Below are 72089 nucleotides of genomic sequence, written 5' to 3' on the forward strand. Positions count from 1 at the left end.
TGTTGTACATGAAAAGACCATGCAATTTTCCATTGGATAGTCTCAAAATGACACTGCATATCCCGTCCATTCTTCAAGAACATAGAACTCACACATGGCATTGGATAATTCCAAGAGTTCATACCTTCTGAAAATAAGTCCCAGTCTGAATCTTTGTGAAATGAGGCCATATTGTTACGCAATCTCAGGTCCTCTAACACTAGCGTTCCAACCCACCTGCGTCACCAGACCCAACTGGAGTGCAACACCGACTTATGAGATGCCATGGACCCTCTCCACCCAAAAGACTAGCCTGTTAGGAGGGGATACCCCCGCCCTTATAAGTCATGTTATGCCCCCCTCCCCCACAACCGATGTGGGACTAAACCCAACAATCTCCCCCTCACAAATCGGTCACCCATGGGCCCACTAACACCAGCGTTTCCAGCCCACCAAGCATGACCAACCACCCGTGAGTTCACCGAGATTTATTCCGGTCACCTGGGCTCTGATACCATTTGTTACGCAATCTCAGGTCCGCTAACACTAGGGTTCCAACCCACCTGCGTCACCAAACCCAACCGGAGTGCAACACCGACTTATGAGATACCTTGGACCCTCTCCCCCCAAAAGACTAGCCTGTTAGGAGGGGATACCCCGCCCTTATAAGTTGTGTTATGCCTCCCCCACAACCGATGTGGGACTAAACCCAACACATATTATCAAAACACTCATTGTACATTGATTAACCCAAGTTTTCAGTTCGACAAGGCTCCATCTCGTAATTTCGTCAGTTACTACTCCAGTGCAAGAAGACTTATCATTGTCTGACTCCCAAAACCAGCAAGACATCTTCTTTTCATGCCAAATAAGTGACCACACAATCTTCCAGTGGATAAGCTCAAAACCACACCGAATACTATGTACACTGTAGCAGGAGAGAAACCATGTTTGCAAGAAAACGCCATCCAACAATTCCATCTCAAGAGAACTCCCAACAGAAAATATATTGTACCTCTTGAGCACTTATCGGCCAATCCCTGGCACTGAATCTCTCTGGAATCGTAGTTCAGTGCAATTGCTGCTATGTGGTTTGGCTGGTGATATGTGACAACAAAGCATTCCAACTAGTCGAAGTCTCGAAGCACCTCTACTTGACTGTAATGCTTCTCCAAAATCTGAAAAAGCACAAAGATGTTTCCACAGAGGTATCATCCAGAACAACAGACACAGAGGAGAACCACAAAGCAATAATCCACAATTATAGTTCGAAATCACATGATGGAGCGTCCCCAGTAGTGCAAAATATGAGTTTTGCTGTAAATATCCCAGAGGAATTGACCAAGCAATTTCCCACCGAAACGACTTACCATCATTTTGGTTGTGCAAGTACCACACTGCACTTCTGGTAACCCCAATTATTAATGAGAAACCTTCTTCACGAATATCCAGTAGCATGTACCATAATCCAACCAACAAATATCCAATTGATGGACAAAACTGAAACACTGGTGCCCCATATTCAGATTGCACAACCAAGTGATTATTCTGGAACACAACGCTATGTATACTTGAAGGCGGTGGCCAAGATTGCAACTAAATTGTGTCCTTTGGCAAAAGCAACATGTCGGTCACATGTATTTCAACTTCAAATTAGAGCCATCCATTGTCACTAAACTGCTGCATAAGTGGCAAAAACTGCAGGATACTCTCAAGTGCATAACAGACTTAAAAAATTGTAGAGAACAAACCCAATAAAGAGTACTCAGTAGATTTTCAAGAGTTATAGTGGAGTGGTCCTGCCCACAAGGATCAGCAGAAGAAACTAAGCCTTCCATTAATTCGGCATTTGATTCATCATTTTTATTGAATATTATACAAGTGGCGGCCCATGGACCGGCCCAGACATAGAAGATTGGGTCATTGACAAAGAGGATTTTTTTTACCGTTCAAAAAAATAGTCGCTAAAATAATCACATCCTATATACTACGCCGGACTTAACAAGTCCATCCCATTACTCTGATTATCTTCACCTGCAGCCTATCCACACATCAAATAGGCCCATGTGTCAAAATGCTTTCCCACTAACTCATTTTTATTATAGTTTTAGTTTTGAATCAATATTCAAACCTACTATTTGGAGTTAACTGCAATTGTATATTATCTCTTTGCCTACACCATGAGGCTCATCTTCTCACGTATCTTTACCCCCTCAATAACTTCGTCCTAGGCAACATTCCAGCCACAAAAGTATATATTCGCTCCATGCAAAAAAAAGAAGTATATATTCGCACAACCACCATAAGTTGACGCTTCCTCTCCTCGATTAATCTCTCTGATTTCACACTCTATTCCTCTCCTACACAATCGTCGTGGGAAACAACAGGATGAAACTGATGGAGGCATACGGGAAGTTTGCACATTGACGTCCTCTTCTCCTCGATCCCACATTGTCATCCACTAGACCGCCCATCGACCTTGCTGGTGAGCCACTCTCGCATGTATTCCATCATCGCTGCTGCATGTTATTACTCACTGCCCCGGCCGCGTGCTACCTCCGGCCTATTCCTGTGTCAAACCATGCCTGAGTTTTCAATAAATCTTGCATTTTTCTAGAGTTCTCTCGGTGAAAAAGGCTGATAAATGGCTGGACGTGATGCAACTTACATATGGTGATAGAAATCGTTTAAACTTGATATGGATGCCTACCGTTGGCATGCCCACCTACTCGCAAAGTTGAGGTCATTTAAAAAATGTCCAAAACTAGACGGTGTTCAACGGAGGGTGTATGGGTAAGCCCGAAGGCTTTGTCTGGGAGCACGTTGTTTCTCGGTATCCTTAAAATGGTCTCAATTTTTTATTGTTATTTTACTACCAATTCAAGGCATCATGCCAAGTGTTTCAATTTTCAACAAATTTTACATTTTCTAGAGTTTTCTTGGTGAAAATGGCCGATAAATGCCCGGACATGACGCAACTTGAATAAGGTGTTGAAAATCGTTTAAACCTGGCATGCTGCCTACCATGGGCATGCCCACCTTCAGGAAAAAAGTTGGGTTCATTTCATTTATGTGAAAAAATAGACCATGTTCAAAAGAGTGTTCAGGTAGGTTAGAAGGGTCCGTATAAGAGCATGTTTTTTCAACATCGTTAAATGACCCAAAATTGTTTCCACGAGCTTATATAACCAATTCTAGACACCATGCCAAGTTGTTCAAGTTTTCGACAATTCTTGCATTTTCGGGGGTTTTCTTGGTAAAAATGCTGATAAATGACCGGATGTGACATCGCATACGGTGGCAAAAATCGTTCAAGCCTAACTTGGATGCCTACCATGGGCATGCTCCCCTATTGGAAAAATTTGGAGTCATTTCATTTATTCCCAAAAATAGACCATGTTCAACATAGGGTGTCCGGATAGACCAAGTACATAGGATATTTTTTTGACTGAATTCCAATTTTAGTCGGTTTTACCATGTGTCAGGATCAACCAATAGTCTGTAGCATGCCAATGCTTTTCCCTCCAAAGATAAAGGAACCGTTTTCTTCTTAGTATTATCAGTTGATAGGCCTTCAAGCTTAAACAATCCACAAAGTGCATCCATATAGATTAAGTTATTATGATGTTTTGTTTCATCTTCTGCATAAGGATTAGCAAGCAGTTCTCCATAATACCAAAGGGGATTTCACAATAAAAAAAGCAGTAGGTTGAGGAGCGGATCTTACCACTTCCACTTCAGGTGAAGATACCCTGAACAAGCCCTTCAAAGGATTATCTTCCATAGTAATAGGAGAAGACAAAATTCAGCACATAATATAAATGTTTTCTTACCAAATTCCACTTACCAAGAGCGCTTCACTCCCCGACAACAGTGGCAGAGAAGAGTCTTGATGACTCACAAGAATAGGGGATCAATCGTAGTCCTTTCGGTAAGTAAGAGTCTCGAACCTAACAAGGAGCAGAAGGAATTGACAACCGGTTTTCAGCAAGATATTTTTGGCAAGTGTTGTAAAGTGATGGTAAAAGATAGTTTGATAGCAAGATAGTTTGTAGCAAGTAACTACTAACAAAAGTAGCAAGGTGCAGCAAGGCATGCCAATCCTTCTATTGAAAAGTACAATCCAGAAATAATTCTTATAGTGAGCAAAGCGTTCGCTAGGACACATGGTAATATTTTCTAGTTAACTTCATCACGATTCATTGACTCACGTTCATTACTTTGATAAGGTTTTATGTGAGAGGACCGGTTCTAGGGTGTTGTTCTTACTTGAACAAACATCCCTCTTATGATTGACCCCTCTCGCAAGCATCCACAACTATGAAAGAAGTATTAAGATAAATCTAACATATCATAAAACATAAGGATCAAAATCGGCCCCTTATGAAATAATGCGTAAACTAGGGTTTAAGCTTCGGTAACTCTCGCAACTCACCTTCTACTTACTAATCCCAGAATGCCTTCCCCTAGGCCCAAGCATGGTAATATGTCATGTAGTCGATGTTCACACGACACCACTAGAGGAAGAACAACATAACACATCATTAAAATATTGAACGAAACTCAAATTTACGTGATTACTTATACCAAGAGTTCTCAATTGTCTGCAAGAAACTACTCACAAATCATATTCATGTTCATGTCCAGAGGAGAATATTATACGGTTCACAATCTGAACATACGATCTTCCACCAAATAAACCAACTAGCATCAACTACGAGATGCAATCAACACTACTAGCAACCCACATGTACCGATCCGAGGTTTTGAGACAAAGGTTGAATACAAGAGATGAACTAGGGTTTGATATGAGCTGGTGCTGGTGAATATATTGATGGAGATGAGTCCTCCCATGATGAGAGGAACGTTGGTGATAACGGTGGTTTTGACTTCCCCCTCCCGGAAGGAAGTATCCCGGGCAAAATCGCTCTGCCGTAGAGCACAAGTGCTCCTGCATAGGTTCCACCTCATGACGGCGGCGCTTCATCCCGAAAGACTTCTCATATTTTTTCTAGAGAAAATGGCCTCATATAGCAGAAGATGGATATTAAAGGGCCTCTGTGGGCCCCACAAGGCACTAGGGTGCGCCCTCGGGGGTAGGGCGTGCCCCTGCCTTGTGGGTCTACCGAGGGTCTTCGTCGGTACTTCTTTCTTCTAGTATTTTATTTATAATCCAAAATATTTCTTCATAAAATTTCTGGTCATTTGGAGCTCCGGAGAATAGCTATCTCTGTTGAATCTTTTTCAGGCTAAGAATTCCAGCTACCAACAATCCCTCTCTTTTGGTGTACCTTGCACATTAGGAGAGAAAAGGCATAAGAATTCTGTCATAAAGTGAAATATTCATCTAAACACTATAATAACAGTTGGAAACAGATGCAAAATGGACGTATCAAGCCTCACACACCGCTCATGACTGATCAACTAGACTTGACATATTATGGTTTGCACTTGTCTAGCCGTCTTGCATGACCCAAGATCTAAATAATATGTTGGTTTTGCCAAGTCTTCAACAAATGGTTTCTTTTTTTGGGAGTCTCCGGTTAGTTTTCAAATCGTGCAAGTTTAGTTAGCCAGAAGTATAAATTCCACTTTTTCAAAGAAAGTTCAAGCGGCTTAAAAAGTGGAATTTGAACTTTCTTACATAGTGCAAAAAAACCCTTTGTAGGAAACATTGGTACTTAAGATAAAAAATAATCAATATGGACATATTAATGCTTAGTATTGAAATGTGTGTACTAGGGTTACCGACAATTTAGAGCCCACTATCGTATCCATCGCTCCTCCAACCCTCTACCCAAACTTACACACATTATTACCACAACACAAAGTAATAAATCACTGCCTAGCGAAAGCATATATACACATTGGTGTGATAATAAACATTATCTCTAACCAAAAGTGGAATGCTTCATGTAATGAACTCCATCCAAAATAGCATACTTACGGGAAAAAACATTGTGACTTATTACCACACCTTGCTTGTATTGAAAGCACATTACAAAATCATACTTCACATGCACATATGTGTGGTGTACTTGGATAAAGTAATAGAGACCATAGTAATTCCGTGAGAACATATTAAAGATAATTGCAATTTTGCGCAAGCATGGGAAATTAATGTGATGTCTCTCGCATATTTATTCCTCCTCCGCAATACATTCATCTATCTAGTCATCCTTCCAACTATACAAAGTTGGGCACAATTGGGCAAAGGGCGATGGTGGTTTTATAATCAGGTTGTCACTTTGTACAAGACATACATGACAATTATTGGCCTATGGAGTATACAGAAAATTTCCAATAAAGTGCAAAAGGAAGAGATTTTGATTAGCTATAATTCTAGTAGCCACTTAACTACACTATTTAGCCTGGTCAGCACATGTGGGAGGTCTAGGTGGTGTGGTTGGTTGCAATTTTCCATTTTAAGCTCATTGGAACTTCATGGGGGGGGGGGGTTGTTTTTTGGGCGTGCGCCACGGACTGAGAGCAAGTAAATGTTTGATTCGTAGGATCTGAATGATTTTCCTAAATTGGCTAAGAAAAAAAGGAAATAACTAACAAAGATGAAAAGAAAAACTTGATGTCAGGGAAAATCCACCCTCTCCACTCGCACGAGCTCGCATTGAAAAGGTGGAAATAATCAAATCACGTCATGGAAAATCCACATCCTTTCACTCACACGAGATTGCATCACGTAACCTGAGATTTGTATTCCCCATATCCTCACAGAAGATCACGTTGTAATTCATAAGATATATCTTAATGTCAACTTGTTATAGGATGACAACAAATTCTCTACCCACCCTGCCACTTGAGACGTATCGGAACCCTCCACACCATCCAACATAAAACACACATGTAAGATAACCGACGGGTGGGTCTTGGGCGTTACCAGACGTCACAAGAGAGCCGCAATGCTTGGGATATCAATCCCCTTTGTCCTCCCTCGTGGATCTCTGCTCAACGGTCTCCCTCTCTTCTTTGAACCTCTCGCGGGTGAGCCTAGAATTTGGTATTAACCAAACATTGGTTAGTAAATTTCAGTGTTTCTGTATTTCCTTTTCAATTCGGCTTTCAATTTATACCGGAAGGGTAGCCTGCATTGGGCTCAAAAAGGATATGGGTGCCTTCCATGCATGTCACCCCACCCTATTAAATAGCCATGCTCCCGACCCCATTTTGCGAAGACATGCGATGTGGGACTAATCACTAAACGGGCAAGCCCCACGGGCGAGAATGATTGGCGTAGGCAAGAAGAATAAGTTCTCTAGAGTATTGGGCCTTGCATAGTTGCATACAACATGGAGGTGGTCGGTCCACATGAGTGACTGTGCCATCCCTGACTCGCACAAGACCACACACGGCACTCACCTGATCCTTAGGGGCACGACTATGTGTCTCCTATTGCGAGACCAAACAAGATCTCACCTAAAGTGCCTATGAAATGGCCAGCCCAACAGGCAGGAGGACCATAGGCCTCAAGTGATGGGGTTTTTTGTTTCATTTTTTGTGCCAAATTTGTATTCAGTTTTTGCTTTCTCTTTTTTACTTTTTTTTCAAAGTTGTGCCAAAATCGCTTTTTTAGAAAATATTAGTACTTAAGACAAAAAATAATCAATATGAACATATCAATGCTTAATATTGAAATGTGTGTACTAGGGTTACTAAAAATTTATAGCGCACTATTGCCTCAATTGGTCCTCCATCCCTCTATTCAAACTTACACACGTTGTTACCGCAACACAAAATAACAAATCAATGCCTTGTGAAGGCGTATATATAGATTGGTGTGATAATATATTATATCCCTAACCACGAGCGAAAATGCCTCATGTAATGAATTCCACAAAAAACTGCATACTTTTGTGAAAAACCATTGTGACTTGTTACCAAACGATGCTTGTAATGAAAGTATAATAGGAAATCGTACATCACATGCACAAATGTGTGGTGTACTTGGATAAAGCAATAGATACCATAGTAATTCCGTGTGAGAACATATTCAAAAGAAGTTTAGTTTGCACAAGCAAGGTATGCAATGAAATGTCTGTCCTATACTTATTACTCCTTTGCAATACATTCATCCATCCACTCATCATTCCAGCTGTATAAAGTTGGTAACAATAGGGAAAAGGGGGATGGTTGTTTGTAATTAGGCTACCACTATGTACAAGACATACAAGACAATCATTGGCCTACGGGATATGCCAATTTTTTTCTAATAAAGTGCAAAAGAGGAAGAGATTTTGCAAAACTGTAGTGTAAGAAACACTTAAATACACTATTTAGGCGGGTCAACATGTGTGGGATGACCAGGTGGTGTAGTTGCTGCCAGATTTCTATTTTAATCTCATTGGAACTTGACAGGGGTGGGGTTTATTTCTTTGTGTGTGCGCCACACACAACTAGCAAGGATATGTTTGCTTCATAGATGTGTCCTTAGTTTTTCCCCATATTTTAGGCCGGATTAGTCTTTTTTCCTAAATTGGTTAAGAAAAATGGAAATAACTAACAAAAATGAAAAAAAACATCATGCCAGGGAAGATCCACCCCCCTCCACTCGCACCAGATCGCATTGAAAATTGAAATAATCAAGTCACGTAATGGAAAATCCACACTCTTCAACTCACAAGAGATCACACCATCTAACCCGAGATCCATCTTCCCCATGTCCTCACAGAAGATTACATTGTAACATGCAAGTTCTACCCTAAGTTTTGATTCTTTGAGGATGACGACAAATTCTCTAGCCATCCCGCCACTTGAGACATACTGGAGCCCTCCCCAGCATCCGACATCAAACACACATGTAAGAAATGGGACGGGTGGGTCTTGGGCCTTACCAGAGGTCACTTGAGAGGCACAATGCCCGGGCTCTCAATCCCCTTTCTCTTCCCTCGTGGATCGCTGCTCGATGGTCTCGCACTCTTGTTGGGTACATCCCACGGCTGCGCGTGTAATTTGGTATTAACCAAACCTCGGTTAGTAAATTTTAGTGTTTCTATATTTCCTTTTTGATTCGGGTTTCAATTTATACGGAAAGGGGCAATCATCCACACAGAAAATCCATCCAGAGTACTACGCATCGCATCCCTTTTGCTATGTATGGAAGGGGTAGTTAGACATTCTGGTAGTCTATGTTCTTGGAGTATTTGGTTGATTGTCACAGCTTCTCTTGTACAAGCTTTGGGGTTCACATTTTGCTTTATCGAGACCCTCTCGCTATGCTGAAGACGTGCAACTCGATATTTTGTCATCATATAACCTTGAATCATCTGGTCAGACCTGAATGTGTTATCTGTAGAAGAATGTACATATTGGCAAAAATCGACTGAGCTATTCTGCATTTGATTGAGATGAAAACCTAGTTTTTTTGGATTGCAAGCATATAAATCGTGTAACTGGTTTATTTGCATTATTTCTCTTGGAGAAGACTCAAAGATTTGCCCATAACCGCCCATAAGATTCGCATACTGATTTAGAATCTGGTTGATAGAACAGTTGAGGTCGAAAGTGAATCCATTTGACACACTATTTACTTGCATTGGATTGAATGAATAAGAAATCAAGATGTTGGTGCCCCCCTCTAATGACACGCGTTGGACTCAACAAGGATATGGATGCCTTGCATGCGTGGAACCCCACCATATGAAATTGCCAAGCTCCCAATCCCATTTTGTGTAGCCAGGCGATGAGGGACTAATCAGTAAATGGACAAGCCCCACGGGAGAGAATGATTGCGGTGGGCAAGAAGAAGAAGAATTTTGTAGAGTATTGGGCCTTGTGTACTTGGAGAATGTGGAGGTAGTCAGTCCACATGAGTAACTGGGTTGTCCCTGAGTTGCACAAGGCCACACATGAAACTGTGATGATCCTTAGGGGTGCGACTATATGTCGCCTATTGAGAGATCAAACAAGATCTTACCTGAAGTGCCGACGAAATGGGACAGCCTAGCATGAAGGAGGACCATAGGCCTTAAGCGTTGTTCTTTTTTCATTTTTGTTTTCAGTTTTTGCTTTCTCTTTTTATTTTTTTTATTTTTTTTCAAAGTTGTGCCATTATATTTCAGAGTTTATGTCGTTATATGTCTACCCCTTTCGTTTTCCCACCAACTACTCAACTACCGACCCACTATAGTCATATTAGGAAAACACTCGTGCATTGCTACGAGCAACATGAATCACACAATTTAGTAACTGCGTCAACCCATATATGTAGGGGGTAGTTATAGTAGTTCTTTACGGAGGGCGTGGTCCGAGGTGCCCTTTCCGTTGTTTTTTGGGTTATGACCATGGGAGATTGGGAGGAAAGAGGACATGTTGTGTTAGAAAACATACATTGAAGATTCTGAGTTTGGCTATATTTGCACGAACTTGTCAATTCGACCTTCAAATTCACTTTTGTGTCCAACGCTTCTCCACAAACTGGTTTTTATCCCTCTTTTGTAGTTCCTGTGCAGTTTTTGGAACGGAGCCTCACACACCGCTCGTGACCAACCAACTGGACTTGACTTACTATGGCTTGCGCTTGTGTAGCCGTCTTGCACGACCGAAGATCTAAATAACATATCAGTTTTGCCAAGTCTTCAACAAATGGTTTCCTGTTTTGGGAGTCTCAGGTTAGTTTTAAAAAAAACGCATGTTTAGTTAGCCAGAAGTGTAGATTCCACTTTTTTATAAAAAGTGTAAGCGGCTTAAAAAGTGGAATTTGAACTTTTTCACATAGTGAAAAAGTGCTTTTTAGATATATAGGTACTTAAGACGATAAATAATCAATATGAACATAACAGTGCTTAGTATTGAAATGTGTGTACTAGGGTTACTAATAATTTACAACGCATTACATATCAATCGCTCCATGAACCCTCTATTCAAACTTATACACATTATTACTGCAACACAAAGTAACAAATCAATGCCTTGTGAAGGCATATATCACCTTGGTGTGATAATAAATTTTATCCCTAACCACAAGCAAAAACGCCTCATGTAATGAACTCCACCAAAACCTGCATACTTGCATCAAAAAACATTGTGACTTGTTACCACACCTTGCTTGTAATGAAAGTATAATAGGAAATCACACATAACATGCACAAATGCGGGTTGTACTTGGATAAAGCAATAGAGACCTCAATAATTCCATGTGAGAACATATTCAAGAGAATTTAAGTTTTGCATAAGCAAGGTATGTAATGAAATGTCCAACCCATACTTATTCCTCCTCTACAATACATTCATCTATCCACTCATCCTTCCAACTATATAAAGTATGGTACAATAGGGCAAAGGGGGGTGGTCATTTTTAATTAAGCTATCACTGTGTACAAGACATACAAGACAATCATTCACCTATGGGATATACCGTAAATTTGCAAATAAAGTGAAAAAGGAAGAGATTTTGCTTAACTGTAATGCAAGAAGCCACTTAAGTACACTATTAAGGCGGGTTAACACGTGTGGGATGACCAGGTGATGTGATTGGTGTCAGATTTCTATTTTAATCTCATTGGAACTTTATGGGGGCAAGGTTTGCTTCTTTGTGCGTGCCCCACAGACAACTATAGCAAGTATATGTTTGCTTCATAGATGCGCCCTTACTATTTTTCCCATATTTAAAGACGGATAAGGATTATTTTTCCTAAATTGGCTAAGAAAAATGGAAATAACTAACAAGAATGAAATAAAACATCATGCCAGGAAAGATCCACCCCCTCCACTCGCATGAGATCATGTTGAAAAATTGACATAATCAAGTCACGTCATGGAAAATCCATTCCCTTCCACTCACAAGAGATTGCATCATCTAACCCGAGATTCATCTTCCCCATATCCTCACACAAGATTACATCATAGCGTCCAAGTTCTATCCTAAGGTCCACTTCTTTGAGGATAACGAGAAATGTTTTAGCCACCCCGCCACTTGAGACATACCGGAACCCTCCCCAGCATCCGATATCAAACACATATGTAAGAAAATGGATGAGAGGGTTTTGGGCCTTACCAGAGGTCACGCAAGAGCCATAATGCGTGGGCTCTTGATCCCCTTTCTCTTCTGATGTGGATCGTTGCTCGACGGTCCCACACTCTTGTTGGACACCTCCCGCGGCTGAGCCTGTAATTTGGTGTTAACCAAACTTCGGTTAGTAAATTTTGGTGTTTCTATATTTCCTTTTTGATTCCATTTTCAATTTATACCAAAAGGGACAATCACCCATTACAGAAAATCAATTTAGACTACTATGTATTGCATACCTTTTGCTATGTATGGAAGTGTTAATTGAACTTTCTGGTAGTCTGTGATCTTGGAGCATTTGGTTGATTGTCACAACTTCTCTTGTACAAGCGTTGGGGTTGGCATTTTGACTTATAGAGACCCTCTCTCTATGCTCGATATGTGCAGCTGGATATTTTGTCAACATATAACCATGAATCATCTGGTCAGATTTGGATGTGTTCTCTATAGAAGAATGTACATATTGGGCAAAATCGATTGTGCTATTCTGCATTTGATTGAGATGAAAACCAATTTTATCTGGCATGCAAGCATAGAAATCATGTATATGGTTTATATGCATTGTTTCTCTTGGAGAAGACTCAAAGAGTTGCCCACAACCGTTCATAAGAATAGCACACTGGTTTAGAATCTGGTTGATAGAATAGATGAGGTCGAAAGTCAATCCATTTGACACACTATTTGCTTGCATTGGATTGAATGAATGAGAAATCGAGCTGTTGGTGCCCCCTCCAATGACATGCCCTTCGTTGGCCTCACCAAGGATATGGATGCCTTCCATGCGTGGCACCCCACCCTATTAAATAGCCAAGCTCCCGACCCCATTTTGCGTAGCCAAGCGATGTGGGACTAACCACTAAATGGACAAGCCTGCTGATACGTCTCCAGCGTATCTATTGATTGTTCCATGCTATTATATTACTCCCTCCGTCCGGAAATACTTGTCGGAGCAATGGATGTATTTAGACATATTTTAGTTCTAGATACATCCCTTTTTATGCATTTCTCCGAAAAGTATTTCCGGATGGAGGGAGTATCTGTTTTGGGTGTTTAATAGGCATTTATATGCTATTTTATATTATTTTTGGGACTAACCTATTAACCGAGGCCCAATGTCAGTCCTCACAAAAGGAGATTATCTTACTGAAACTAGATTTTGCCAAAGCCTTTGACACTATTCAACACTCTGCAATGTTGCAAATTATGAAAAATGTGGGTTTCGACAAATGGCTCCAGTGGATCCAATGCATCTTCACTTCTGGTAAATCCTTTGTCTTGCTCAATGGTACTCCGGAGAAATCTTTTCAGTGCAAATGTGGAGTAAGGCAAGGTGACCCTCTATCACCGCTGATCTTTGTCATTGCTGCTAACCTGCTTCAGTCTGCAATTAATGATGCTCTCTGAAATAATCTCCTGGAACTACCCATTCGACACAACAATAATGGGGACTACCCTGTTATTCAGTATGCGGACGACATGATCATCATCATGCCTGCGTGTATCCGACAAACTACCAAGATCAAGGAAATTCTTGAAGATTTTGCCACGTCCATTGGCCTCAAGATCAACTTTCATAAATCCACTATCGTTCCGATCAACACACCGCCTGATAAATGCAAAGAGTTGGCTGACCTCCTCGGTTGCACTATGGGTTCCATGCCATTTACGTACATCGACCTTCCTTTGCGCACCACTCGGCCATCTGTCCAAGATTTGGCTCCACTTGTGTGCAAAGCTGAGAGAAATATCACGACTGCTATGTCTTTGATGTCATATGCTGGGAAGCTCTCTCTCATGAACTCGTTGATCACTTCTCTTATCATGTTCTCAATGGGCACCATTCGTCTCCCACCGAAAATTGTGGTTCAACTTAACAAGATCAGACGTCACTGCCTGTGGCAAAAAAAGACTAAGGATGGTGTTAAGAGCAACTCCCTGGCTTCTTGGGACATGGTGTGCAGGCCCAAGAAGAGTGGAGGCTTAGGTGTCATTAACCTAAGGATACAGAATGATGCCTTGCTACTCAAGTTTCTCCATAAGTTCTACAACAGTCACGATATCCCCTGGGTTCACCTGATCTGGGAGCCGTACTACGGTGACACCATCCCACATGCTCATGATGCTTGCGGTTCTTTCTGGTGGAAAGACTTAATCCATCTAATGCCAACCTACCGAGGTGTGACACGCATCAAGATTGGAAGTGGCTCTTCTGCTCTCTTCTGGAAAGATAATTGGAATCATTCCATCTATGCTGAGGCATACCCAAGAGCGTGTTCTTACGCCACTTCTGAAGACATCTCCATCAAAGATCTTCTGACGTCTCCTGAATTGCATGAAACCTTTCACCTTCCCCTCTCGATACAGGCCCGTGATGAACTGCATAACATTCAAGCTGAAGTTGCCAAGATCACACCTGTGCTTGCTCATGATACTTGGCAGTTTATATGGGAAGACAATAACTTCAGAACCTCCTCATATTCCAAATTTTACTTTAGGGAGGTGGTTGCCCATGAAGCTTTCGGTTGGTTGTGGAAGGCCAAATGCATTCCCAAGATCAAGGTCTTCGGCTGGTTCCTACTAGATGACCGTCTAAACACAAGAAATATGGTCAAAAGGAGGCACTACAACATTGACACCAACTATGATTGCCTCCTATGTGGCCAACACATAGAAGAAACGGTGGAACACCTATTTTTTCATTGCACTTTCAGTCAGGATTGCTGGAGATCCCTTGGCTTCCACTGGTCCATGCATGATAATAGGCTTACACTGATTAGTCACCAAAAAACCACGCAACCCCGTAAGCTATGGATGGACATTTTTCTGACGTCTGCTTGGAGCTTATGGAAAGAGCGCAACAACCACCATTTTAGATAGATCAAGCCTTCCGTGGCAGCTTGGAAGAAAAGATTCAAGTTGGAGTTTTCCAACCTGAGATATAGAGTGCAACCCTCCAAAGTACAAATTATTACTGCACTATTAGACTCCATATAATAGTTGCTTGCTGCCTTCTGGTAGCCTTGGGTTGTTGCCCACCCACCACCTATATGTAACACCCCATGTAATTGTACCCCTTTTACATAGTAATATATATACAGTAGGAGCATTTCCTACTTTCTTCATAGTCAAAAAAAAAGCTGAGGGCCCAGTGCCAGTTTCTGTTTTTTGTGCCTATTTTAGAGTTTCGCAGAAAAGGAATACCAAACGGAGTCCAAACGGAATGAAACCTTCGCGATGATCTTTCTTGGACCGAGAGCAAACCAGAAGACTTGATGAAGTTGGAGACGCAACGAGGGCAGCCATGAGGCAGGAGGGCGCGCCCAAGGGGTAGGGCGCACCCCACCACCCTCGTGGGCCCCTCGTGGCTCCCCTGACCTATTTCATTTGCCTATATATACTCTTATACCCTAAAAACATCCAGGAGAGCCACAAAACCACTTTTATACTGCCGCAACCTTCTGTACCCGTGAGATCCCATCTAGGGACCTTTTCTAGCATCCTAGCGGAGGGGGATTCGATCACAAAGGGCTTCTACATCAACACCATTACCTCCCTGATGAAGCGTGAGTAGTTTACCACAGACCTTCGGGTCCATAGTTATTAGCTAGATGGCTTCTCCTCTCTCTTTGATTCTCAATACCATGTTCTCCTCGATGTTCTTGGAGATCTATTCGATGTAATACTCTTTTGCGGTGTGTTTGCCGAGATCCGATGAATTGTGGATTTATGATCAAGATTATCTATCAATATTATTTGGTTCTTCTCTGAATTCTTATATGCATGATTTGATATCTTTGCAAGTCTCTTCGAATTATCAATTTAGTTTGTCCTACTAGATTGATCTTTCTTGCAATGGGAGAAGTGCTTAGCTTTGGGTTCAATCTTGCGGTGTCCTTTCCCAGTGATAGTAGGGGCAGCAAGGCAGGCACTGTATTGTTGCCATCGAGGATAAAATGATGGGGTTTTCATCATATTACTTGAGCTAATTCCTCTACATCATGTCATCTTTCTTAATGTGTTACTCCGTTCTTTATGAACTTAATACTCTAGATGCATGTTGGATAGCGGTCGATGTGTGGAGTAATAGTAGTAGATGCAGGCAGGAGTCGGTCTACTTGACACGGACGTGATGCCTATGTTCATGATCATTGCCTTAGATATCGTCATAACTATGCGCTTTTCTATCAATTGCTCGGCAGTAATTTGTTCACCCGCCGTAATATTTGCTATCTTGAGAGAAGTCACTAGTGAAACCTATGGCCCCCGGGTCTCTTTTCCATTATATTGAATCTCGTTTACATCTTGTTAGTTTCCGATCTACTATATTGCAATCTTGTACTTTCCAATCTATAAACGGAAAATACCAAAAATATTCACTTTACCGTTTATATATCTCTATCAGATCTCACTTTTGCAAGTGACCGTGAAGGGATTGACAACCCCTCTATCGCGTTGGGTGCAAGTTGTTGATTGTTTGTGTAGGTATTCGGTGACTTGTGCGTTGTCTCCTACTGGATTGATACCTTGGTTCTCAAAACTGAGGAAAATACTTACGCTACTTTGCTGCATCACCCTTTCCTCTTCAAGGGAAAACCAACGCAAGCTCAAGAGGTAGCACCCGCGGTAGAGAATGATTGGCGTGGGCAAGAAGAAGAAGTTTTGTAGAGTATTGGGGCTTGTGTAGCTGTAGAATATGGAGGTAGTCAGCCCACATGAGCAACTGGGCTGTCCCTGACTTCCACAAGGCCACACACAAAACTGAGATGATTCTTAGGGGTGCGAGTATGTGTCGCCTATTGCGAGACCAAACAAGATCTTGCCTGAAGTGCCGATGAAATGGGACAACCCAGCACGCAGGAGGACCATAGGCCTTAAGCATTGGGTTTTCTTATTTTACTTCTGTTTTTATATTTTTCAAAGTTGTGGCACTATATTTCATAGTTTATGTCGTTATATGTCCACCCCTTTTGTTTTCCCACAAACTTCTCAACTATCGACCCAGTATAATCACTAGGAAAATGCTTGTGCATTGTTACAGACAACGTGACTCAAATAATGGCAATCTAGTAATTGCTTCGACCCATATGTGTAAGGGGTAGTTATAGTAGTTCTTTATAGAGGGGGTAGCCCCAAGTGCACTCTCCATTGATTTTTTAGGTCATGAGCATGGCAGACTTGGAGGAAAGAGGACATGTTGTGTTAGAAAACATACATTGAAGATTCTGAGTTTGGCTATATCGGCAAAAACTTTTCAATTCGACCTTCAAATTAACTTTCATGTCCAACACTTCTCCCTGAATTGGTTTCGATCCCGCTTTTGTAGTTCATGTGTAGTTTTTCGAATGGAGCCTCACACACCCCTCGTGACCAATCAACTGGACTTGACTTATTATTGCATGCGCTTGTCTAGTCGTCTTGCACAACCGAAGATCTAAATAATATATCAGTTTTGCCAAGTCTTCAACAAATGGTTTCTTTTCTCGCGAGTCTCATGTTAGTTTTCAAAACATGCAAGTTTAGTTATCCAGAAGTGTAGATTCCCATTTTCTAGAAAAAACATAAGCGCCTTAAAAAGTGGAATTTGAACTTTTCACATAGTGCAAAATCACTTTTTTAGATATATAAGTACTTAAGACTAAAAATAATCAATATGAACATATGAATACTTAGTATTGAAATGTGTGTACTAGGGTTACTAATAATTTACTGCTCTTTATCGTATCAATCGCTCCTCCAACCCTCTATTCAAACTTACACACATTATTACCGCAACGCAAAGTAACAAATCAATGCCTTGTGAAGGCATATATACGCAATGGTGTGATACTAAATTTTATCTCTAACCACGAGCAAAAACGCCTGATGTAATGAAGTCCACCAAAAACTGCATACTTTCATGAAAAAACAGTGTGACTTGTTACCACATCTTGCTTGTAATGAAAGTATAACACGAAATCATACATCACATACACAAATGTGTGTTATACTTGGATAAAGCAATAGAGACCATAGTAATTCCGTGTGAGAACATATTCAGGAGAAGTTTAGTTTTGCGCAAGCAAGGTATGTAATGAAATGTCCCTCCCATACTTATTCCTCCTCTACAATACATTCATCCATCCACTCGTACTACCAGCTATATAAATTTGGGCACGATAGGGAAAAGGGGGGGGGGTGGTTGTTTGTAGTTAGGCCATCACTATATACAACACAATCATTGGCCTATGGGGTATATCAAAAATTTGCAAATAAAGTGCAAAAGGAAGAGATTTTGCTCAACTGTAATGCAAAAATCCACTTAAGTACAATATTTAGGCGGTCAACACGTGTGGGATGACAAGCTAGTGTGGTTGGTGGCACATTTATATTTTAATATCATTGGAACTTTATGGGGTGGGGTTTGTTTCTTTGTGTGTGCACCACAAACAACTAGCAAGTATATGTGTTGCTTCATAGATGTGTCCTTAGTTTTTCCCATATTTCAAGACGGATAAGATTTTTTTCCTAAATGGGTTAAGAATAATGGAAATAACTAACAAAAATAAAATAGAAAAAACATCATGTCAGGGAAGATCCACCCCCCTCCACTCGCACGAGATCAGGTTAAAACTTGACATTGTCAAGTCACGTCATGGAAAATTCACACCCTTCCACTCACAAGAGATCGCATCATCAAACCCAAGATCTGTATACCCCATATCCTCATAGAAGATTACATCATAATGTGCAAGTTCTACCATAAGGTCGACTTCTTCATTGTTGTGCCATTATATTTCACAGTTTATGTTTCTATATGTCCACTCCTTATGTTTTCCAACCAATTCTCAACTAGCGACCCACTATAATCACTAGGAGAATGCTCGTGCATTAGTATGGGAAACGTGAGTCAAGTAATCATAGTCTAGTAATTGATGCGACCCACATATATGTAAGGGGTAGTTATAGTAGTTCTTTACATAGGTGGGTAGTCCCAAGTGCCCTCTTCATTGATTTTTGGGTGATGAGCATGGCAGATTGGGAGGAAAGAGGACATGTTGTGTTAGAAAACATACATTCAAATTATGAGTTTGGCTATATCAGCATGAACTTTCCAATTTGACCTTCAAATTCACTTTTGTGTTCAAAGCTTCTCCCTAAACTGGGTTTAATCCCGCTTCTGTAGTTCCTGTGTAGTTTTTGGATCGGAGCCTCACACAACGCTCGTGACCAATCAACTGGACTTGACTTATTATGGCTTGCGCTTGTCTAGCGAAATTGCACGACCGAAGATCTAAATAATATATCTGTTTTGCTAAGTCTTCGGCAAATGGTATCTTTTTCGGGAGGCTCTATTTAGTTTTCAAAATGTGCAAGTTTAGTTAGCCAGAAGTGTATATTCCACTTTTTTTAGAAAAAGTGTAATTAGCTTAAAAAGTGGAATATGATGTTTTTCACATAATGCAAAATCACATTATATATATAGGGACTTAAGACGAAAAATAATCAATATGAACATATCAATGTTTAGTATTGAAATGTGTGTACTAGGGTTATTAATAATTTAGAGTGCACTATCGTATAAATCACTTCGCCAACCCTCTACTAAAACTTACACACATTATTACCGCAACACAAAGTAACAAATCAATGCCTTGTGAAGGCATATATACGCATTGGTGTGATAATAAATTCTATCCCTGACCACGAGTGAAAACCCTTCATGTAATGAACTCCACCTAAAACTGCATACGTGCGTGAAAAGCATTGTGACTAGTTACCACACCTTGCTTGTAATGAAAGTATATTAGGAAATCATACATCACATGCACAAATGTGTGGTGTATTTGGATAAAGCAACAGAGACCATAGTAATTCCGGTGAGAACATACCCAAGAGAATTTCAGTTTTGCCCAAGCAAGGAATGTAATGAAATGTCCTTCCCTTACTTATTCCTTCTCTACAATACATCGATCCATCCATGCACTCGTCCTTCCAGCTATATAAAGTTGCGCACTATAGGGCAAAGGGGGATGGTTGTTTGTAATTACGATATCACTGTGTACAAGACATACAAGACAATCATTGGCCTACGAGATATATCGAAAATTTGCAAATAAAGTGCTAAAGGAAGAGATTTGGCTTAATTGTAATGCAAGAAGCCACTTTAGTACACTATTTAAGCGTGTCAACACGTGTGGGATGACCAGGTGGTGTGGTTGGTGGCAGATTTCTATTTTAATATCATTGGAACTTTATTGGGATGGTGTTTGTTTCTTTGTGCGTGCGCCACAGTCAACTAGCAAGTATATGTTTGCTTCATAGATGTGTCCTTAGTTTTTTTCCCATATTTCAAGCCAAATAAGATTTTTTTCCTCAATTGGTTAAGAAAAAATGGAAATAACAAACAAAAGTGAAACTAAAAACATCATGTCAGGGAAGAACCACCCCTCCACTCGCACGAGATCGCGTTGCAAAATTGACAAAATCAAGTCACGACATGGAAAATCCGCACCCTTCCACTCCGAAGAGATCACATCATCTAACCAAAGATCCGTCTTTCCCATATCCTCAAAGAAGATTACATTGTAACATGCAAGTTCTACCCTAAGTTCTAGTTCTTCGAGGATAACGATAAGTTCTCTAGCCACCTCGCCACTTGAGACATACCAGAACCCTCCACGGCATCTGACATCAAACACATACATAAGAAAAGGGACTGGTGGGTCTTGGACCTTACAAGAGGTCACGCGAGAGCCACAATGCATGGGCTCTTGATCCCGTTTCACTTCCCTCATGGATCGGTGCTCCACGGTCCCACACTCTTGTTGGGCACCTCCTGTGGCTGAGCCAGTAATTTGGTATTAACCAAACTTTGATTAGTAAATTTTGGTGTTTCTATATTTCCTTTTTTGATTTGATTTTCAATTTATACCGAAAGGGACAATCACCCTGCTTAGAAAATCCATTCATAGTACTACGCATCGCATCCCTTTCGCTATGTATGGAAGGGGTAGTTAGACTTTCTCATAGTCTATGAGGCTGGAGAATTTTGTTGATTGTCACGACTTCTCCTGTACAAGCTTTGGGGTTGTTATCTTGCATTATTGAGACCCTCTTGCTATGGTGATGATGTGCAGTTAGATATTTTGGCATCATATAACCATGAATCATCAAGTCATATCTAGATTTGTTATGTATAGAGGAATGCACATATTGGCCAAAATTGAATGAGCTATTCTGTATTTGATTGAGATGAAAACCAGTTTTTTCGGCATGCAAGCATAGAAATCCTGTAACCGGGGACATGCCCTGCGTTGGGCTCACCAATGATATATATAGATGCCTTCCATGCATGGCATCCCATCCTATTAAATAGCCAAGCTCACAACCCCATTTTGTGAAGCCAGGCGATGTGGGACTAGTCACTAAGTGGACAAGCCCCACGGGAGCGAATGATTGGTGCGGACAAGAAGACAAAGTTTTATAGAGTTTTGGGCCTTGTGTAGTTGCCTAATATGGAGGTAGTTAGCCCACATGAGTAATTGGGTTGTCCCTGACTCGCACAAGGCCACACATGACACTTAGATGATCCTTACGGGCGCGACTATGTGTCGCCTATCGCAAGACCACACAGGATCTTGCTTGAAGTGCCTATGAAATGGGACAGCCCAGCACACAGGAGGACCATAGGCCTTAAGGGCTGGGTTTTCTTGTTTTATTTTTTCCCAATTTGTTTTCAATTTTAGCTATCTCTTTTTACTTTCTTTTTTATTCCTTTTCGCAGTTGTGCCATTCTTATTCACAATTTATGTCGTTATATGTCCAGCACTTACGTTTTCCACGAACTACTGAATTAACGACCCACTACAATCACTAGTGCAATTCTCTTGCGTTGCTATGGGCAAGATGAACTAAATAACCACAATTTAGCAATTTCATCAACCCATAAGTGAAAGGGATATTTATAGTTGTTCTTTATGGAGGGGGATAGTCCAAACTGGCCTCTTGATTGATTTTTGGGTCATGAGCATGGTCGATTGGGAAGAAAGAGAATATGTCACGTTAGCAAACAAACGTTGAAGATTATGAGTTTGGCTATATCAGCATGAACTTTTCAATTTGACAATCAAATTCAGTTTCATGAACAACACTTCTCCCCCAAACTGGTTTTGATCCCGCTTTTGTTGTCTCTATGCAATTTTTGAACGGAACCTCACACACCGCTCGTGACCGATCAACTCGACTTGACTTATATTATGGCTTGCGCTTGTCTAGCTGTCTTGCACGACCAAAGATATAAATAATATATCGTTTTTGCCATCTTGTCAGCAAATGGTTTCTTTTTTGGTGAGTCCTGGGTTAATTTTCATAATGTGCAAGTTTAGTTAGCCTGAAGTGTAGATTCCATTTTTTTAGAAAAACGTGGAAGCAGCTTAAAAAGTGGAAATTGAACTTTTTGCAGAATTGTTTTTTTAAAAAATATTGGTACTTAAGACGAAAAACAATCTATATGAACATATCAATGCCTAGTATTGAAATGTGTGCACGGGTTGCTGATAATTTACAGCGCACTATCGTATCAATCGCTCCTCCAACCCACTATTCAAACTTACACATATTATTACTGCAACACAAAGTAACAAATCAATGCCTTGTGAGGGCATTTATACACATTGGTGTGATAATAAATTTTATCCCTAACCACGAGCGAAAATGTCTCATGTAATGAACTCCACCTTAAACTACATACTTGCCTGAAAAAACATTGTAACTTGTCACCACAGATTGCTTGTAATGAAAGTATAATGGGAAATCAGACATCACTTGCACACATGTGTGGTGTACTTGGAGAAAGCAATATACACCATAGTAATTCCGTGTGAGGACATATTCAAAATAAGTTCAGTTTTGCACAAGTAAGGTATGTAAGGAAATGTCCCTCCGGTACTTATTCCTCCCCTGCAATACATTCACCCATCCACTCGTCCTTCAAGTTGTATAAAGTTGGGAACAATATGGCAAAGGGGAAGGTTGTTTTATGTAATTAGGCTATCACTGTGTACAAGACATTAAAGACAGTCATTGGCCTACAGGATATAATGAAAATTTGCATATAAAGTGCAAAAAGAGAAGATTTTGCTACCAGTAATGCAAGAAGCCACTTAAGTACACTATTTTGGCGGGTTAAGACGTGTGGGATGATTAGGTGGTGTGGTTGGTGGAAAATTTGTATTTTAATATCATTGAAACTTTATGGGGGCGGGTTTGTTTCTTTGTGTGTGTGCCACAGACAACTAGCAAGTATATGTTTGCTTCATAGATGTATCCTTAGTTTTTTTCCCATATTCAAGCCAAACAATTTTTTTCCTAAATTGGTTAACAAAAATGGAAATAACTAACAAAAATGAATCAAAAAACATCATGCGAGCGAACTTACACCATCACCCCCTTCACTCGCACGAGCTCGCGTTGAAAAAATTGAAATAATCAAGTCACGCCATAGAAAATCCACACCCTTCCACTGACAGAAACCGCATCATCTAACCCTAGATCCATCTTCCCCATATCCTTGTAGAAGATTATGTCATAACTAGCAAGTCCTATTCTAAGGTCCACTTCTTCTAGCATGAAGACAATTTTTCTAGCCACCCTGCCAATTGAGACATACCTGAACGCTCCCCAGCATCCAACATCAAACACACATGTAAGAAATGGGACGGGTGGTTCTTGGGCCTTACCAGAGGTCATGCAATAGCCACAATGTGTGGGCTCTCGATCCCCTTCCTCTTCTCTCGTGGTTGCTGCTCGACGGTCCCACGCTCTTGTTGGACACCTCCCGTGGATGAGCCTTTAATTTTGTATTAACCAATCTTCGGTTAGTAAATTTTTGTGTTTCTATATTTCCTTTTTGATTCGGTTTTCAATTTATACCGAAAGGGACAATCACCCTACAAAGAAAATCCATTCAGACCACTACGCATCGCATCCCTTTCACTATGTATGTAAGGGGTAGTTAGACTTTGTGGTAGTCTGTGAGCTTGGAGCATTTGGTTGATTGCCACAACTTCTCTTGTAAAAGCTTTGGGGTTGGCATTTTGCCTTATTGAGACCCTCTCGCTATGTTGAGGATTTGCAGCTGGATATTTTGGCAGATGTAACCATGAATTATCTGGTTATATCTAGATGTGTTCTCTGTAGAATAATGTACATATTGGCCAAAATTGACCGAGCTATTCTGCATTTCATTGAGATGAAAACCAAATTTATGTGGCATTAAAGAATATAAATCTTGTAACTAGTTTATTTATATTGTTTCTCTTGGAGCATACTCAAAGAGTTTCCCACAACCTTCCATAAGATTAGCACACTGTTTGGGAATTTGGTTGATAGAATAGTTGAGGTCGAAAGTCAAGACATTTGACACACTTTTTTCTTGCATTATATTGAATGAATTAGAAATCAAGTTATTCCCCCCCATGGCATGCCATGAGTTTGACACACCAAGGATATGGATGGCTTCCATGCGTAGCACCCCACCCTATTAAATAGCCAAGCTGCCAACCCAATTCGCTTAGCCAGGCGATGTGGGACTAATCACGAAAAGGACATGCCCCATGAGAGAAATGAATTGTATGGGCAAGAATAAGTCTTGTAGAGATTTAGGCCTTGTGTAGTACCAGAATATGGAGGTAGTCAGCACACATGAGTAACTAGGTTGTCCCTGACTAGCACAAGGCCACACACGACACTCAGATGATCCTTAGGGGTGCGACAATGTGTCTCCTATTACGAGACCAAACAAGATATTGCCTGAAGTGGCTACGAAATGGGATAGCCCAGCACGCAGGCGGGGGGGGGGGCATAGGCCTTAAGCAATGGGTTTTCGTCTTTTATTTTTTTCCATTTTTGGTTTTGTTGTTTGCTTTCCCTTTTTACTTCCTTTTTTATTTTATTTTCATAGTTGTGCCATTCTTATTCACAATTTATGTCGTTATGTGTGCACCCCTTTCATTTTTCCACCAACTGCTGAACTATCGACCCACTATCATCACTAGGACTATGTTCATGCATTGCTATGGGCAACAGGAGCCAAATAATCACAATGTAGTACTTGCATCGACCCATAAGTGAAAGGGATATTATAGTTGTTCTTTACGGAGGGGGATAGTTCGAAGTTCGCCTCTTTGTTAATTGTTGGGTGATGAGCATTGCAGATTGGGAGGAAAGAGGATATGTTACGTTAGCAAAAAAACATTGAAGATTCTGAGTATGGCTATATCAGCCTGAACTTTTCAATTCGACCTTCAAATTCACTTCCGTGTACGACACTTCTCCCCCAAACTGGTTTTGAACCCGCTTTTATAGTCTCTATGCAGGATTTGAATGGAGCCTCAGACACACCAATGTTTTTATTTTTGAGTCTCGGGTTAGTTTTTAAAATGTGCAAGTTTAGTTAGCCAGAAATGTAGATTCCACTTTTCTTTAGAAAAGTGCATGCAGCTTAAAAGGTGGAATTTGAACTTCTTTACATAGTGCAAAATTGGTATTTTAGAAAATATTGGTACTTAAGACAAAAAATATTCAATATGAACATATGAATGCTTAGTGTTGAAATGTGTGTACTAGGGTTACTGTCAATTTACAACGCATTATCGTATCAATCGCTTCTCGAACCCTCTATCCAAACTTATAAACATTATTACAACAACACAAAGGAAAAAAAATCAATGCCTTGTGAAGACGTATATACACATTGGTGTGATAATAAATTTTAGCCCTAACCATGAGCAGAAACGCCTCTTGTTATGACTCCACCCAAAAATGCATACTTGCGTGAAAAAACATTGTGACTTGTCACCACACCTTGCTTGTAATGAAAGTATAATAGCAAATCGTTCTTCACATGCACAAATGTGCATAGTCTGATAAAGCAACAGAGACCATAGTAATTCCGCCTGACAACATATTAAAGAGAATTTTAGTTTTGTGCAAGCAAGGGAAAGTAATGTGATATCTCTCGCATATTCATTCCTCTTCTGCAATACATTCATCCATCCACTCGTCCTTCCAGTTGTATAATGTTGGACAAATAGGGCAAAGGGGGATGGTTGTTTGTAATTAGGTTGTCACTTTGTACAAGACATACAAGACAATTATTGGCCTACGGGGTATACAGAAAAAATCCAAATAAACTGCAGAAGGAAGAGATTTTAGCTATAATTCTTGTAGCCGCTTAACTACCCTATTTAGGTAGGACACCACGTGTGGGAGGTCTATCTGGTGTGGTTGGTTGCAATTTGCCATTTTACGCTAATTGGAACTTCATCGGGGGTTCGTTTGTTGGGATTGTGCCACGGACTGCTAGCAAGTAAATGTTTTCTTCATAGATGTGTCATTATTTTTCCCCATATTTCAAGCCGGATATGATTGTTTTCCTAAATTGGTTAAGAAAAAAATGGAAATAACTAACGAAGATGAAAAGAAAAACTTCAAGTCAGGGAAGATCCACCCCCTCCACTCGCACGAGGTCGCGTTGAAAAATGGAAATAATCACATCACGTCATGGAAAATCCACACCCTTTCACTCACACAAGATCGCATCATGTAACCCGAGATCTGTCTTCCCCATATCCTCACAGCAGATCACGTTGTAACGCGTGAGATATATCCTAATGTCCACTTCTTATAGCATGACAACAAATTCTCTAGCCACCCCGCCACTTGAGACGTGCCGGAACCCTCCCCGACATCCAACATTAAACACACATGTAAGAAAACCGACGGGTGGGTCTTGGGCCATACCATACGTCGCATGAGAGTCGCAATTCTTGGGATGTTAATTCCCTTTGTCCTACCTCGTGGATCTCTGTTCAAGATACCGCACTCTTTTTTGGACCTCTCGCGGGTGATCCTAGAATTTTGTATTAACCAAACACCGATTAGTAAATTTTGGTGTTTCTATATTTCCTTTGCGATTCAGTTTTCAATTTATACCTAAAGGGTAGCATGCGTTGTGATCACAAAGGATATGGGTGTCTTCAACGTGTTTCACCCCACCCTATTAAATAGCCATGCTCCCGACCCCACTTTGCATAGCCAGGAAATGTGGTACTAATCACTAAACAGACAAGCCCCACGGGAGAGACTGATTGGCGTAGGCAAGAAGAATAAGTTCTCTATTGTACTGGGACTTGCATAGTTGCATACAATATGGAGGTGTTCGGTCCACATGAGTGACTGCGCCATCCCTGATTCACACAGGACGCCCACCCGATCCTTAGGGGCACGACTATGTGTCTCCTATTGCGATACCAAAGAAGATCTCGCCTAAAGTGCCTACGAAATGGCCAGCCCAGCACGCAAGAGAACCATAGGCCTTACGTGTTGCCGTTTTTTCTTTCATTTTGCCATTTTTGTCTTGAATTTTTGCTTTCTCATTTTGCTTTATTTTTTTATTTTTTTCAAAGTTGTGGCATTATATTTCATAGTTTATGTCATTATTTGTCCAACCCTTCTATTTTCCCACCAACTTCTCAACTACCGACCCACTATAATCAGTAGGAAAATGCTTGTGCATTGCTATGAGCAACATCAATCAATTAATCACAGTTTAGCAATTGCATTGACCCATATGAAAGGGGTAATTGTAGAAATTCTTTACAGAGGCGGGCAGTCCCAAGCGGCCTATCCGTTAATTTTCGGGCGATGAGCATGGCAGATTGGGAGGAAACATGACATGTTGTTTTAGAAAACATACATTAAAGATTCTAAGCTTGGTTATATCAGCACAAACTTTTCATTTCAACCTTCAAATTCACTTTCGTGTCTACATTTCTCCCCAAACTGGTTTTGATCCTGCTTTTGTAGTTTTTGTGCAGTTTTTTGAATGGAGCCTCACACACCACATGTTACCAATCAACTGGACTTGACTTATTATGGCTTGCGCTTGTCTAGCCGTCTTGCACAACCCAAGATCAAAATAATATATCGGTTTTGCAAAGTTTTCGGCAAATGGTTTATTTTTTGGGAGCCTCGGGAGAGTTTTCAAAACGTATAAGTTTAGTAAGCCAGAAGTGTAGGTACCACTTTTTTTTAGAAAAAGTGTAAGAAGCTTAAAAAGTGGAATTTGAGCTTTTGCACATAGTGCAAAAATGCTTTTTTAGAAAATATTGGTACTTAAGATGAAAAATAATCAATATGAGCATATTAATGCTTAGTATTGAAATGCGTGTACTAGGGTTACTAATAATTTACAATGCACTAACGTATCAACTGCTCATCCATCCCTCTATTCAATAGACACATTATTACCGCAGCACATTGTAACAAATCAACGCCTTGTGAAGGCATATATACACATTGGTGTGATAATAAATTTTATTCCTAACCACGAGCAGAAACGCTTCATGTACTGAGCTCCACCCAAAATTGCATACTTGCATGAAACAACATTGTGACTTGTTGAAAGGGCATTTCCCTACCTTATATTTTGGATGATGATGACAACCTTTTGTTGGTCTAATCCTGTGCTAAATGTTTCAGGTTCTCAATGATTAGGCTTTCATCGGTTAGTGGTTCTCTCTCGAAGGAATCGTTTGAAGACGGAATCCTCTACGCTTTTTATCTCTTTGGTCGTAGGGATCCCGTACTATCAAGAGGGAATCCACTTTGGTAAGAATAGGGGATTCCATTCACGTACACCTCCATCACCCCTCTTTTTGTCGAGAGAGTGCCTCCATTTTAATCTAATCTTTGCCGTGTGTTCCCGGCGGTTGTACCGCTCGTCCGAGCGGTTGTACCGCTGGCTCTTGACGCTTCTCTGCCGTTGTCGAGCGGTGGTACCGCTGCCTCCGAGCGGTGGTACCGCCACCTGACTCTGCAAAGACCAGCAACGGTTGTTCCGGCCATGCACCGCCCATGTACCGGTCAGGCTTCTGTTTTGATGCGATGGCTGGGCGGTGGTGGCCCGGTTGGTCCGGTTGTTCCTTTTCAACCGGTACAACCGGAGGTTCGAGCGGTTCTTCCGCTCATACCTTAGCCGCTCAAGCGCTCAAGACCAGGCGGTTGCACCGGCCCTGCACCGCCCAACTACCGCCCTCAAGGGTGACTCCGTTCTGTTTCGGTGCGGTAGTTGTGCGGTGGCTGGGCGGTTGGTCTGGTTATTTTCTAATGACCGGTACTACCGCCCGATGGCCCGGTCGTACCGCCTGGTAGGGTTCTGCAGCTACATCGTGAGTCCCGGTTGTACCGGGACAAGGAGCGGTTGTACCGGTGCAGTACTGAAAACGCAGTAACGGTTGGATTTATGTGGGCTGCTATATAAGGTGGTTCCTCCACCTACCACGCCCACCTCTTACCTCTCTCACTCCACCATTGATGCCCTCCAGCTCTCTTGCCCGATCTCTCTCTCTAGCCACTCAAACTTGTTGATTTGCTAGGGTTTGAAGGAGGAGACCTAGATCTACACTTCCACCAAAGGATATTTACTTCCCCCATGCTTTCTAGTGTGGATTTTGTTACTCTTGGGTGCTTGAGCACCCTAGACGGTTGAGGTCACCTCGAGGCCATATTCCATTGTGGTGAAGCTTCGTGGTTTCGTTGGGAGCCTCCAATTTGTTGTGGAGATTGCCCCAACCTTGTTTGTAAAGGTCCGGTTGCCGCCTTCAAGGGCACCAATAGTGGAATCACGGCATCTCGCATCATGTGAGGGCGTGAGGAGAATACGGTGGCCCTAGTGGCTTCTTGGGGAGCATTGTGCCTCCACACCGCTCTAACGGAGATGTACTTCCCCTTAAAAGGAAGGAACTCCGGTAACACATCCTCGTCTCCAACGGCTCCACTCTTGGTTATTTCGTGCCTTTACTCTTGCAAGCCTACTTGTGTTGTATCCCTTGCTTGCTCTTGTGTTAGTTGTTATTGCATCATATAGGTTGCTCACATAGTTGCATATCTAGACAACCTATTTTGTTGCAAAGTTTAATTTGGTAAAGAAAAGCTTAAAATTGTTAGTTGCCTATTCACCCCCCCTCTAGTCAACCATATCGATCCTTTCACTTGTAACCACACCTTGCTTGTACTGAAAGTAGAACAGTAAGTCATACATCACATGCAGAAATGTGTGGTGTCACTATTATAGGATGCTGCTAACGCGACACTACAATCATAGACCCTTCGATGAAACTGTGTACGATGCAATAATCGCAAATGGTGGTGTAAAAAAATCATCAAGAAAGGTGCAAAACATTTGCGATGACGGATGCATCAAACACGGTTCAGATTTTAGTTGCGTGTGCGATGCAGGGCATACGGTTCAGTTCAATTAACTGTTTGCGATGAGGAGGAACAAAAGAAATGGGCAGCCAGATAAAGGTGTGTGCAATATACATCATACGGTTCACTAAAATGAATTGTTTGTGATTAGGCAACACAGAAGAAACGGTTATCCAGATCAAGGTGTGTGCGATATAAGGCATGCGGTTCACTCAGATGAACTATTTGTGTTGAGACAAGAGAACAGAAACGGTTCAATATAGCAAGATGTGTGTGATACGCGGCAAACAGGTCTGTAATCAGAAATGTGTGCGAAGACCGATAATAACACAGACGATTGATGTTAATAAGACGTGCGTGTTGTGCGATGGGATTGCATACAGAACAAAGTAAACTATATATAGACACACACACACACACACTTATAAGGACATGGTTGCATAACCAAATTAAATATCCAGTTACATAGGTGGCTACTACAACCATGGCATTTGCACACACCAAAGTAAACTATTACATGCATAATTACATAGGTGGCTACTACACACATGCCATTTCCACACACCAAAGTAAACTATATATTACATGCATGATTAACTCGGATAACCAATCATCTGATCATCATCTACTTCTTGTGACGCTTGGTCTGGTTGTACTCGATGCGGCCTCGTCGATCTCCGTAACAAGGCACTTCCTCATGTCAACGATCCGCATGTGCATCTCGTAGCATGTGTACACGCTCTTGGACGCGAACCTAAGGTGACATTCATCTAGTTGCCACATCCAGGCCCCATGCCAGGATACAGGACATGTTCTGTTGTCATCCTGCTTCATCTTTTCATAGTATGGGTCGATGATGGCTGAGGCGAGTTCAACCAGGGAGTCATTCTTCATGCTGCCCCAGACCCGGTAGTGCTCATGGATTTCGACAAGGTTTTGGCAGGCCAAGCCCATAACCCTGAGCGCTTTTACATTGTCGGTGGTTTCCACCATGGCGAACTTGTAGTCAGTGCTATTGACAAAGTTGGTGAAACGGTCGCAAGGCTCTGTGGCCATGTAGTAGTGGTAGATGAGGACATGATGGCGCATGCACAACTGGGCGACGGCAAACTTCTGATCTATGTTGGGTCGACCGGCGGTGTACTGGAGGTCGATGCCGACCACCTTGTAGTTGTCTCGAGCAAGCAACGGCTCAATGGTGTTGATGTAGTCGTCCACCACGGCCTGGTCGATGGTGTACAACACTGAGATATCCGTCTCCCTCGCGTGGGTCTCCACTTTATGCTCGCCGAACTCCATTGGAGCGCCGCTAGACATCTCCTCTCTATGTGTTGTCGTGGGTGTGCTTGTTGTGTTGTGGGGCGCGATCAAAAGGTTGAAGAGACTAAGGTTATAATGGCCACGGGAATTAAAGGGGAAGTCGGACGGCCTGGAATATCGACAGGCCCTCATGGCAGTTCTAATTTGTAGTGCATAACACCATCGTGCCGCACGTAACTGCATTGCGTGGCAACGCGCGCGGTGCAACCGCATGCATATGGGCCCCCCGACGTGATCATCGGTGAATATGGCGTAACCGCAGGGGCGTTCTTTTGGCCAAATGGGGGCTCAAAGCGGCGCCAATGAATCATCGGTGAGCCCGTTCCCGTGCAAGCTTCCTGCCAGACTCGGTGAAATCCCCCAAAATCCCAATGCTTCCATGCCTGCTATATAAACCCTCATGGCTGGCGAGTCCTGCGTCGCATTTCGCCTCCCTCCCTGTAGCTTATCATGTCTGCTTCTCCCACAATCGCCAATGGCACTGGTCCGTCATCGTCGTTCAACCACTCCACCGTCATCGGAGGATAGCTACAGATGGGAGGCTACACCGTGACGGCGGCGCAGTCCCCGGTGTATTGTAGTGCGTGTGGCGTCCATGTTGGGTGTGTGTGGAACACCCACCACACGCTCCACCGCCACTGCCCGTCGGTAGCTGTTGCCGGCCACTGTTGCCGCCACACCACCATGAAAAGCAAGAGCCATTGCCCGCTCCGCCACCACGGCCCGAAGGCGGGGGGTGGCTGTCGTGGCCGCCACCCCACTACCGGCCATCACCCGCTCCACCACCGCGGCCCGAAGGCGGGAGGTGGTGGTCGTGGCTGCCATCCCATCATCGGCCTCCATGGCCGCCAGCCCACCATCGACCGCCGGGATCATCACCCACTCCGCCACCATCGCCCGAAGGAGGGAGGCGGAGGTGGAGGCCCGCATGTGCGTCACTGAACTTGCGCGTTACATCGAGTTCCTGCAGGAGGAGGAGGAGCGCCTCGTCGAGCATGCCAAGAGCCTTACTGTAGCCGTGGCCACAGCACACACCAACAGAGAGGTGAGGAATCAGGAGATCTACGAGCAGTCTGGCCGCTTCGAGAGGGGTCGTCTAGAGCGGCAGAGGGCGTTCGAGCTGGTGAGCGTTGCTAAACATGCAACAGCGGTAGACACCATATTGCAGTTATCCAGCTCGTCGGTAGGCTCCTCCTCCTCCTGTGCCTCTTACTGAGCGCGCTCGGCAGAGGAGAGGCTGCCGGAAGTTGTACAAAGCCCCTCCGTAGTAGTAGTATTTAGGGGCTATTTTTTCAGCTCATCTGACTATAGATGTGGTGGAACTGCACAACGTACTTAAAATTAGCTAGTATATATAGTTGAACTAGCTATTTCAGTACGCGATTGGCAACAATTAGGGAAAAGTTTGTTCGGTTCAGCTGTCGAGTTGAACTGTTTGTATAAATTAAGAACGACTTCTTAATCTATGAATAAAATATATGCTTAATTACTGAATTTTAGTTGCAAAAATTAGATAGTGCTAGTGATTTTTAGCTGCATATTTTGACAAATCGCAGTGTTACAAGGATTGACAAATGGCAATGTTACTAGATCAACAAATGTCAATCTTTCCAATTTGACAAATGGCAACATACCCAATATGGCGGATGCAAATCTTACCAAATTGTTTGTACATGGTTGCACACGGGTCATCCACACAACCGTTTGCATTGAAGGGATGCACAAATCCTGCACTGTGAATTTTCCCTAGGCTTAAGGGGGAAGACCAGAGCTCTCACTTTGCATACAGGTGTTCTATCTAAAATGTTTGTGATCAAGAGCTGCAGAAATCCTGCTTGACACGTTTTCTCTTGGCTTCCTGGGGAAGCTGTCGGTTTGCATACGAGTGTTCTAACTAAAATGTTTGTAATCAAGAGCTGCACAAATCCTGCTCGACACATTTTCCCTTGGCTTTCTGGGGAAGCTGTCGGTTTGCATACATGTGTTCTAACTAAAACGTTTGCAATGAGTGTTTTATATTTAAAAACCGTATTAAACTGCGGCTTGGGCGCCATTAATGGAGAGGATGCAAGCAAGGCGGGCGACCATGGAAGTCAAAGGGCTCGCTTCGCGGTGAGCCTGCACGACGTATAGCTCGCATGCTTCCCAGTGAGCCCTCACATTAGAGTATAACTCGCACGCCTCCCATTTAATCAAGCACTCAAGCACCGGTCCGCACGACACCTCCTAGCCATTAAAAGAGAGAGGCGTGGCATCATGTGAATGGTTAACAGAATGCACATGATTTAAATTATTCAAAACGTTTGAGATGTTATAGTGGCAGTTATTTGTTTCAAAATGCCTTTATTGGCTGTTATTCGAGCGCGCCTTCTCTCAAAATGGACACGAAAAATAGCACAATATGTCGGGTGCCATTCCATGATAGCATGCCAAGTTTCCTAAATTTCAGAAGACTTTTGGATTTCCTAGAATTTAAAATAAAGTATCTTCATACATCTCCAACGTATCTATATTTTTTTATTGTTCCATGCTATTATATTATCTATCTTGGATGTTTTATATGCATTTATATGCTATTTTATATGATTTTTGGGACTAACCTATTAACCTAGAGCCTAGTGCCAGTTTCTGTTTTTTCCTTGTTTTTGAGTTTTGCAGAAAAGGAATATCAAACGGAGTCCAATTGACCTGAAAATTTACGGTGATTTTTTATGGACCACAAGAAGCCCCCAAAGAAAAAGAGTTGGGCCAGAAGAGCCACGAGGCCTCCATAAGGGTGGGGGCGCCCCCACCCCCCTAGGGCGCGCTCTCCGACCTTGTGGGCTCCTCGTGGACCCCCCCGACTTGTTCTCGACGCTAATAATTCCTATAACTACCAAAAACCCCAGAAATAAACCTAGATCAGGAGTTCGCCGCCGCAAGCCTTTGTGGCCACAAAAAACCAATTGAGACCCTGTTCTGGCACCCTGCCGGAGAGGGTATTCATCACAGGTGGCCATCTTCATCATCCAGGCGCTCTTCATGATGAGGAGGGAGTAGTTCACCCTCGGGGCTGAGGGTATGTGCCAGTAGCTATGTGTTTGATCTCTCTCTCTCTCATGTTCTTGATTTGGCACGATCTTGATGTACCGCGAGCTTTGCTATTATAGTTGGATCTTATGAAGTTTATCCCCCTCAACCTTCTTGTAATGGATTGGGTTTTCCCTGTGAAGTTATCTTATCGGATTGAGTCTTTAAGGATTTGAGAACACTTGATGTATGTCTTGCATGTGCTTGTCTATGGTGACAATGGGATATTCATGTGATCCACTTGATGTATGTTTTAGTGATCAACTTGCGGGTTCTGTGACCTTGTGAACTTATGCATAGGGGTTGGCACACATTTTCGTCTTGACTCTCCGGTAGAAACTTTTGGGCACTCTTTTAATTTCTTTGTGTTGGTTTGAATAGATGAATCTGAGATTGTGTGATGCATATCATATAATCAAAGCCGAGGTTACTTGTGGTGACATTAGAGTATCTAGGTGACATTAGATTTGTGGTTGATGTGTATCTTAAGGTGTTATTTTAGTATGAACTCTAGGGCTGTTTGTGACACTTATAGGAATAGCCCAATAGATCGATCAGAAAGAATAACTTTGAGGTGGTTTCGTACACTACAATAATCTCTTCGTTTGTTCTCTGCTATTAGTGACTTTGGAATGACTCTTTGTTGCACATTGAGGGATTGTTATATGATCTAGTTATGTTATCATTGTTGAGAGAACTTGCACTAGTGAAAGTATGAACCCTAGGCCTTCTTTCCAAGCATTGCAATACTATTTTCCCTCACTTTTGCTACTAGTTACCTTGCTGTTTTTATGTTTTCAGACTAAAAAACCTTACATCTACCATCCATATTGCACTTGTATCAACATCTCTTCGCCGAACTAGTGCACCTATACAATTTACCATTGTATTCGGTGCGTTGGGGACACAAGAGACTCTTTGTTTTTTGGTTGCAGGGTTGTTCGAGAGAGACCATCATCATCCTACGCCTCCCATAGATTGATAAAACTTAGGTCATCCACTTGAGGGACATTTGCTACTGTCCAACAAAACTCTGCGCTTGGAGGCCCAACACGAGTCTACAAGAAGAAGGTTGCGTAGTAGACATCATATCTCAATGTTTTCTCGGCAATCAACAGTGCCCTGGTGTTTGAAATTCATTGCCATTTCTTGCGTGGGACTTAAGCATGCACCCAAGGACACATATATGATTTTTCAACCAATTTATATGCACTGGAGCATGTGCATGTAGTTCAAATTTGAATTATGCACATAAAATGTCTAGAAAACCTAGTTAATGTATAAAAATGTCCAAACGAACCACGCAAAAATCCAAAATTGAACACAACACTCCCGTTGTTCTATTTTGACTCTAGAATTTTTCTGAAAGCAATAAGAGGCAACCGATATTGTTTCGTCCCCAAAGGTGGCACGTTCCCTACCGAAACCATCACGCTTGTTGTGAGAAGCTTATACCTAAACCTGCTCCAAATGGGACAAAAATTTTACCATGGCATGTCGATGCCGCTCCATGATAGCATGCCATGTTTCATGAATTTCATACGAGTTTTGGATTTACTAGAATTTAAAAAATAGGCATCTCAATGTTTGCGGCCGAATGACGGTGGAAGGGTGTTTGACATTCATTCCCATTTCTTGCATGGGACCTAAGCATGCATCCAAGGACACATATTTGTTTTTTCAGCCAATTTATATGCACTTGAGCATGTGCATGTACTTCAAATTTGAATTATGCACACAAAATGCCTAGCAACTTAATGTATAAAAATGTCCAAACGAACAAGGAAAAATTCCAAAACACAATAGTCATGTTGTTCTATGTTGAAACTAGAAAAATTTGAAAGCAATAAGAGGCAACGGATATTGTTTCATCCCCAAAGGTGGAATGTTCCCTACTGAAACCATCATGCTTGTTGTGAGAAGCTCTGGTTTGTGAGAAGCTTATACCCAAACCTGCCCCAATTGGGACAAATAATTTACCACGGCATGTTGATGCCGCTCCATGATAGCATGCCAAGTTTCATGAATTTCAGACGAGTTTTGGATTTACTAGAATTTAAAAACCAGGTATCTCAATGTTTGCGGCCGAGTGACGGTGGCAGGGTGTTTGACATTCATTCCCATTTCTTGCATGAGACCTAAGCATGCAACCAAGGACACATATATGATTTTTCAACCAATTTATATGCACTGGAGCATGTGCATGTAGTTCAAATTTGAATTATGCACAGAAAATGCCTAGAAAACCTAGTTAATGTATAAAAATGTCCAAACGAACCCCGAAAAATTCCAAAATTTAACACAACACTCCTGTTGTTCTATGTTGACACTAGAAATTTTTTGAAAGCAATAAGAGGCAATCGATATCCTTTCGTCCCCAAAGGTGGCATGTTCCCTACCGAAACCATCACACTTGTTGTGAGAAGCTCTGGCTTGTGAGAAGCTTATACCTAAACCTCTTCCAAATGGGACAAAAAATTTACCATGGCATGTCGATGCCGCTCCATGATAGCATGCCAAGTTTCATGAATTTCAGAAGAGTTTTGGATTTACTAGAATTTAAAAAATAGGTATCTCGATGTTTGCGGCCGAGTGATGGTTGCAGGGTGTTTGACATTAATTCCCATTTCTTGCATGGGACCTAAGGATGCATCCAAGGACAAAGATTTGATTTTCAAGCAATTTATATGCACTGGAGCATCTGCATGTAGTTCAAATTTGAATTATGCACATAAAATGCCTAGGAACCCCAGTTAATGTATAAAAATGTCCAAACGAACACCGAAAAATTCCAAAACACAACACTCATGTTATTCTATGTTGACACTAGAATTTTTTTGATAGTAATAAGAGGCAACGAATATCATTTCATCCATAAAGGTGGCACGTTCCCTACTGAAAGCATCACGCTTGTTGTGAGAAGCTCTGGTTTGTGAAAAGCTTATATCCAAACCGGACCCAACTGGGACAAAACATTTACTACGGCATGTTGATGCCGCTCCATGATAGCATGTGAAGTTTTGGATTTAATAGAATTTAAAAACCAGGTATCTCAATGTTTGCGGCCGAGTTACGGTGGGAGGGTGTTTGACATTCATTCCCATTTATCGCATGAGACCTAAGCATGCATCCAAGGACACCGATTTGATTTTTCAACCAATCTATATGCACTGGAGCATGTGCATGCAGTTCAAATTTGAATTATGCACATAAAACGCCTAGCAAACCGAGTTAATGTATAAAAATGTCTAAACAAACCCCGAAAAATTCCAAAATTTAACACAACACTCATGTTGTTCTATGTTGACACTAGAAAATTTTTGAAAGCAATAAAAGGCAACGGATAACGTTTCGTCCCCAAAGGTGGCACGTTCCCTACCGAAACCATCACGATTGTTGTGAGAAGCTCTGGTTTGTGAGAAGCTTATACCCAAACCTGCCCCAAATGGGACAAAATATTTACCACAGCATGTTGATGCCGCTCCATGATAGCATGCAAAGTTTCATGAATTTTAGATGAGTTTTGGATTTACTAGAATGTAAAAACCAGGTATCTCAATGTTTGCGGCCGAGTGACAGTGGCAAGGTGTTTGACATTCATCCCCATTTCTTGCATGGGACATAAGCATGCAATCAAGGACACATATTTGATTTTTCAACGAATTTATATGCACTGGAGCATGTGCATGTAGTTCAAATTTGGATTATGCACATAAAATGCTTAGAAAACCCAGTTAATGTATAAAAATGTCCGAACGAACCCTAAAAATTCCAAAATTAGACAAAACACTCCCTTTCTTCTATGTTGACACTAGAAAAAATTTAAATGCAATAAGAGGCAACATATATCGTTTTGTCCCCAAAGTTGGCACGTTCCCTACCAAAACCATCACGCTTGTTGTGAGAAGCTCTGGTTTGTGAGAAACTTATACACAAACCTGCCCCAAATGGGACACAAAATTTACCACGGGAAGCTGATGCCGCTCTATGATAGCATGCCAAGTTTCATGAATTTCAGACGAGTTTTGGATTTACTAGAATTTAAAAACCAGGTATCTCAATGTTTGCTGCCGAGTGACGGTGGCAGCGTGTTTGACATTCATCCCTATTTCTTCCATGGGACCTAAGCATGCAACCAAGGACATAGATTTGATTTTCCATCCAATTTATATGCTCTAGAGCATGTGCATGTAGTTCAAATTTGAATTATGCACATAAAATGCCTAGAAAACCCAGTTAATGTATAAAAATATCCGAACGAACCGTGAAAATACCAAAATTTAACACAACACTCTTGTTGTTCTATGTTGACACTAGAAAATTTTTAAATGCAATAAGAGGCAACCGATATTGTTTCGTCCCTAAAGGTGGCACGTTCCCTACCGAAACCATCAGGCTTGTTGTATGACACTCTGGTTTGTGAGAAGCTTATACCCAAACCTGCCCCAAATGGGACAAAAAATTTACCATGCCATGTTGATGCCACTCCATGATAGCATGCCAAGTTTCATGAATTTCTGACGAGTTTTGGATTTACTAGAATTTAAAAACTAGGTATCTCAATGTTTGCAGCCGAGTGACGGTGGCAGGGTGTTTGACATTCATTCCCATTTCTTGCATGAGATCTAAGCATGCAACCAAGGACACATATTTGATTTTTCAACCAATTTATATGCACTGGAGCATGTGCATGTAGTTCAAATTTGAATTATGCACATAAAATGCCTAGAAAACCCAGTTAAGTATAAAAATGTCCAAACAAACCCCGAAAAATTCCAAAATTTAACACAACACTCTTGTTGTTCTATATTGACACTAGAAAATTTTTGTCACGCCCAATATGCGACCATATCCTAAAGGAACTCGAAGGTCCCACCAAGGATAGAAGCGCATATTGGAGCGCTTTTGCAAGGTGGATATCATTACATCGTACCATTACATAATAGTTGGGGATACATACAAGAGGTAAACAATGCCACATGAATACATCAACATCATACATAAGAGCAACATCCGACTACGGATGAAACACAAACAGAAACTCAAACAACATCCACCCTGCTAGCCCAGGCTACCGTTCAAGAACCTAAACTGAAGCGTGCGCACGGGGACTCGCCGGTGTTGGGAGCCAGCATCAGCCCTTGCTGTGGTTACAGAGGACCGACGGGGGTGCGGAAAACGTGCTAGGGTGCGTGTGGGGGAGCAATGACGCGAGGATGTGGGTGTGGGTGCGCAAGGAAGGGACGAGCAGCTACCTCTTGCTGGTGTCGTGTGCATGCAGATGTAGAGAAAAGCAAAGGAGGTAGCGTTGGGGACATTAGACAGCGAAGGAGCTCGTCGGAGCTGTTCCGGCAACCAAAACACGCAATGGAGGGCTCAGATGGATGCTACGCAATGGGGCGAACCCATACATACCAAGCATGCAACGAGAAGTGAACGAATTCCTCACCGACGACGGGGTTCCGCTGTGGGGCGCGTGAGCTTGATGCTTGCGGCCATGGCGGCGATGCATGGCGAGGCAGGAGCTACAGTGGCGGGCGTGCGGAGGGCTACTGTAGGAGGCATGTGTAGATGCACAGGGAGGTGGCTGGGCGTGCGTTGTGGCCAAGCCTCACTGTACATGCTTCACATGGCTACGACCATGGCTGCTGACCGGAATGGAGACGACATGCATGGATGCGTGCAGCGCGGAGTGAGGGTGGAGGCTGTGTGTGTGGGATCAGCGAGCAGAAGCAGATACACGAGCACGAGCTCAAACTCGAGATCGCCCATGGCGGACGAACTCAGGGCGTGAGGATTCGCGACTACAACGATGGAATCAAAGTGGAAGAGGGGCTAGGAGGAGGGGCTGGGAGGAGCGGCTGCTCACCAGGGGCTCGAGGGATACGACGAGGAGACAGGGAGATGAAGGAAAGGGCGACGACGAGCTGTTGGTCGGGGCGACGTCCTCGGGTCCGAGAAGCAGAGGAAGCAGGGGAAGAAGGCGTCGATGAACTTGGCGTCTCCATCCTTGGATCGCAGAGGGAACGGGGTCGTGGAGGTGTCGTGGTGCACGTAGAGGAAGAAGGGGCCGGTGTTGGAGCTCCTACACCGGAGGAGAGCTCCGGCTCGCCTCGACCATGGCGATCGGAAGCGAGGCAACAGGGCGCTTGGGTGCCCTTACCTGCGTGGCAGTGGCGGAGAAGAGGGAGAGGAGGAAGAGGAAACCCTAGGGGTCGCTGCGGAGGCTGCTTTATAGGGGCGCGGGCACAGCTGGCTCAGCCACGGTGGCCATGGCGTGCGTGTAAAGGAGAGGGGAGAGGTAGGAGAAAGGTGAGTGAATGCTACAGATCAATGACTGACGTGTGGGTCCAGATACGACACATGGGACGGGTGAGAGAGAGGGGTATGAGGGTTTCTGGTGGAAAAAGCATCTGGAGGGCTAGGTGGGCTGCTGCACGTGCGCTGATACTGGGCCGCTGTCGAGCTACTCTCTGTTGCTACTCTTTCTTTCTTTTCTATTTCTCCAACGAGAAATGAAAGAGAAAAATGCATAGAGGGATAGGTCAGTGGTGTGTGAGATATGAAAATATCCTCATGACCCTAGTGTTTTACAGAATTGGATAAAATTGAGATGGGCATTTTTAGAGGCAGAAAAATAAATCAAGTTTGAATTAAATTCAAACTTGCTCCATTTTTGAACCCAACCAAAACAACTCCAAAAAGGATGATATTTTACAAAGAGGTATAAGGCATGGAGTAAGATTATTAGGAAATAAATGAACATTAATGAAGGAGGGAATAATGTCACTTGCAAAAACATGAAAGAACGAAGGGAGAGGTGATGATACATGGGCATGGCTTGAGAGAGACATAGCAAGGACAGATGCACACACAACATAAAGGACACACATAGCATGAGGATGAGTGCTATGCACATCATGCTCACGGCAACAACATGAATGGCCAAAAGCAACATGACAAGAGATAGGCATGGCAATGCAACATCCCCAATGATGATCATGATGCAAGAAGAGAAAATATGGCAAGGCACTCAACATGGTCATGGCAACACCATAGGGAAAAGAAATATGGAAAACAATTATGTTAATGCAACAAACATAATAAACACACGACATAAACTAAAATAAAAAGGGGGCAACTGGAGTGTCGGTCTCGGGGAGTTACAATTTTTGAAAGTAATAAGAGGCAACCGATATCGTTTCGTCCCCAGAGGTGCACGTTCCCTACCGAAACCATCTAGCTTATTGTGAGAAGCTTATACCCAAACCTTCCCCAAATGGGACAAAAAAATTTACCACGGCATGTTGATGCCGCTCCATGATAGCATACCAAGTTTCATGAATTTCAGTCAAGTTTAGGATTTATTGGAATGTAAAAACCAGGTATCTCACTGTTTGCAGTCGAGTGACGGTGGTAGGGTGTTTGGCATTCATCCCCATTTCTTGCATGGGATGTAAGCATGCAACCAAGGACACAAATTTGATTTTTCAACCAATTTATATGCACTGGAGCATGTGCATGTAGTTAAAATTTGAATTGTGCACGTAAAATGCCTAGAAACCCTAGTTAATGTATAAAAATGTCTGAACGAACCCCAAAAAATTCCAAAATTTAACACAACAATCATGTTGTTCTATGTTGACACTAGGAAGATTTTAAATGCAATAAGAGGCAACCGATATCGTTTGTCCCCAAAGGTGGCACATTCCCTACCGAAACCATCACGCTTGTTGTGAGAAGCTTTGGTTTGTGAGAAGCTTATACCCAAACCTGCCCCAAATGGGACAAAAAATTTACCATGCCATCTTGATGCCAATCCAAGATAGCATGCCAAGTTTCATGAATTTCTGACGATTTTTGGATTTATTAGAATTTAAAAACCAGGTACCTCAGTGTTTGCGGCCGAGTAACGGTGGCAGGGTGTTTGACATTCATTCCCAATTCTTGCATGAGACCTAAGCATGCAACCAAGGACACAGATTTGATTTTTCAACCAATTTATATGCACTAGAGCATGTGCATGTAGTTCAAATTTGAATTATGCACATAAAATGCCTCGAAAACCCAGTTAATGTATAAAAATGTCCAAACGAACCCCAAAAAATTCCAAAATTTAACACAACACTCCTGTTGTTCTATGTTGACACTAGAAAATTTCTGAAAGCTATAAGAGGCAATCGATATCGTTTCGTCCCCAAAGGTGGCACATTCCCTACCGAAACCATCACGCTTGTTGTGAGAAGCTCTGGTTTGTGAGAAGCTTATACCTAAGCCTGCTCCAAATGGGACAAAAATTTTACCATGGCATGTCGATGCCGCTCCATGATAGCATGCCAAGTTTCATGAATTTTATAGGAGTTTTGGATTTACTAGAATTTAAGAAACATGTATCTCGACGTTTGCGGCCGAGTGATGGTTGCAGGGTGTTTGACATTCATTCCCATTTATTGCATGGGACCTAAGCATGCATCCAAGGACAAATATTTGATTTTTCAACCAATTTATATGCACTGGAGCATCTGCATGTAGTTCAAATTTGAATTATGCACATAAAATGCCTAGGAACCCCAATTAATGTATAAAAATGTTCAAACAAACACCGAAAAATTCCAAAACACAACACTCAGGTTATTCTATGTTGACACTAGAAATCTTTTGAAAGCAATAAGAGGCAATGAATATCGTTTCATCCATAAAGGTGGCACGTTCCCCACTGAAAGCATCACGCTTGTTGTGAGAAGCTCTGGTTTGTGACAAGCTTATACCCAAACCTGTCCCAACTGGGACAAAAAATTTACCACGGCATGCTGATGCCGCTCCATGATAGCATGCGAAGTTTCATGAATTTCAGACGAGTTTTGGATTCACTAGAATTTAAAAACAAGGTATCTCAATATTTGCGGCCGAGTTACGGTGGCAGGGTGTTTGATATTCATTCCCATCTATCGCATGAGACCTAAGCATGCATCCAAGGACACCGATTTGATTTTTCAACCAATCTATATACACTAGAGCATGTGCATGTAGTTCAAATTTGAGTTATGCACATAAAATGCCTAGAAAACCTAGTTAATGTATAAAAATGTCCAAACAAACCCTGAAAAATTCCAAAATTTAACACAACACTCCTGTTGTTCTATGTTGACACTAGAAATTTTTTGAAAGCAATAAGAGGCAACATATATCGTTTCGTCCCCAAAGTTAGCACGTTCCCTACGAAAACCATCACGCTTGTTGTGAGAAGCTCTGGTTTGTGAGAAACTTATACACAAACCTGCCTCAAATGGGACACAAAATTTACCACGGCAAGTTGATGCTGCTCCATGATAGCATGCCATGTTTCATGAATTTCAGACGAGTTTTGGATTTACTAGAATTTTAAAACCAGGTATCTCAATGTTTGCGGCCGAGTGACGGTGGCAGCGTGTTTGACATTCATCCCTATTTCTTCCATGGGACCTAAGCATGCAACCAAGGACACATATTTGATTTTCCATCCAATTTATATGTACTAGAGCATGTGCATGTAGTTCAAATTTGAATTATGCACATAAATGCATAGAAAACCCAGTTAATGTATAAAAATGTCCGAACGAACCCCGAAAAATACCAAAATTTAACACAACACTCATGTTGTTCTATGTTCACACTAGAAAAATTTTAAATGCAATAAGAGGCAACCGATATTGTTTCGTCCCCAAAGGTGGCACGTTCCCTGCCGAAACCATCAGGCTTGTTGTGAGAAGCTTATAACCTAACCTGCCCCAAATAGGACAAAAAAATTACCACGACATGTTGATGCCGCTCCATGATAGTATGCCAAGTTTCATGAATTTCAAACGAGTTTTGGATTTACTAGAATTTAAAAACCAGGTATCTCAAAGTTTGTGGTCGAGTGACGGTGGCAGGGTGTTTGACATTCATTCCCATTTCTTGCATGAGACCTAAGCATGCAACCAAGGACACATATATGATTTTTCAACCAATTTATATGCACTGGAGCATGTGCATGTAGTTCAAATTTGAATTATGCACATAAAATGCCTAGAAAACCCAATTAATTTATAAAAATGTCCAAACGAACCCCGAAAAATTCCAAAATTTAACACAACACTCCTGTTTGACACTAGAAATTTTTTGAAAGCAATAAGAGGCGATCGATATTGTTTCGTCCCCAAAGGTGGCACGTTCCCTACCGAAACCATAACACTTGTTGTGAGAAGCTCTGGTTTGTGAGAAGCTTATACCTAAACCTACTCCAAATGGGACAAAAAATTTACCATGGCATGTCGATGCCGCTCCATGATAGCATGCCAAGTTTCATGAATTTCAGAGGAGTTTTGGATTTACTGGAAATTAAAAAACAGGTATCTCGATGTTTGCGGCCGAGTGATGGTTGCAGGGTGTTTGACATTAATTCCCATTTCTTGCATGGGACCTAAGCATGCATCCAAGGAAAAATATTTGATTTTTCAACCAATTTATATGCACTGGAGCATCTGCACGTAGTTCAAATTTGAATTATGCAGATAAAATTCCTAGGAACCCCAGTTAATGTATAAAAATGTCCAAACGAACACCAAAAAATTCCAAAACATAACACTCATGTTATTATATGTTGAAACTATAATTTTTTTGAAAGCAATAAGAGGCAACGAATATCGTTTCATCCATAAAGGTGACACGTTCCCTACTGAAAGCATCACGCTTGTTGTGAGAAGCTCTGGTTTGTGACAAGCTTATACCCAAACTTGCCCCAACTGGGACAAAAAATTTACCACGGCATGTTGATGCCGCTCCATGATAGCATGCGAAGTTTCATGAATTTCAGACGAGTTTTGGATTTACTAGGATTTAAAAACCAGGTATCTCAATGTTTGCGACCGAGTTACGGTGGCAGGGTGTTTGAAATTCATTCCCATTTATCGCATGAGACCTAAACATGCATCCAAGGACACTGATTTGATTTATCAACCAATCTATATGCACTGGAGCATGTGCATGTAGTTCAAATCTGAATTATGCACATAAAATGCCTAGAAAACTGAGTTAATGTATAAAAATGTCCAAACCCCGAAAAATTCCAAAATTTAACACAACACTCCTGTTGTTCTATGTTGACACTAGAAAATTTTTGAAAGCAATAAGAGGCAACAAATATCGTTTCGTCCCCAAAGGTGGCACGTTCCCTACTGAAACCATCACGGTTGTTGTGAGAAGCTCTGGTTTGTGAGAAGCTTATACCCGAACCTGCCACAAATGGGACAAAAAATTTACCACGGCATGTTGATGCCGCTCCATGATAGCATGCAAAGTTTCATGAATTTCAGACAAGTTTTGGATTTACTAGAATGTAAAACCCAGGTATCTCAATGTTTGCGGCCGAGTGACAGTGGCAAGGTGTTTGACATTCATCCCCATTTCTTGCATGGGACACAAGCGTGCAATCAAGGACACATATTTCATTTTTCAACCAATTTATATGCACTGGAGCGTGTGCATGTAGTTCAAATTTGGATTATGCAAATAAAATGCCTATAAAACCCAGTTAATGTATAAAAATGTCCGAATGAACCCTAAAAATTCCAATATTAGACACAACACTCCTGTTCTTCTATGTTGACACTAGAAAAAATTTAAATGCAATAAGAGGCAACATATATCGTTTCGTCCCCAAAGTTGGCACGTTCCCTACCAAAACCATCAAGCTTGTTGTGAGAAGCTCTCGTTTGTGAGAAACTTATACACAAACATGCCCCAAATGGGACACAAAATTTACCACGGCAAGTTGATGCTGCTCCATGATAGCATGCCAAGTTTCATGAATTTCAGACGAGTTTTGGATTTACTAGAATTTAAAAATCAGGTATCTCAATGTTTGCTGCCGAGTGACGGTGGCAGCGTGATTGACATTCATCCCTATTTCTTCCATGGGACCTAAGCAAGCAACCAAGGACACTGATTTGATTTTCCATCCTATTTATATGCACTAGAGCATGTGCATGTAGTTCAAATTTGAATTATGCACATAAAATGCCTAGAAAACCCAGTTAATGTATAAAAATGTCCGAACGAACCCCCAAAAATACTAAAATTTAACACAACACTCCTGTTGTTCTATGTTGACACTATAAAAATTTTAAATGCAATAAGAGGCAACCGATATTGTTTCGTTCCCAAAGGTGGCACGTTCCCTACCGAAACCATCAGGCTTGTTGTATGAAGCTCTGGTTTGTGAGAAGCTTATACCCAAACCTGCCCCAAATGGGACAAAAAATTTACCATGCCATGTTGATGCCGCTCCATGATAGCATGCCAAGCTTCATGAATTTCTGACGAGTTTTGGATTTACTAGAATTTTAAAACTAGGTATCTCAATGTTTGCGGCCGAGTGACGGTGGCAGGGTGTTTGACATTCATTCCCAATTCTTGCATGAGACCTAAGCATGCAATCAAGGACACATATTTGATTTTTCAACCAATTTATATGCACTGGAGCATGTGCATGTAGTTCAAATTTGAATTATGCACATAAAATGCCTAGAAAACCCAGTTAAGTATAAAATTTTCCAAACGAACCCCGAAAAAGTCCAAAATTTAACACAACACTCCTGTTGTTCTATGTTGACACTAGAATATTTTTGTCACGCCCAATATGCGACCCTATCCTAAAGGAACTCAAAGGTCCCACCAAGGATAGAAGCGCATATTGGAGCGCTTTTGCAAGGTGGATATCATTACATCGTACCATTACATAATAGTTGGGGATACATACAAGAGGTAAACAATGCCACATGAATACATCAACATCATAGATAAGAGCAACATCCGACTACGGATGAAACACAAACAGAAACTCAAAGAACATCCACACTGCTAGCACAGGCTGCCGACCAAGAACCTAAACTTAAGCGTGCGCACGGGGACTCGCCGGCGTATTGAGCCAGCAGCGGTCCTTGCTGTGGTTGCAGAGGACCGGCGGGGGTGCGGAAAACGTGCTAGGGTGCGTGTGGAGGAGCAACGACGCGAGGATGTGGGTGTGGGTGCGGAAGGCAGGGACGAGTAGCTGCCGCTCGCCGGTGTCGTGTGCATGCAGATGTAGAGAAAAGAAGAGGAGGTAGCGTTGGGGACATCGGATAGCGGAGGAGCTCGTCGGAGCTGTTCCGGCAACCAAAACACGCGATGGAGGGCTCGGATGGAAGTTACGCAATGGGGCGAACCCATACATACCAAGCATGCAACGAGAAGTGAACGGATTCCTCACCGACGACAGGGTTCCGCGGTTGGGCGCGTGAGCTTGATGCTCGTGGGTATGGCGGCGATGCATGGCGAGGCAGGAGCTACAGTGGCAGGCGTGCGGAGGGCCACGGTAGGAGGCATGTGTGGATGCATAGGGGGTGGCTGGGCATGCGTTGTGGCCAATCCTCACTGGACATGGTTCACATGGCTACGGCCATGGCTTCTGACCGGAATGGAGACGACATGCATGGATGCGTGCAGCGCGGAGTGAGGGTGGAGGCTGTGTGTGTGGGATCAGCGAGCAGAAGCAGAGACACGAGCACGAGCTCAAACTCGAGATCGCCCATGGCGGACGAACTCAGGGCGCGAGGATCGCTGACTACAACGATGGAATCAAAGTGGAAGAGGGGCTGGGAGGAGGGGCTGGGAGGAGTGGCTGCTCACCAGGGGCTCAAGGGATACGATGAGGAGACCGGGAGATGAAGGAAAGGTCGACGACGAGCTGCTGATCAGGGCGACGTCCTCGGGTCCAAGAATCAGAGGAAGCAGGGGAAGAAGGCGCCGATGAACTTGGCATCTCCGGCCTTGGATCGCAGAGGGAACGGGGTCGTGGAGGTGTCGTGGTGAGCGTAGAGGAAGAAGGGGCCGATGTTGGAGCTCCTACGCCGGAGGAGAGCTCCGGCTCGCCTCGGCCATGGCGATCGGAAGCGAGGCAACAGGGCGCTTGGGTGCCCTTACCTGCGTGGCGGCGGTGGAGAAGAGGGAGAGGAGGAAGGGGAAACCCTAGGGGTCGCTGCGGGGGCTGCTTTATAGGGGCGCGCGCACGGCTGGCTTGGCCACGGTGGCCATGGCATGCGTGTAAAGGAGAGGGGAGAGGTAGGAGAAAGGTGAGTGAGTGCTACAGATCAGTGACTGACGTGTGGGTCCAGATACGACACGTGGGACGGGTGAGAGAGAAGGGTATGAGGGTTCTTGTGGAAAAAGGATCTGGAGGGCTAGGTGGGCTGCTGCAGGTGCGCTGATACTGGGCCGCTGTCGGGCTGCTCTCTGTTGCTGCTCTTTCTTTCTTTTCTATTTCTTCAACGAGAAATGAAAGAGAAAAATGCATAGAGGGATAGGTTGGTGGTGTGTGAGATATGAAAATATCCTCATGAACCTAGTGTTTTACAAAATTGGATAAAATTGAGATGGGCATTTTTAGAGGCAGAAAAATAAATCAAGTTTGAATTAAATTCAAACTTGCTCCATTTTTGAACCCAACCAAAACAACTCCAAAAAGGATGATATTTTACAGAGAGGTATAAGCCATGGAGTAAGATTATTAGGAAATAAATGAACATTAATAAAGGAGGGAATAATGTCACTTGCAAAAACATGAAAGAACGAAGGGAGAGGTGATGATACATGGGCATGGCTTGAGAGAGACATAGCAAGGACAGATGCACACACAACATAAAGGACACACATAGCATGAGGATGAGTGAAATGCACATGATGCTCATGGCAACAACATGAATGGCACAAAGCAATATGACAAGAGATAAGCATGACAATGCAACATCCCCAATGATGATCATGATGCAAGAAGAGAAAATATGGCAAGGCACTCAACATGGTCATGGCAACACCATAGGGGAAAAGAAATATGCAAAACAATTATGTTAATGCAACAAACATAATAAACACACGACATAAACTAAAATAAAAAGGGGGCATCTGGAGCATCGGTCACGGGGAGTTACAATTTTTGAAAGTAATAAGAGGCAACCGATATCGTTTCGTCCCCAAAGGTGCATGTTCCCTACCGAAACCATCAAGCTTCTTGTGAGAAGCTTATACCCAAACCTACCCCAAATGGGACAAAAAATTTACCACGGCATGTTGATGCCGCTCCATGATAGCATGCCAAGTTTCATGAATTTCAGTCAAGTTTAGGATTTACTGGAATGTAAAAACCATGTATCTCACCGTTTGCGGTCGAGTGACGGTGGCAGGGTTTTGGCATTCATCCCCATTTCCTGCATGGGACGTAAGCATGCAACCAAGGACACAAATTTGATTTTTCAACCAATTTATATGCACTGGAGCATGTGCATGTAGTTCAAATTTGAATTGTGCACGTAAAATGCCTAGAAAACCAAGTTAATGTATAAAAATGTCCGAACGAACCCCAAAAAATTCCAAAATTTAACACAACACTCTTGTTGTTCTATGTAGACACTAGGAAATTTTAAATGCAATAAGAGGCAACCGATATTGTTTGTCTCCAAAGGTGGCACGTTCCCTACCGAAACCATCACGCTTGTTGTGAGAAGCTTATACCCTAACCTGCCCAAATAGGACAAAAAATTTACCATGGCATGTTGATGCCGCTCCATGATAGCATGCCAAGTTTCATAAATTTCAAACGTGTTTTGGATTTACTAGAATGTAAAAACCAGGTATCTCAATGTTTGCGGCCGAGTGACGGTGGCAGGGTGTTTGACATTCATCCCCATTTCATGCATGGGACCTAAGCATGCAACCAAGGAAACAAATTTGATTTTTCAACCAATTTATATGCACTGGAGCATGTGCATGTAGTTCAAATTTGAATTACGCACATAAAACGCCTAGGAAACCCAGTTAATGTATAAAAATGTCAGAACGAACCATGAAAAATTCCAAAATTTAACACAACACTCTTGTTGTTCTATGTTGACACTAGAAAAAATTTAAATGCAATATGAGGCAACCGATATTGTTTCGTCCCCAAAGGTGGCACGTTCCCTACCGAAACCATCACGCTTGTTGTGGGAAGCTCTAGTTTGTGAGAAGCTTATACCCAAACCTACCCCAAGTGGGACAAAAAATTTACCATGCCATGTTGATGCCGCTCCATGATAGCATGCTAAGTTTCATGAGTTTTTGACGAGTTTTGGATTTACTAGAATTTAAAAACCAGGTATCTCAATGTTTGTGGCCGAGTGACGGTGGGAGGGTGTTTGACATTCATTACCAATTCTTGCATGAGACCTAAGCATGCAGCCAAGGACAAAGATTTGATTTTTCTACCAATTTATATGCACCGGAGCATGTGCATGTAGTTCAAATATTAATTATGCACATAAAATGCCTAGAAAACCCAGTTAATGTATAAAAATGTCCGAATAAAGCCCGAAAAATTCCAAAGTTTAACATAGCACTCGTGTTGTTCTATGTTGACACTAGAATTTTTTTGAAAGCAATAAGAGGCAACCCATATCGTTTCGTCCCCAAAGGTGGCACGTTCCCTACCGAAACCATCACGCTTGTTGTGAGAAGCTCTGGTTTGTGAGAAGCTTATACCCAAACTTGCCCCAAATGGGACAAAAAATTTACCACAGCATGTTGATGCCGCTCCATGATAGCATGCCAAGTTTCATGAATTTCAGACGAGTTCTGGATTTACTAGAAGGTAAAAACTAGGTACCTCAATGTTTGCGGCCGAGTGACGGTGGCAGGGTGTTTGGCATTCATCCCCATTTCTTTCATGGGACCTAAGTATGATACCAAGGTCACAAATTTGATTTTTCAACCAATTTATGTGCACTGGAGCATGTGCATGTAGTTCAAATTTGAATTATGCACATAAAATGCCTAGAAAACCCAGTTAATGTATAAAAATGTCCAAACGAACCCCGAAAATTCCAAAATTTAACACAACACTCCTGTTGTTCTTCGTTGACACTTGAAAAAATTTAAATGCAATAAGAGGCAATAGATATCGTTTCGTCCCCAAAGGTGGCACGTTCCCTACCGAAACCATCATGCTTGTTGTGAGAAGCTCTAGTTTGTGAGAAGCTTATACCCAAACCTACCCCTAATGGGACAAAAAATTTACCATGCCATGTTGATGCCGCTCTATGGGAGCATGCCAAGTATCATGAATTTCTGACGAGTTTTGGATTTACTAGAATTTAAAAACCAGGTATCTCAATGCTTGCAGCAGAGTGACAGTGGCAGGGGTTTTGACATTCATTCCCATTTCTTGCATGGGACCTAAGCATGCAACCAAGGACACATATTTGATTTTCCAACCATTTTCATGCATTGGAACATGTGCATGTAGTTAAAATTTCAATTGTGCACATGAAATGCCTAGAAACCCCTGCTAATGTATAAAAATGTCCAACCAAACCCCGAAAAATTCGAAAATTTAACACAACACTCCTGTTGTTCTATGTTGACACTAGATTTTTTTTAAAGAAATAAGAGGCAATGGATATCGTTTCGTCCCCAAAGGTGGCACGTTCCCTACCGAAACCATCACGCTTGTTGTGAGAAGCACTTGTTTGTGAGAAGCTTATACCCAAGCCAGCCCCAAATGGGACAAAAAAATTACCACGGCATGATGATACCGCTCCATGATAGCATCGAAGTTTCATGAATTTCAGACGAGTTTTGGATTTACCAGAATTGATAAACCAGGTATCTCAATGTTTGCGGCCGAATGACGGTGGCAGGGTTTTTGACATTCATTCCCATTTCTTGCATGGGACCTAAGCATCCAACCAAAGTCACAAATTTGATCTTTCAACCAATTTATATGCACTGGAGCATGTGCATGTTGTTCAAATTTGAATTATGCACATAAAATGCCTAGAAAACCCAGTTAATGTATAAAAATGTCCAAATAAACCCGAAAAATTCCAAAATTTAACAGAACACTCTTGTTGTTCTATGTTGACACTAGGAAATTTTAAATGCAATAAGAGGCAATCGATATCGTTTGTCCCCAAAGGTGGCACTTTCCCTACCGAAAGCATCACGCTTGTTGTGGGAAGCTTATACACTAACCTGCCCCAAATAGGACACAAAATTTACCACGGCATGTTGATGCCGCTCCATGACAGCATGCCAAGTTTCATAAATTTCAAACGTGTTTTGGATTTACTAGAATGTAAAAACCAGGTATCTCAATGTTTGCGGCCGAGTGACGGTGGCAGGGTGTTTGACATTAATCCCCATTTCTTGCATGGGACCTAAGCATGCAACCAGGGACACAAATTTGATTTTTCAACCAATTTATATGCACTGGAGCATGTGCATGTAGTTCAAATTTGAATTACGCACATAAAACGCCTAGGAAACCCAGTTAATGTATAAAAATGTCTGAACGAACCACGAAAAATTCCAAAATTTAACACAACACTCTTGTTGTTCTATGTTGACACTAGAAAAAATTTAAATGGAATATGAGGCAACTGATATCGTTTCGTCCCCAAAGGTGGCACGTTCCCTACCGAAACCATCACGCTTGTTGTGGGAAGCTCTAGTTTGTGAGAAGCTTATACCCAAACCTGCCCCAAATGGGACAAAAAATTTACCGTGCCATGTTGATGCTGCTCCATGATAGCATGCTAAGTTTCATCAGTTTTTGACGAGTTTTGGATTTACTAGAATTTAAAAACCAGGTATCTCAATGTTTGTGGCCGAGTGACGGTGGGAGGGTGTTTGACATTCATTACCAATTCTTGCATGAGACCTAAGCATGCAGCCAAGGACAGAGATTTGATTTTTCTACCAATTTATATGCACCGGAGCATGTGCATGTAGTTCAAATATTAATTATGCACATAAAATGCCTAGAAAACCCAGTTAATGTATAAAATTGTCCGAATAAAGCCCAAAAAATTCCAAAGTTTAACATAGCACTCGTGTTGTTCTATGTTGACACTAGAAATTTTTTGAAAGCAATAAGAGGCAAACCATATCGTTTCGTCCCCAAAGGTGGCACGTTCCCTACCGAAACCATCACGCTTGTTGTGAGAAGCTCTGGTTTGTGAGAAGCTTATACCCAAACTTGCCCCAAATGGGACAAAAAATTTACCACATCATCACTACAAGAAATATGTCAACTTATGACCTTCTGTCAGTGACCCTGGAAGAATTAGTCATAGATTTATGACCATTTATGACCAATTGGTCAAAAGCTGTTCGAGGGGCTCCAAACCCTAAACCATTGCGACCATTTTGGTCAGAAAGGTCATAATTTCCTTACATGAAATGGTCATAAAGCTAACAGCGCTAGTCCGCTGCCTTATTTCTAGTTGTTAACGACCAATATAGATGGTCATAGCCTTGTAAATTGTGGTGGGTTGCTATGACTAGGCGCCACCTCATCAGTTTTGCCTATGTGTCATGTCCATGTGGCAGTTTTTGCCCTAGGTTGTGAAGCAACCTATATTTCTGTCATCCCCAAAATTCCCAAAAAATCTCATAAATTTTTTGGGTCATATCTTCGTCAAATATGTAAAAACCTTCCTTGCCTAGTTCAAAAATAATTCAAAAATATTCATTTTCCTATTTTGGTCAGAGTAACAGTTTGTGAAGGAAGTACCACTTTGGCATGTCCAAATAGTATCCATTTTCTACAGTGCTTTCCTATGCCCAAATAACCATCCTCCACCAAATGCCAGCTCAATCCATTCATTATTTTGAGCCGAGCTTCAACATTCGTATTTATGTGCAGTGTGGTGGTTTGCAAAGCAAGTACCACCTAGGCTCCTCCTTTTGAGCTGAAAATTTGTGAAAACGGTCTTCTTAGTAACTGATCATCCTCAGCCAAAACTCACGCCCATTAGCCATGTACATTTCCCATACCGCTAATCAAACACTTGGCTGCTAATTCATGTTTGAGCATCGATTGGTCTCCTCGTGAGAATCTTAAGTTGTAATTTTCTTCCTAGCACCAACCTGGGGAGTGACCAACCCACTAGACATGCCTAGGCCGCCCAGAACACATGGCAACGCCACGGTCACGCGGTGACCACGCGGCGGGCATGCGAGTTTACGCGCTCTAGAGTTGGGGCCCTCGGCCACCGCCCAAACCTCGACGTATCGCCATCAAACCATGTATTTATGATTAAATAGGTCCTTATGTAACTAGAAATGATTTTTGGAAAAAACAAATAGCAAACTATGAGGCAGCTGCAGTTCAAATTTGACCCGCTTCCAACTGAATCGGCAGAAATTTGTCTTTTTCACGAGAGGTGGATCAAATCTTTTTACACCAGACTATTTTGTCAATTGTGCATTAAATATGGCCTAGTATTTTATAAAAATGACTTGGTCCAATTTTGCAACAATTATTTGGTAGTTCCTTCACAAAAAAACCTCCTTTCGGGCACTCGAAAAATGGAAAGTGGTTTTTTCGTCCAACGAAAATGAAAACTTCCTTAGGCAACATTGTTTTCCATTCCAATATGCACCCTTGTGCACAATATGAGATCATTTGAACAAACTATGCCATGAATGTGGCCATAAGATTGATCATTTGGCTTGGAAGCCATGAATCTTCACACTTGATAGCTCATTTCTGAGAACACTTTTTTAAAATAATTACCGTATTACAAGTTTATTATTTTTCCTGGAAACTTGGTCACATATAATGACACAATGCGAAGGTTTTCCAATTTTTTGATTTTTTTTGAATTTTTTATGCCCGTTTCAAAATGTGGTCAAAACGGCGGGAATGACCGTTCCTAGCTAGTGGTTGAATCTTGGAATTTTTTTGGTGTTTCTATGATTAAATAGATACTTATGTACCTAGAAATGATTTTTGGAAAAAATAAAGAGCAAACTATGAGGCAGCTGCAGTTCAAATTTGACCCGTTTCCAGCTGAATCGACGACAATTTGTCTTTTTCATCAGAGGTGGATCAAAACTTTTTGCACCCAACCATTTTGTCAATTGTGCATTATATATGGCCTAGTATTTTATAAAATTGATTTGGTCCATTTGTGCAACAATTATTTGGTAGTTCCTTCACAAAAAAACCTCATTTCGAGCACTCGGAAAATGAAAAATTTATTTTCCGTGCAAAGAAAATGAAAACTTCCTTAGGCAACATTGTTTGGAATTCCAAGATGCACCCTTGTGCACAATATTAGATCATTTGAACAAACTATGCCATGAATGTGGCCATAAGATTGATCATTTGGCTTGAAAGCCATGAATCTTCACACTTGATAGCTCATTTTTGAGAACACTTTTTTAAAATAATTACCGTATTACAAGTTTATTATTTTTCCTGGAAACTTGGTCACATATAATGACACAATGCGAAGGTTTTCCAATTTTTTGTTTTTTTTTTGAATTTTTTATGCCCGTTTCATAATGCGGTCAAAACGGCAGGAATGACCGTTCCTAGCTAGTGGTTGAATCTTGGAATTTTTTGGTGTTTCTCTGATGAAATAGGTCCTTATGTACCTAGAAATGATTTTTGGAAAAAATAAAGTGCAAACTATGAGGCAGCTGCAGTTCAAATTTGACCCGCTTCTAGCTGAATCGGCGGAAATTTGTCTTTTTCACGAGAGGTGGATCAAATTTTTTTACACCAAACCATTTTGTCAATTGTGCATTAAATATGGCCTAGTATTTTATAAAAATGATTTGGTCCAATTTTGCAACAATTATTTGGTAGTTCCTTCACAAAAAAACCTCCTTTCGGGCACTCGAAAAATGGAAAATGGTTTTTTCGTCCAACAAAAATGAAAACTTCCTTAGGCAACATTGTTTGCCATTCCAATATGCACCCTTGTGCACAATATGAGATCATTTGAACAAACTATGCCATGAATGTGGCCATAAGATTGATCATTTGGCTTGAAAGCCATGAATCTTCACACTTGATAGCTCATTTCTGAGAACACTTTTTTAAAATAATTGTCGTATTACAAGTTTGTTATTTTTCCTGGGAACTTGGCCACATATAATGACACAATGCAAAGTTTTCCCATTTTTTTGATTTTTTTTGAATTTTTTATGCCCGTTTCAAAATGCGGTCAAAACGGCGGGAATGACCGTTCCTAGCTAGTGGTTGAATCTTGGAATTTTTTTGGTGTTTCTTTGATTAAATAGATAATTATGTACCTAGAAATGATTTTTGGAAAAAATAAATAGCAAAGTATGAGGCAGCTGCAGTTCAAATTTGACCCGCTTCCAACTGAATCGGCGAAAATTTGTCTTTCTCACGAGAGGTGGATCAAAACTTTTTACACCCAACCATTTGGCCAATTGTGCATTAAATATGGCCTAGTATTTTAGAAAAATGATTTGGTTCAATTTTGCAACAATTATTTGGGAGGTCCTTCACAAAAAAACCTCTTTTCGGGCACTCAAAAAATGAAAAATGAATTTTTCGTGCAAAGAAAATGAAAACTTCCTTAGGTAACATTGTTTGCCATTTCAAGATGCATCATTGTGCATAATATGAGATCATTTAATTGAATTTTTCATGTGAAAAAGTAGATGACAAACAAAAGAATTCCGAGGTAGATGCTTTTTTGAAACATAATTTGTCTTTTTAATAAGAGGTGGATCGAAAGCATTTTACATCTAAAGATTTGGTCAACTGTACATAAAATGCAGTCTTATAGTTTTGGAAAATGGAGTGGTGCTGTAAACATTTTTGGCACTCCAAAAATAGAAAATGACCCCCCCCCCTAAAAACTCATTTCTCATAACAATTTTTAAAAGATATTTGTCTTATTCCAATTACAAGTTTGTTAGTTTTCCTAAAAACTATGTCACATTTGGTGACACAATGAGAATGTTTCTTTTTGTATTTCTCATATCATAAAATTGTTTATATGATTCAAGGCATTTTTTTTGAAAAAATATGGTTTAACACCTTATTTTTAGTCAATTATGACCAATTTAGAAGGTCATAACGTGTACTGGATTCTGATTGGTCCATGGACATGTCACGCGGATCGTGCTCAAACACCGTCGGATGCTCTCGGATCGGACGGCAGCCCTTTCTCCCTCACCCCGCTCCCCCCATTTGTCTCAAAAAAAGAAAAAGAAAAAAGAAAACTCCCTCACCCTCTCACCCCACGAACCCTAGCGCTCCAGATCCACCTCACGCGCTCCCTCTCCCACATCGCCGCCGCCACCCCGCCGATTCAGATCCGACACTGTCGCCCGCGCCCGCGCACCACCACCCGCTCCTCTGCCCGTCCTGGAGGCCTCCGTCGCATGGCCGCCGTGCTCGTCCCGCCCTCGGCACCGCACCTCCACCGCCATCTCTGCTGGATCCTCGCCGATGCCTTCGCCCCTTCCTCGTCCAGCGCGCCTCTGCTCAGGCTCACATCGGGCTCCTCATCGACCTGCTCCTCCCGCCCGCGCTCCTCTCCAACTTCCTCCGCGCCGGCGTCCACCACGCCTCCGCGCAGAGCCTCCTCGACCAGGCCAGGGGCTTCCACTTCCGCTCCTCCCTCATCGACCTCCCCGCCATCTCTGCCGCTCGCTCCCTCCTCATCCTCTGTAAACACCCCGCCCTGTCCCCTTCATGTTAAGCGTGTGTTGTCCATTTCCTGATCTCGAATCGCCATCTAATTTCCTTCCTGGTTACTAATCGATCGCTGTTTTTTTGTGTGTGTAGGCGCGTACACGGCATGCAGGGGCGGCGCGGCCTACCTGTGGGTGGCGGCGGCCTGCAGCATCGGCTTCCTCTTCTACGTCCAAGGCCGTCACGGTCTTTGGCGTGGCCGCCGACGGTGCCGCCGGCCTCGAGCTGCATGGCAAGGGCCAGCTCCTCGCCTTGGCCTACCGGGCCAGCAGCCGGGAGAAGCGCCGGCTGCACGTCGTCTACAGGATAAACATCGAAGTAGTAAGTCCCTGCCCCTCGTTCCCTCCATGCCCATCTTCGTTCGCATTAACCACCATGGCCATGGCCAGTTTTTCAGTAGCAGTCAGTGTCACACACGCCAAACCCAAAATCAATTTCACGTTATAATAGCAGCTAAAATTCAGATTAGACTGCTCCCTGATGCGATGTTGGTACGTGCAGTGCAATAGTTGCATGTGTACCAATCTGGGACAATGATTCTACCCTGTAAAATGATTCAATGCCGCTAGTCTCAGGGGTTTGAATTGGCCTTAGCACGTATGAATGGAAGTGATGCATACATACAGATACAGGTTATAAGTTGTCCTTTACATGTACGGATGTACCTGTTATTTGAATGCAAACAACAGCTATCGGTTTCAAAATGCCATACTTTTAACCGGAATGAATTTCTTCTTTTGCTGCTTCTCTGTCTAATTACTTGCATATGCATTGTTGACCTGTTAAGGAAAATCAGCTCAAGTGGTTTTTTCTCTGAAAACAAGAAAAATGAACATATGTGTTTATTAGTCTGTTTGTAAAAGTTCAATAGGAACAGTTCTGTTGCCTACGACTGTAGTTATAGTCACTTGTTACGCTGATTTCAAGCAGACTGCTTAGTGTTGATTGCTTAGTGTTGACCGTGCCATGCAGAGTTTTGGAAAGGGCTGCTAGTGTTGTAATTGTTTAGCCTGATTTATCGCATCATCTTATCAGGGACATGAGTATTATTTTTTCTTTTAATTGACATTAGATGTATACACCTTTTATGGATATGTTGTTAAGTCTCAAGGCACATTCTTTCCTGTACACAGATGATTTTGTTGTAATTTATTTTATATCTGACACAGAGCTGAGCGACTTGTTTGTTTTACATCTGACGGAGGTGTAAAAGTTTTATGAAAATGGACTACTCATTTGATTAAACATGCAGTGTAGAGCTACTCATTTGATTCATTTGAAAATATGAGTAATTATTTTTTATTAACAGAAACTTCTTATCTCTTTTCTTCTATTTTTCTCTCTTCTCTTCTTCTCTTTGCTGCTGTTAAGTTAGGACTTGTTGATGATGATTGCTGTTGTTAGACATCATCATTGCTTAGTTTAGTGTAGGACTTGCTGCTGCTGCTACAGTCATATTCATACTGTATTTTTCCAAAGTGGTTGATCAAAGAAATGGACTAAATTAAAGCATTCCCAGGAATTGATGTTGTTGTTATTGACCTACTGCTGTTGTCAAACTGCTGTTGTCATTAACCTGATGTTGCTGCTGTTGTAGGAGAAGGAGCACCCCCAGGAGAAGGAGCAAGCCCAAGAGAAAAAGAACGAGTAGGAGAAGAAGGCCCTGGATTGCTGCTGCTGGAGTGTCGAGGATCTGGAATCTGTGACGGCCCTGCTGGAGTGTAGCAAATTAATGGCAATTCATTCATTCTTTGGTGAGTGCACACTACTAGCACATTCTTTGCTGTGATCAAGTGTGACTCGTATCCAATTGTTTGCTCACGTTATTATTTGATTATGCCATGCCGCTTCCATTGTTTTCTTAATCATGATTTGCTCCAACCTGGCATTGTGTTGTACAACTACTAGTATGTACTTCAATTGCATGCATGTTTGCTGTTCCCTGAACTGTTTGACTGTTTGCTGCTCCTTGAACTGTTTGACTGCTTGTAATGCATACGGCTTGTGTCTTGTTGCTCCCTGACTTGTTTTACTATCCATCTGTTCTGTTAACTTGCCCTGTGCTGGTACTTATCGTTTGCAAAATATATCTCAGTTTTTGCTGTTATGAAAACAAATTTTGCGTACATCTCAGAATGTTATATGCATGGTTTCCTGTTAAATCTAAAGTTCTGCAACAAATTTTTCACTTGATTATGTTTCTAATTATTCATATTATTTTCAGGTGCTGGCCTTCATTCTTCAAAAGTTGGGTGTACAGGAGCTGTAGGAAGAAGAATCCTGGAAAAAAAACTAGAACCAGAATGCGTTTTGGCTCACTGGAGCTAGTTATGTGTATATTTAGTTGTATTTTATAGCTGAATACCAGATTTTTACTATGTACTTTGCTTGGCTGTTGTAATATACTATCTCAGTTTTGGGTGTACAGGATTGTAATGTACTTTATTCGGCTGTTGTATGGAATATTATGCCTTATTGGCTCTTTTTGAATCAAATTATCTAATTGCAAAAATATAGAAAAGTGGGACTCACTTACCACAACATGACAAATGGGAACCTATTACTAGAACCTGACAATTGGGACCCTTTTGACTAGTGAACACTTCTTTTGGACAAAAACTAAATTTGTTTAGACAAAAAGGCCACAACCCAACAATAAAAAGGCTGCAATATTGGGCTTGGCCCATGAACCCAGCCAAAAATTGACAGACAGGAAAAACACAAATAGGCCGAATTGTTGGGCTAGGCCCATGTAGAAAACCGAATTGGACCGGGCTGAATCTTGTGCCACATCAGCTTGCCACGCTGGATGCCTACGTGGCCTGGGGGAGGTTGCTAGTGACCAAAACGCCACAGTAGGAATATTTTGGTCGTAAACGTCTTTGACCATTCCAGAAGAAAGGTCGCTATAGTCAGTTTACGACGACCAGCTTTTGACCTTCTATTTTTGGTCACAAAAAGGTCATAAATGGAAATTTGTGACCTTTCAGTGACTAATAGTGGTGGTCATAAGTTGACATATTTCTTGTAGTGCATGTTGATGCCGCTCCATGATAGCATGCCAAGTTTCATGAATTTCAGACGAGTTCTGGATTTACTAGAATGTAAAAACTAGGTACCTCAATGTTTGCGGCCGAGTGACGGTGGCAGGGTGTTTGGCATTCATCCCCATTTCTTGCATGGGACCTAAGTATGATACCAAGGTCACAAATTTGATTTTTCAACCAATTTATATGCACTGGAGCATGTGCATGTAGTTCAAATTTGAATTATGCACATAAAATGCCTAGAAAACCCAGTTAATGTATAAAAATGTCCAAACGAACCCCGAAAATTCCAAAATTTAACACAACACTCCTGTTGTTCTTCGTTGACACTTGAAAAAATTTAAATGCAATAAGAGGCAATAGATATCGTTTCGTCCCCAAAGGTGGCACGTTCCCTACCGAAACCATCACGCTTGTTGTGAGAAGCTCTAGTTTGTGAGAAGCTTATACCCAAACCTGCCCCTAATGGGACAAAAAATTTACCATGGCATGTTGATGCCGCTTTATGGGAGCATGCCAAGTATCATGAATTTCTGACGAGTTTTGGATTTACTAGAATTTAAAAACCAGGTATCTCAATGCTTGCAGCCGAGTGACAGTGGCAGGGGTTTTGACATTCATTCCCATTTCTTGCATGGGACCTAAGCATGCAACCAAGGACACATATTTGATTTTCCAACCATTTTTCATGCATTGGAACATGTGCATGTAGTTAAAATTTGAATTGTGCACATAAAATGCCTAGAAATCCCTGCTAATGTATAAAAATGTCCAACCGAACCCCGAAAAATTCCAAAATTTAACACAACACTCCTGTTGTTCTATGTTGACACTAATTTTTTTTAAAGAAATAAGAGGCAATGGATATCGTTTCGTCCCCAAAGGTGGCACGTTCCCTACCGAAACCAACATGCTTGTTGTGAGAAGCGCTGGTTTGTGAGAAGCTTATACCCAAGCCAGCCCCAAATGGGACAAAAAAATTACCACGGCATGATGATACCGCTCCATGATAGCATCGAAGTTTCATGAATTTTAGATGAGTTTTAGATTTACTAGAACCAGGTATCTCAATGTTTGCGGCGAATGACTATGGCAGGGTTTTTGACATTCATTCCCATTTCTTGCATGGGACCTAAGCATCCAACCAAAGTCACATATTTGATCTTTCAAACAATTTATATGTACTGGAGCATGTGCATGTTGTTCAAATTTCAATTATGCACATAAAATGCCGAGAAAACCCAGTTAATGTATAAAAATGTCCAAATAAACCCGAAAAATTCCAAAACTTAACACAACACACCTGTTGTTCTATGTTGACACTAGAATTTTTTTGAAAGGAATAAGAGGCAATAGATATTGTTTCATCCTCAAAGGTGGCACGTTCCCTACTGAAATCATGACGCTTGTTGGGAGAAGCTCTGGTTTGTGAGAAGCTTATACCCAAACCTGCCCCAAATGGGACAAACAAATTACCACAACATGTTGATACCGCTCCATGATGGCATGCCAACTTTCATGAATTTTAGACGAGTTTTGGATTTACCAGAATTTAAAAACCAGGTATCTCAATGTTTGCAACCAAGTGACCGTGGCAAGGTGTTTGACATTCATCCCCATTTCTTGCATGGGAGCTAAGCATGCGACCAAGGACACATATTTGATCTTTCAACCAATTTATATGCACTGGATCATGTGCATGTTGTTCAAATTTGAATTATGCGCATAAAATGCCTAGAAACCTCAGTTAATGTATAAAAATGTCCAAACAAACCCCGAAAAATTCCAAAATTTAACACAACACTCTTGTTGTTCTATGTTGACACTATAATTTTTATGAAAGAAATAACAGGCAACAGATATTGTTTCGTCCCCAAAGGTAGCACGTTCCTATTGAAACCATCACACTTTTTGTGAGAAGCTCTGGTTTGCGAGAAGCTTATGCCCAAACCTGCCCCAAGTGGGACAAATTTTTTTACCATGGCATGTTCATGCTGCTCCATTATAGCATGCCAAGTTTCATGAATTTCAGACGAGTTTCGGATTTACTAGAATTTAAAAACCAGGTATCTCAATGTTTGCAGCCGAGTGACGGTGGCAGGCTGTTTGACATTCATTCCCATTTCTTGCATGGGACCAAATCATGCAACCAAGGACACATATTCGATTTATGTGCATGTAGTTCAATTTTGAATTATGCACATAAAATTCCTAGAAAACCCAGTTATTGTATAAAAATGTCCAAATGAGCCCCAAAAATTCCAAAATTTAACATAACACCCATGTTGTTCTATGTTGACACTAGAAAAATTCTGATAGCAATAAGAGGCAACCGATACGTTTCGCCCCCAAAGGTGACATGTTCCCTACCAAAACCATCATGCTTGTTGTGAGAAGCTCTGGTTTATGATAAGCTTGTACCCAGACCTGCCCCAAATGGGACAAAACATTTACCACGACATGGTGATACCGCTCCATGATAGCATGCCAAGTTTCATGAATTTCAGACGAGTTTCGGATTTACTAGAATTTAAAAACCAGGTATCTCAACGTTTGCGGCCGAGTGACAGTGGCGCGATGTTTGACATTCATCCCCATTTCTTGCATGGGACCTGAGCATGTAACCAAGGACACATATTTGATCTTTCAACCAATTTATATGCACTGGAGCATGTGCATGTTGTTCAAATTTGAATTATGCACATAAAATGCCTAGAAAATCCAGCTAACGTATAAAAATGTCCAAACAAACCCCAAAATTTCCAAAATTTAACACAACACACCTGTTGTTTAATGTTGACACTAGAATTTTTTTGAAAGGATTAAGAGGCAACGGATATTGTTTCGTCCTCAAAGGTGGCACGTTCCCTACCGAAACCATCACGCTTGTTGTGAGAAGCTCTGGTTTGTGTGAAGCTTATACCCAAACCTGCACCAAATGTGACAAAAATTTTACCATGACATGTTGATACCGCTCTATAATGGCATGCCAAGTTTCATGAATTTTAGACGAGTTTTGGATTTACTAGAGTTTAAAAACCAAGTATCTCAATGTTTGCGGCCGAGTGACGGTGGCAGGGTTTTGACATTCATCCCCATTTCTTGCATGGGACCTAAGCATGAAACCAAGGACACATGTTTGATCTTTCAATCAATTAATATGCACTGGAGCATGTGCATGTTGTTCAAATTTGAATTATGCATATAAAATGCCTAGAAAACCCAGTTAATGTATAAAAATGTCCAAAAAAACCTGAAAAATTCCAGAACTTAACACAACACTCCAGTTGTTCTATGTTCACACTAGAAATTTTTTGAAAGGAATAAGAGGCATCGGATATTGTTTCGTCCTCAAAGGTGGCATGTCCCCTACCAAAACCATCACACTTGTTGTGAGAAGCTCTAGTTTGTGAGAAGCTTATACCCAAACCTGCCCCAAATGGAAAAAAATTACCATGGCATGTTGATGCTGCTCCATGATAGCATGCCAAGTTTCACGAATTTATGACGAGTTTTGCATTTACTAGAAGTCAAAAAATAGGTATCTCAATGTTTGCGGCGAAGTGACGGTGGCAGGGTGTTTGACATTCATTCCCATTTCTTGCATGGGACCTAAGCATGCAACCAAGGACTCAGATTTGATTTTTCAACCACTTTATGTGCACTAAAGCATGTGCATGTAGTTCAAATTTGAATTATACACATAAAATGCCTAGAAACCCCAGTTAATGTATAAAAATGTTCAAACGAACCCCAAAAAATTCCAAAATTTAACACAACACTCCTGTTGTTCTATGTTGACACTAGGAATTTTTTGAAAGGCAATAAGAGGCAATGGATATCGTTTCATACCCAAAGCTGGCACGTTCCCTACCGAAACCATCATGCTTGTTGTGAGAAGCTCTGGTTTGTGAGAAGCTTATACCCAAACCTGCGCCAAATGGGACAAAAATTTACCACGACATGTTTATGCCATTCCATGATAGCATGCCAAGTTTCATGAATTTCAGACTGTTTTGGATTTACTAAAATTTAAAAACCAGGTATCTCAATGTTTGCGGCCGAGTGATGGTGGCAGGGTGTTTGACATTCATTCCCATTTCTTGCATGGGACCTAAGCATGCAACCAAGGACACAGTTTGATTTTTCAACCAATTTATATGCACTAGAGCCTGTGCATGTAGTTAAAATTTGAATTATGCACATAAAATGCATACAAAACCTAGTTCATGTATAAAAATGTCCAAACGAACCCCGAAAAATTACAAAATTTAACACAACACTCCTGTTATTCTACGTTGACACTACAATTTTTTTGAAAAGCAATAAGGGGCAACGGATATCGTTTCGTCCCCAAAGGTGGCATGTTCCGTACTGAAACCATCACGCTTGTTGTGAGAAGCTCTGGTTTGTGAGAAACTTATACCCAAACCTGCCCCAAATGGGACAAAAAATTTACCACGACATCTTGATGCCGCTCCATGATAGCATGCCAAGTTTCATAATTTTCAGACGGGTTTTCGATTTACTAGAATTACAAAAGCAGGTACCTCAATGTTTGTCAGAGGGATTGAGCACGGGTAGCCTCATATACACCCCATAACATTTCAAGACATCGGGGCTAGCAAAGCCCCTCACAGCTTCCAAACGAGCGGCTGGCTCCTCGGACTAGCTGGCCGAGGTGGCAAGCTCCTAGAAGACGGCGGAGCCTTAGAAGGCGGCCTCGGGGGATCGGCTCCTAGCAGACGGCCCCTCCTCCCCTCGGAGTCTACGCCCATTCATTACGATGAGACAGGGCATGGCTAGAGGGCGCCACCCTCCCCCGAATCACGGAGAAGCGAGGCTACAGTAGGAGCCAACCATGTGGTCACCGACCTGCCCGGCGCGGCACGACCAACGTTAGTACAGGCCCTTCTCCCATGATGGGAGGTCGATACGGACCGCTGGCGGTAGGCCCTACATGTCCGTGAACAGCCAGAAGATGGGGCACCCCTAGGAGACGACCTCAGGGGCAGGTCGACCTCCAGTAGCCGGCCCTCCCTCCTCTCGGAGTATCCGTGCTATTAATCCAATGAGACGGAACATGGCTATAGTGAGCGCACACCAGGCGGCGGGATAGTAGCCATGCGTCTCCCGACAAGGCCTCCATCATCAAGGGCGAGACTACAACAAAAGGCAATCAGCAAGGCCCGTAGGCGGTGGGCCCTACTTGTTAGCCGGATTCTCGGTAGCCGGTGGGACCCACCAGGAGGCGGGCTCCATTAGCCGATGGAGAACCCGGCGCCCTTAGACGCTGATGTCCGGTCCTACACCCGACAGAGTTACCATTGTACCCCTAGTGGTAGGCCTATATAAACCCCTTAGGCTCACCCATGCAAAGGGTTCAGCACCAACACCATTCACACACCCATAGCTAGGAGAAGTAAGGAGCTAGCCTTGCCCTTCCTCTTCCTCTAGCCGAATACCTCAAGGAGCAATCTTGTAGCTACCCTTTGATCTTAGTCATCATGCGGAGACCCCGCAGAGCAGGACTAGGGGTGTTATCTCCTCAGAGAGCCCCGAACCTGGGTAAGACTCGCGTGCGTTCGAGATCTCGCTCACTCCCGCTTCTAGGGCCCGACGACATACTCCTGTCCCCATCCGTTTGAAACCACCCCTGGCATCTGTCGATAGATTTCCGTGACAATGTTTGCGGCCGAGTGGTGGTGTTGTGGTGTTCGAAATTCATCCGCATTTCGTGCATGGGACATTAGCATAAACCCATGGACACATATACTATTTTACAACCCATGTTGGTGCACCTAAGCATGTGCATGTAGTTTAATTTTGAATTATGCACGTAAAATGCCTAGAAAACCCAGTTATTGTATAAAGATGTCCAAATGAGCCCCAAAATTCCAAAATTTAACATAACACCCATGTTGTTCTATGTTGACACTAGAAAAATTCTGAGAGCAATAAGAGCCAACCGATACGTTTCGCCCCCAAAGGTGGCATGTTCCCTACCAAAACCATCATGCTTGTTGTGAGAAGCTCTGGTTTATGAGAAGCTTGTACCCAAACCTGCCACAAACGGGACAAAACATTTACCATGACATGGTGATACCGCTCCATGATAGCATGCCAAGTTTCATGAATTTCAGACGAGTTTCGGATTTACTAGAATTTAAAAACCAGGTATCTCAATGTTTGCGGCCGAGTGACAGTGGCGCGGTGTTTGACATTCATCCCCATTTCTTGCATGGGACCTAAGCATGCAACCAAGGACACAGATTTGATCTTTCAACCAATTTATATGCACTGGAGCAGGTGCATGTTGTTCAAATTTGAATTATTCACATAAAATGCCTAGAAAATCCAGTTAATGTATAAAAATCTCCAAACAAACCCTAAAAATTCCAAAATTTAACACAACACACCTGTTGTTCTATGTTGACACTAGAAATTTTTTGAAAGGATTAAGAGGCAACGGATATTGTTTCGTCCTCAAAGGTGGCACGTTCCATACCGAAACCATCACGCTTGTTGTGAGAAGCTCTAGTTTGTGTGAAGCTTATACCCAAACCTGCCCCAAATGGGACAAAAAATTTACCACGGCATGTTGATACCACTCCATGATGGCATGCCAAGTTTCATGAATTTTAGACGAGTTTTGGATTTACTAGAATTTAAAAATCAAGTATCTCAATGTTTGCGGCCGAGTGACGGTGGCAGGGTTTTGACATTCATCCCCATTTCTTGCATGGGACCTAAGCATGAAACCAAGGACACATGTTTGATCTTTCAATCAATTTATATGCACTGGAGCATGTGCATGTTGTTCAAATTTGAATTATGCATATAAAATGCCTAGAAAACCCAGTTAATGTATAAAAATGTCCAAAAAAACCTGAAAAATTCCAGAACTTAACACAACACTCCAGTTGTTCTATGTTCACACTAGAAATTTTTTGAAAGGAATAAGAGGCATCGGATATTGTTTCGTCCTCAAAGGTGGCATGTCCCCTACCAAAACCATCACACTTGTTGTGAGAAGCTCTAGTTTGTGAGAAGCTTATACCCAAACCTGCCCCAAATGGAAAAAAATTACCATGGCATGTTGATGCTGCTCCATGATAGCATGCCAAGTTTCACGAATTTATGATGAGTTTTGCATTTACTAGAAGTCAAAAAATAGGTATCTCAATGTTTGCGGCGAAGTGACGGTGGCAGGGTGTTTGACATTCATTCCCATTTCTTGCATGGGACCTAAGCATGCAACCAAGGACTCAGATTTGATTTTTCAACCACTTTATGTGCACTAAAGCATGTGCATGTAGTTCAAATTTGAATTATACACATAAAATGCCTAGAAACCCCAGTTAATGTATAAAAATGTTCAAACGAACCCCAAAAAATTCCAAAATTTAACACAACACTCCTGTTGTTCTATGTTGACACTAGGAATTTTTTGAAAGGCAATAAGAGGCAATGGATATCGTTTCATACCCAAAGCTGGCACGTTCCCTACCGAAACCATCATGCTTGTTGTGAGAAGCTCTGGTTTGTGAGAAGCTTATACCCAAACCTGCGCCAAATGGGACAAAAATTTACCACGACATGTTTATGCCATTCCATGATAGCATGCCAAGTTTCATGAATTTCAGACTGTTTTGGATTTACTAAAATTTAAAAACCAGGTATCTCAATGTTTGCGGCCGAGTGATGGTGGCAGGGTGTTTGACATTCATTCCCATTTCTTGCATGGGACCTAAGCATGCAACCAAGGACACAGTTTGATTTTTCAACCAATTTATATGCACTAGAGCCTGTGCATGTAGTTAAAATTTGAATTATGCACATAAAATGCATACAAAACCTAGTTCATGTATAAAAATGTCCAAACGAACCCCGAAAAATTACAAAATTTAACACAACACTCCTGTTATTCTACGTTGACACTACAATTTTTTTGAAAAGCAATAAGGGGCAACGGATATCGTTTCGTCCCCAAAGGTGGCATGTTCCGTACTGAAACCATCACGCTTGTTGTGAGAAGCTCTGGTTTGTGAGAAACTTATACCCAAACCTGCCCCAAATGGGACAAAAAATTTACCACGACATCTTGATGCCGCTCCATGATAGCATGCCAAGTTTCATAATTTTCAGACGGGTTTTCGATTTACTAGAATTACAAAAGCAGGTACCTCAATGTTTGTCAGAGGGATTGAGCACGGGTAGCCTCATATACACCCCATAACATTTCAAGACATCGGGGCTAGCAAAGCCCCTCACAGCTTCCAGACGAGCGGCTGGCTCCTCGGACTAGCTGGCCGAGGTGGCAAGCTCCTAGAAGACGGCGGAGCCTTAGAAGGCGGCCTCGGGGGATCGGCTCCTAGCAGACGGCCCCTCCTCCCCTCGGAGTCTACGCCCATTCATTACGATGAGACAGGGCATGGCTAGAGGGCGCCACCCTCCCCCGAATCACGGAGAAGCGAGGCTACAGTAGGAGCCAACCATGTGGTCACCGACCTGCCCGGCGCGGCACGACCAACGTCAGTACGGGCCCTTCTCCCATGATGGGAGGTCGATACGGACCGCTGGCGGTAGGCCCTACATGTCCGTGAACAGCCAGAAGATGGGGCACCCCTAGGAGACGACCTCAGGGGCAGGTCGACCTCCAGTAGCCGGCCCTCCCTCCTCTCGGAGTATCCGTGCTATTAATCCAATGAGACAGAACATGGCTATAGTGAGCGCACACCAGGCGGCGGGATAGTAGCCATGCGTCTCCCGACAAGGCCTCCATCATCAAGGGCGAGGCTACAACAAAAGGCAATCAGCAAGGCCCGTAGGCGGTGGGCCCTACTTGTTAGCCGGATTCTCGGTAGCCGGTGGGACCCACCAGGAGGCGGGCTCCATTAGCCGATGGAGAACCCGGCGCCCTTAGACGCTGATGTCCGGTCCTACACCCGACAGAGTTACCATTGTACCCCTAGTGGTAGGCCTATATAAACCCCTTAGGCTCACCCATGCAAAGGGTTCAGCACCAACACCATTCACACACCCATAGCTAGGAGAAGTAAGGAGCTAGCCTTGCCCTTCCTCTTCCTTTAGCCGAATACCTCAAGGAGCAATCTTGTAGCTACCCTTTGATCTTAGTCATCATGCGGAGACCCCGCAGAGCAGGACTAGGGGTGTTATCTCCTCAGAGAGCCCCGAACCTGGGTAAGACTCGCGTGCATTCGAGATCTCGCTCACTCCCGCTTCTAGGGCCCGACGACATACTCCTGTCCCCATCCGTTTGAAACCACCCCTGGCATCTGTCGATAGATTTCCGTGACAATGTTTGCGGCCGAGTGGTGGTGTTGTGGTGTTCGAAATTCATCCGCATTTCGTGCATGGGACATTAGCATAAACCCATGGACACATATACTATTTTACAACCCATGTTGGTGCACCTAAGCATGTGCATGTAGTTTAATTTTGAATTATGCGCGTAAAATGCCTAGAAAACACAGTTATTGTATAAAGATGTCCAAATGAGCCCCAAAATTCCAAAATTTAACATAACACCCATGTTGTTCTATGTTGACACTAGAAAAATTCTGAGAGCAATAAGAGCCAACCGATACGTTTCGCCCCCAAAGGTGGCATGTTCCCTACCAAAACCATCATGCTTGTTGTGAGAAGCTCTGGTTTATGAGAAGCTTGTACCCAAACCTGCCACAAACGGGACAAAACATTTACCATGACATGGTGATACCGCTCCATGATAGCATGCCAAGTTTCATGAATTTCAGACGAGTTTCGGATTTACTAGAATTTAAAAACCAGGTATCTCAATGTTTGCGGCCGAGTGACAGTGGCGCGGTGTTTGACATTCATCCCCATTTCTTGCATGGGACCTAAGCATGCAACCAAGGACACAGATTTGATCTTTCAACCAATTTATATGCACCGGAGCCTGTGCATGTAGTTCAAATTTGAATTATGCACTTAAAATGCCTAGAAAATCCAGTTAATGTATAAAAATCTCCAAACAAACCCTAAAAATTCCAAAATTTAACACAACACACCTGTTATTCTATGTTGACACTAGATTTTTTTTTTGAAAGGATTAAGAGGCAACGGATATCGTTTCGTCCCCAAAGGTGGCATGTTCCCTACTGAAACCATCACGCTTGTTGTGAGAAGCTTTGGTTTGTGAGAAGCTTATACCCAAACGTGACCCAAATGGGACAGAAATTTTACCACGACATCTTGATGCCACTCCATGATAGCATGCCAAGTTTCATAATTTTCAGACGAGTTTTCGATTTACTAGAATTACAAAAGCAGGTACCTCAATGTTTGTCAGAGGGATTGAGCACGGGTAGCCTCATATACACCCCATAACATTTCAAGACATCGAGGCTAGCAAAGCCCCTCACAGCTTCCAGACAAGCGGCTGGCTCCTCGGACCAGCTGGCCGAGGTGGCAAGCTCCTAGAAGACGGCAGATCCTTAGAAGGCGGCCTCGGGGGATCGGCTCCTAGCAGACGGCTCCTCCTCCCCTCGGAGTCTGTGCCCATTCATTACGACGAGACAGGGCGTGGCTAGAGGGCGCCCCCCTCCCCTGAATCACTGAGAAGCGAGGCTACAGTAGGAGCCAACCATGTGGTCACAGACCTGCCCGGCGCGACACGACCAACGTTAGTACGGGCCCTGCTCCCATGATGGGCGGTTGATACGGACCGCTGGCGGTAGGCCCTACATGTCCGTGAGTAGCCAGAAGATGGGGCACCCCTAGGAGATGGCCTCAGGGGCAGGCCGACCTCAAGTAGCCGGCCCTCCCTCCTCTCGGACTATGCGCGCTATTAATCTTATGAGAC

At 42.3% G+C, this 72089-nt stretch overlaps 1 pseudogene; it reads left to right on the forward strand.

Moving 5' to 3' along the window:
* Positions 1 to 40133: 40133 nt before the first annotated feature.
* Positions 40134 to 59844, forward strand: LOC123081968 (uncharacterized; annotated as a pseudogene).
* The last annotated feature ends 12245 nt before the right edge of the window (positions 59845 to 72089 follow it).

This window comes from Triticum aestivum, chromosome 1B, assembly GCF_018294505.1.
Source record: "Triticum aestivum cultivar Chinese Spring chromosome 1B, IWGSC CS RefSeq v2.1, whole genome shotgun sequence".
NCBI classification, from domain to species: Eukaryota; Viridiplantae; Streptophyta; class Magnoliopsida; order Poales; family Poaceae; genus Triticum; species Triticum aestivum.